General features: G+C 40.5%; 1 protein-coding gene across 1 annotated transcript; it reads right to left on the reverse strand.

Annotated features, from left to right (window-relative positions):
• Positions 1–1,377: 1,377 nt before the first annotated feature.
• TMPRSS12 (transmembrane serine protease 12) lies at positions 1,378–46,087 on the reverse strand. The gene is made up of 5 exons (XM_010385338.1): positions 45,860–46,087; positions 44,999–45,194; positions 30,304–30,572; positions 3,857–3,999; positions 1,378–1,996 (listed from the first exon to the last, which is right to left on the reverse strand). The coding sequence occupies exons 1-5, from the start codon at positions 46,044–46,046 to the stop codon at positions 1,745–1,747; spliced, it is 1,047 nt and encodes a 348-aa protein (XP_010383640.1). The 5' UTR covers positions 46,047–46,087; the 3' UTR covers positions 1,378–1,744.
• Between the last annotated feature and the right edge of the window lie 18,266 nt (positions 46,088–64,353).

Raw genomic sequence — 64,353 nt, forward strand, 5'->3', positions numbered from 1 at the left:
ATAAATACATAGATAAGAAATGTAAACCTAAAAAGTAATGAGAAGATGCCTTTAAAGTGAAAAGCAAAGGTTTCTCCTCTAATACTGGCAGTACCTTTTAGAAAAATTTCTTTTTATTAACATTCAGAGCTATCAAGCGAATCTGAGTGATATTCAGGTAGTATAAATAGGAAAAGACTGGTGCACCATGTTAATTGCTCTATAAGCATTACCATCTATGAGACCTTGTTGATGGATAAGCTAGGAGCTCTTTCAAGAAAAAACAACCAACATTCCATCAGTGTTGCTTAGTCTATAAAAAGCATAGTCATCTATTCCTTGAGTGGGATAGATGACCCCAATATTAAGCCAATAAACAATACCCCAATATTAACAATATTAACCCAATATTAAATGTTAATATTAAACAACATTAACCCAATATTAAACCAATAAACAATGATCCCAGTGTCAAACCAATAATCAAGAAAATTAATACATGGGATATTCATGCTTAATTTCATTTAAATCCTGAAATTAGGCTGACACAAAACAACTACAAAGAACACTTGGTTTTGGATGGGTTGAATGTAAAAAGAAGGATAAGAAAATAACTGTTTCTCCTTTGCTAATGGATTCTCCTTAGTTCAAGGGAAATGAGAGTCGACTAATAGTACATACAATTCAATCACCCTTTTCTTTTGTTTCATTTTTTTTGTATGTGTATGAGACAGAGTCCAGTTCTGTCGCTCAAGCTACAATGGCGTGATCTCGGTTCACTGCAACCTCCACCTCCCAGGTTCAAGCAATTCTCGTGCCTCAGCCTCCCAAGTAGCTGGGATTACAGGCATGTACCACCACGCCTAGCTAATTTTTGCATTGTTAGTAGAGACAGGGTTTTACCATGTTGGCCAAGCTGGTCCTGAACTCCTGACCTCAAGTGATCTGCCCACCTCGGCCTCCCAAAGTGCTGGGATTACAGGTGGGAGCCACCACGCCCGGCCCTCATTTTCTTTTGTTTCTTTTAATTCGTTTTATACATTAGTGATCACAAAGTTTATCCCAGGTTTGTGTCCCTCTTTTACCTAGCACGCTTTCTAGTTGCTTGTCACAGTTAATTCAGAGGCCCGATGGGATACACAATTTTAGCGTGGGCTTCAAGAAAATAAAGTTTAGAAAGTAGGTTATAATGCTGGAAAAAAGTCAGAAATTTCTAAATAAAAAGTAAATTATTTGGGGGTGTGTATACCATAGTTCTCTGTTGGCAGAGGAAATGAAGTGCTGATATTAAATAAATGGTTTCAATTCGAATTTAGATAACAGGTAAATACTTGTTTCTCTAAATATACTTTGAGAATTGGAACCAAGATTTTAATTCAAAAAAATCATACAAACATGTTTTAGAATAAAATCTAAGAAGGAAAGAGTTTTGATTAACCAAATAACAGCTTTCATTTTAATTATAAACTATTATTTGGCATTTATACACATAAAATATATGTTTAACTGAATATTTTGTACAAACTCTATGAGTATTCCAGATACAGAATTATGATTATAAAATAATCAAGATATTTCAAGGAAGCATGTGATTCAGTGCCAAAATTACAGTGGTTCATCTGTCACAATAGTTATAGCCCATAAGATGCTGACATGAGAACTCTATGTAGGCAATTAATTGCTAAAAGAATAAATGATTTTCATTATGTAGAACATAGAAAGGGGCACAATGCAAAATAAAGATATGAAAGCCTTCAGAATGTCTTTATGTTGTTGCTAGTAAGATGACAAAACATAAAGCTATAAGGATCTGGCCATGTAAAATATTTATAGTAAGTATGCCTTGAGTGCCTGCATGGAAGAAGTGCTCTGTCAGCCACTTTTGGTAGAAGGATGGCCCAATATAGATACCAGGAAAACCTCTTCGACCACAGCCATGTCCGTAACTGGTAATTCCCATTACAAAAAATCTTTTATATTCTGGTAAGTAGCACATTAATGGTCCACCACTGTCACCCTGTCAAAAAAGTCCCAAAATAGTGTTTGTTACTTGTAGTATTCTTCAAGCAACAGTAATTCTGGAATAAATTATTTATATCAAACATACATTTATATAAATACATGTTTTCAATATACCCCCAACTTATAAAGATCATAGATTTTGAACTTAATCTTCCAACTCAAACAGGAGGAATTCAGTTTTGCCCAGGTATTTGGAGGAACCATACAGCTGGTAGATAAACATCTCATCTGCCCACTTTTGAGCCAGAATACTATAAATCAAATTGTTTGGATTTTTAAATACAGTTACTCAGGGGAATATAATTTAGGAAGTGTGCAAAATATTGTAAAAACTGTCTATTATTAGAATATTCTCTTGCTTAATACTGTGTGTGGAAAGTATAACTCTAAGATGTATGAAGGATTCTTTTAGGCATGTGTGTGGTTTGCTTGCCAGGGAGAGGAGTAAACTGGCATCTTGCAAGAGATGACAAGTTTCTAAGTGTTGACAATGGCTAGTGCAGCAAAATAAGCGTAAATGGCAAAGCCTCTCAGTAGTATTATAAATGACAGGTCACTTTCATAGTCTATACAAAATTATGAATGCACCCAACACTGTCACTAAGGCCTGTTAATGCACTCAGAACAAGGACACTGAGATAGCTGTTTCCGATTCTCTATACAAGGCAGGCATTGAATAATTATTTTTTGATGAGGAGGATGTTTGGCCTAGGAATGCAATCCAATTAGAATGGATTCTTTACTATTTTACTCAGCAAGATTTTTAAGGAAAAGGACACAGGAAAGAGAAACTTTAGATTGCAGAAATGAGAATGAGTAGGAAAAGGTGAGAGCGTGGGGTACTCAGGAGTGAAGGACTAGTAGATTTGGAAATAAGAAAAGAGGAATAAAGGAAGAGTAAAAAAGCATGAGACAAAACAAAAAATGGATCAATCGTACTTCTTTAAAAAATTAACATTTGTGCTGCAAATGATAACCTCAGAAAAGTGAAAAAACAGTCTACAGAATGGGAGAAAAATTTTGTCCATTGTACATCTGGTAAGGGACTTGTATCCAGAATATATGAAAAAGGCTTATAACTCAGCGATAAAAAGACAACTCAATTTAAAAATGAGGAAGGGACCCAAATAGACATTCTGTAAAGCCATATGAACGGTTAATAAATACATGCAAAAATGCTCAACATCGTTAGTCATTAAGAAAATGCAAATTAAAACCACTATGAGATAGCGCTTCACACCCACAAGGATGTATTATAATAAAAAAGACAGTAACAGGCTGGGCGCAGTGGCTTACGCCTGTAATCCCAGCACTTTGGGAGGCCAAGGTGGGCAGATCACTTGAGGTCAGGAGTTCGGGACCAGCCTGGTCAACAAGGTGAAGCCCCATCTTTACTGAAAATACGAACACAAATAGCCAGGCATGGTGATGTGCGCCTGTCATTCCAGTTACCTAGGAGGCTGAGGAATGAGAATCGCTTGAACCTGGGAGGCAGAGGTTGCAGTGAACAGAGATTGTGTCACTGCACTCCAGCATGGGTGACAAAGCGAGACTATTTAAAAAAAAAAAAAAAAAGAGCTGTACACTTTTAAGTAGGTGAATTATATCTCAAAGTTAATGATTTAAAAAAAGGATTCAAGGTAAATTCTGCCTAAGGTTGACCCCGATGATAGTAGAAACCATGGAATCAGGAACCAAGAAGATTTGGATTGTTGAAATAGTTAAAAAGGAGAAAAAATAATTTAGTATTTTTAGGCCTGATAATTAAGACCACCAGAAAGTTATCAAAGGCCTTGTTTGACAAGTTCGCTTCTGGCTTCAGAAAATATTTTAAAGGAAAATTACTTGGTCTTACCCTGCAAGTATCAAAAGCTCCATCTTCATCACCTGCACAAAATGAAGTGTTGGGAATTATTCCCCCATAACTCCTCTCAGAATTACACATCTCTCGAGAAATATAATGCACTTCTGCGTCTTGTAAAATATTTGTAACGTTACCTGTTAAAAAAATACCAGTAAGTTATCTTGGAGCACAGACATTTTACAGTGATTTAAATGTTGGTGTTTTATAACCAACATTTTATAAGTTTTCTTTCCAAAGTGACTGATTCAATAATTATGTAAAAATATATTCATATATATGTGTATGAATATGTATGTATGCCTAGGAAGATTGTAGAAGAATGTTTACCTAAATGTTTGCTTGTTTTTGAGACAGGGTCTTGATCTATTGCCCAGGCTGGAGTGCAGTGATGTGATCTTGGCTCACTGCAACCTCTGCCTCCTGGGTTCCAGCCACTCCTGTGCCTCAGCCTCCCAAGTAACTGGGATTACAGGTGTGCAACACCACACCTGGCTAATTTCTTTTTTTTTTTATTTTTGAGATGGCATCTCGCTCTGTCGCCCAGGCTGCGGTGCAGAGGCGTGATCTCGGCTCACTGCAAACTCTGCCTCCCAGGTTCAAGCGATCCTCCTGCCTCAGACTCCTGAGCACTCACCATTATGCCCAGCTAATTTTTGTAGTTTTAGTAGAGATGGGGTTTCACCATGTTGACCAGGCTGTTCTTGAACTCCTGACTTCAAGTGATCCACCCACCTCGGCCTCCCAAAGTACTAGGATTACAGGTGTGAGCCACCATGCCTGGTCAGATGTGCCTTTGTATATTCCCACTAGCAAAGTATGAGGGTTCCAAACTCTTCACATCCTCATCAAGGCTTGTTATTGTCTAACTTTTTAGTTATAGTCATCCTTGTGTGTCATCCCAGCACTTTGGGAGGCTGTTTTAAAATTACTGCTAGTGTATAGAAATGGAATAGATTTTGTATATGGTCTTATACTGGCTGTATTACTAAACTCTGTTAATTCCAATGGATTTTAGAGCCTATTTTAATTACATCATCTGTGACTAATGAATATTTTGTTATTTCCTTTGTAAGTTGTGTGCACATCTTTTTCTAGTATTAACACACTTGGTAGGACTTCTACAATATTGAATACAAGTGGAGAAATTGTTCCTAACTTTAAAGGAATGTTTTACTGTAATGATGTTTGCAGTAGTTTAGAGGTCAGTAACCTTAATTAGGTTACGGAAATTCCCTTCTATGTCTAGACTGTTAAGAGTTTCTAACAATGCTTCTACTGCATTTATTCAGATAACATTTTTTTATCCTTTAACCAATCTGTGATGAATTACATCAAGAGACTTCTAATTTTATTTAAATTATTATTTTTGAGACAGGGTCTCTCCCTGTTGCCTGGGCCTCAGAGTGCAGTGGCACAATTAGCTCACTGCAACCTCAAACTCCTGGGTTCAAGCAATCCTTCCACCTCAACCTCCCAAGTGGCTGGGACTACGGGCATGTGCCACCATGCCTAGCTAATTGTTATTTTTGGTAGGGATAGGGTCTTGCTGTGTTGCCCAGGCTGGTCTCAAACTCCTGGCTTCAAGTGATCCTCCCACCTTGGCCTCCCAAAGGGCTGGGATTGCAAGCATGAGCCACTGCACCCAGCTGAGACTTCTAATTTTATTTTATTTCATTATTATTTATTTATTTTTTGAGACAGAGTCTTGCTATGTCACCCAGGCTGGAGTGCAGTGACGTACTCACTGCAACCTCTGATTCTTGGGTTCAAGTAATCCTCCCTCCTCAGCTTACCAAGTAGCTGGGACTACAGGCGCGCACCACCACGCCAGCTAATTTTAAAATTTTTTGTAGAGTTGAGGTCTTGCTATATTGCCCAGGCCATTCTTGAACGCCTGGGCCCACGCAATTCTCCTGCCTCGGCCTCTCAAAGTGTTGGAATTACAGGTGTGAACCACCACAGCTGGCTGACTTCTAATTTTAAACCACCCTTGGATTCCTGAGATAAACCTAATTTGGTTATGATTAATTCTATTATTTTTTTGAACCAGGGTCCTGCTCTGTTGCCTAGGCTGGGGCCTAGTGTAGTGGCACAATCATAGGTTGCCGCAGCCTCAGTCTCCTGGGCTCATGTGATCCTTCTGCCTCAGCCTCTTGAGTAGCTAGGACTACAGATGTGCACCACTATGCTCAGATAATTTTTTAGTTTTTTTGTAGAAACAGTGTCTCAGTATGTTGCTCAAGTTGGTCTTGAACTCCTGGCCTCCTAATTTGGCCTCCCAGAGTGCTGAGATGACAGATGTGAGCCATTGTACCTGACCATCAATTCTATCTATAATATACTTTATAGATGTAGTGTGTTATTACTAATAATTTGTTTGGAATGCCTGCATTTATAACATTGGGCTTTCTCTTACTACGATTACTTGATTTTGGAATCAATAATAGGATTATTCTCATACACTGAGCTGGAGTATATTCCTTCCTTTTGTATTCTTTGGATGCATATGTATAGAATTTAAATAATCTTCCTCTGGTATTTTTTTTTTTTATTATACTTTAAGTTCTAGGGTACATGTGCACAACATGCAGGTTTGTTACATATGTACACATGTGTCATGTTAGTGTGCTGCACCCATTAACTCATCATTTACATCAGGTATATCTCCTAATGCTATCTGTCCCCCCTCTCCCCACCCCATGACAGGCCCCAGTGTGTGATGTTCCCCTTCCTGTGTCCAGCTGTTCTCATTGTTCAATTCCCACCTGTGAGTGAGAACATGCGGTGTTTGGTTTTTTGTCCTTGTGATGGTTTGCTGAGAATGATAGTTTCCAGCTTCATCCATGTCCCTACAAAGGACATGAACTCATCCTTTTTTATGGCTGCACAGTATTCCATGGTGTATATGTGCCACATTTTCTTAATCCAGTCTATCATTGATGGACATTTGGGTTGGTTCCAAGTCTTTGCTATTGTGAATAGTGCCACAATAAACATACGTGTGTGTGTGTGTCTTTATAGCAGCATGACTTATAATCCTTTGGGTATACACCCAGTAAGGGGATGGCTGGGTCAAATGGTATTTCTAGTTCTAGATCCTTGAGGAATTGCCACACTGTCTTCCACAGTGGTTGAACTAGTTTACAGTCCCACCAACAGTGTAAAAGTCTTCCTATTTCTGCACATCCTCTCCAGCACCTGTTGTTTCCTGACTTTTTAATGATCGCCATTGTAACTGGTGTGAGGTGGTATCTCATTGTGGTTTTGATTTGCATTTCTCTGATGGCCAGTGATGATGAGCATTTTTTCATGTGTCTGTTGGCTGCATAAATGTCTTCTTTTGAGAAGTGTCTGTTTATATCCTTTGCCCACATTTTGATGGTTTTTTTTTTTTCTTGTAAATTTGTTTGAGTTCTTCGTAGATTCTGGATATTAGCCCTTTGTCAGATGAGTAGATTGCAAAGATTTTCTCCCATTCTCTAGGTTGCCTGTTCACTCTGATGGTAGTTTCTTTTGCTATGCAGAAGCTCTTTAGTTTAATGAGATCCCATTTGTCAGTTTTGACTTTTGTTGCCATTGCTTTTGGTGTTTTAGACATGAAGTCCTTGCCCATGCCTATGTCCTGAATGGTATTGCCTTGGTTTTCTTCTAGGGTTTTTATGGTTTTAGATCTAACATTTAAGTCTTTAATCCATCTTGAATTAATTTTTGTATAAGGTGTAAGGAAGGGATCCAGTTTCAGCTTCCTACATATGGCTAGCCAGTTTTCCCAGCACTGTTTATTAAATAGGGAATACTTTCCCCATTTCTTTTTTTTGTCAGGTTTGTCAAAGATCAGATGGTTGTAGATATGTAGTATTATATTTGAGGGCTCTGTTCTGTTCCATTGATCTATATCTCTGTTTTGGTACCAGTACCATGCTATTTTGGTTACTGTAGCCTTGAAGTATAGTTTGAAATCAGGTAGCATGATGTCTCCAGCTTTGTTCTTTTGGCTTAGGATTGTCTTGGCAATGTGGGCTCTTTTGTTCGGAGTTCTGGTTTTTTATTTTTGAAAAAACCTAATTACTAATTCAATTCCTTTACACTTTATAGGACTATAGAGGATTTCCATTTCTTGTTTGGTCAATTTTGGTTAGTTACCATTTTCATATTTAGTCAATGTATTATTTTGGGCTAGTTACCATTTTCATATTTAGTCAATTTGTTAATTTCAGTTTTGGTTGTTTACAAAGTAATTTATTCATTTTGTCTAATTACTAAAATTTACAGTATAACATTTTAAAAAGTACTGTGCTATATGTTAGTTCATAATATTAATTCGTTTTTGTGCCTTCTTTCCTTTTGCCATCAGTCTTACCAGTGGTTTGTTGTTTTTTCAGAAAACTGGATTTTGGCTTGTTGGTTTTCTCTTTTCTATTTTCTATTTATTAATTGCTGTGCTTCCCTTTATTTCTTTTTTTCTGCTTTCTATGGGTTTAGAATGTTCTGTCTTTTTTTAGTCTCCCTTCATAGTAGCTGAGACTACAGACATGCACCACCAAGCCTGGCTGTAATATTCTTTTTTTTTTTTTTTTTTTTTAGAGAGAGATGGGGTCTTGCTCTGTTGCCCAGGCTGGTGTTGAACTCCTGGGCCCAAGCAATTCTCCCACATTGGCCTCCCAGAGTGTTGGGATTACAGGTGTGAACCACTGTGCTTGGCCACTGCAATGTTTATTTAAATTTTAAAAAAGTTAGACTTTGAATTCATAGTGTTCAGACTTTATTCTTCAATACTAGGTCAATATTTGCTTTTCCATATGATTCAAACTATATACATATATAGTTTTTGAGGTGGAGTCGCAGCCTGTTGCCCAGGCTGGAGTGCAGTGGCGTGATCTTGGCTCACTGCAACCTCCACCTCCCGGGTTCAAATGATTCTCCTGCTCCAGCCTCCCAAGTAGCTAGGATTACAGGCTTGCGCCACCACGCCCACCTAATTTTTTGTATTTTTAGTAGAGACGGGGTTTCACCATGTTGGCCAGGCTGATCTCGAACTCCTGACTTTGTGATCTGCCCATCTCGGGCTCCCAAAGTGCTGGGATTACAGGCCTGAGCCACCACGCCCAGTCTCAAATTAAAAATATATATTTCTAAAACTTTAAATTTTATGTTTTACCTCTATCTGCAGCTGTCAAGTTTTACTATGTACCATATACATTATTGTTCAATTCTAAGTATTTAAAATTATTATGATTTCCTCTTTGACATATGAGTCATTTAGTAGTTTTGAATTCTCCAAATGTGTAATGTTAAAAAGCTTACCCTTTTGTCATTTTTTTACAGCTTTATCAGAGTTTCATTTACATAACATGAATATCACACATTGTACCAATGCAGTTGAATGATTTCTGGTAAATTTATCCCAGCACCACAATCCAATTTTAGAGTATTTCCTTCACCTCACAGAGTCCTCCTATGCTCACTTGTAATCAGTTCCCAGCGCCAGCCCCACACTTAAGAAATGACTGGCTGGGCGCAGTGGCTCACGCCTATAGTCCCAGCACTTTGGGAGGCTGAGGCGGGCAGATTACCTGAGGTCAGCAGTTCGAGACCAGCCTGACCAACATGGAGAAACCCTGTCTCTACTAAAAATACAAAAAATTAGCCAGGCATGGTGGTGCATGCCTGTAATCCCAGCTACTCGGGAGGCTGAGGCAGGAGAATCGCTTGAACCTGGGAGAAGGAGGTTGCGGTGAGCTGAGATCACGCCATTGCACTCCAGCCTGGGCAACAAAAGCAAAACTCTGTCTCAAAAAAAAAAAAAAAAAAAAAAAAAGACTGATTTCTGTCTCTATAGGTTTGCCTTTTCTTGAAATTTTGTATAAATGGAATCATACATTTGTAGTCTTTTTGTATACAGCTTCCTTCATTTAGCCATATACCAATGTTTTCAAGGCTCATCTATTTTGCAGGATAGTTTTCTTCCTTTTTGTTGTTGGATAGTGTTTTGTTGAACAGATATATCATATTTTGTATATCCATTCACTAGTTGGTGGACTTTGGATTGTTTCCAGTTTGGTGAGTTATTAGTTATGCTATGATGAGCATTCTTTTTTTTTTTTCAGACGGAGTCTCACTCTGTCACCCAAACTGGAGTGCAGTGGCCGGATCTCAGCTCACTGCAAGCTCCGCCTTTCGGGTTCACGCCATTCTCCTGCCTCAGCCTCCCGAGTAGCTGGGACTATAGGTGCCCACCACCTCGCCCGTCTAGTTTTTTGTATTTTTTTAGTAGAGACGGGGTTTCAACGTGTTAGCCAGGATGGTCTCGATCTCCTGACCTTGTGATCCGCCCGTCTTGGCCTCCCAGAGTGCTGAGATTACAGGCTTGAGCCACCGCACCTGGCCTATGATGAGCATTCTTAAGTTTTTGTGTGGACATGTTTTCATTTGTCTTTGGTAGATATCCAGGAATGGAATTGCTAGGTCATATGGTAACTATGCTTAACACGGTAAGTGCATATTTAACTTTTCAAGGAACTGTCAAACTATTTTCCTAAGTGGCTTTACCATGTTACATTCTCCTCAGCAATGTATAAGGGTTCCAGTTTCTCCACATCCTTGCTAACACTTGATTTGTTAGTCTTTTGGATTATAATCATTTTAGTAGTTGCATAGTGGCATCTCATTGAGGTTTCAAGGATGTTAACATAAATATATATTTGAAATGAGGTCTTGCTGTGTCACCCATGCTGGAGTGCAGTACAGTGATCATAGCTCACTGCAGCCTTGAGCTCCTAGGCTCAAGTGACCCTCCTGTGTTAGTCTCTCAAGTAGCTGGGACTACAGGCATGTACCACTGTGCCTAGCTAATTTTTATAGCAACGAGATCTTGCTTTGTTGTTCAGGCTGGTCTCAAACTCCTGGCTGCAAGTGATCCTTTCACCTTGGCCTCCCAAAGCACTGAGATGACAGGTGTGAGCCACTGTACCCAGCCAGTGTTAACAGTTTTTCATGTACTATTAGCCATTTGTATATCTACCTTGGTGAAACGTGTTTTCAAATCTTTTTTGTTTCTGCAAACACTATGGTGACTTATCTTTTCAAATCTTTATCCAATTTATTTTTTATTTTTTTGAGGCAGGCTCTTGTTTTGTTGCTCAGGCTGGAGTGCAGTGACACAATCACAGCTCAACCTCATGGGCCTCAAGCGATCCTCCCACTTCAGTCTCCTGAGTAGCTGGGACTACAGGCATATGCCACCATGCCCTGCTCATTTTTTGGTATTTTTTTTAGAGACGGGGTTTTACCATGTTGCCCAGGCTGGTCTCAAACTCCTGAGCTCAAGCGATCCACCTGCCTCAGACTCCCAAAGTTTAGGGATTACAGGCGTTAGCCACTTTGCCTGGCCTTAAAACAAATTTTTCTTTACAAATTCTTGTTAATGGTAACAATTCACACGACTACTTCCAACCTTATTTTCTAGTCAGACCCTTCTTAATAAACCACATATTTTACTTTACATCATTTTGGTTCAGGGAGTCCAATAAAATTATTAATTTCATATTGAAATGAAAATGCATGCAACAAAAACTTAATAAGGAAAGGGTTTTCAGAATGATAATAATATGTCAAATTAGCATTTACATTCCTGGCAAAAAGCCAGTTGGTTATGATGTATTATCATGTTTTATACACTGCTGGAGATATTTGCAGCTCTTTTTCCATTGATTTTCTTAATGGTGGCTTTTGAAGAGGATATATGTTTAAATTTTGATGAAGTCCAATTTATCATTTTTATTTTTATCAATGGTTGTGCTTTTAGTGTCCTAAGAAATCATTGCCTAACCCAACGACTCAAAGACTTTTCTCTTTGCTTTTTCTCTAGAAGTCTTACCACTGTAGCTCTTATACTTAGGTCTGTGATCCATTTTGAGTTAATTATTTCTCTAAGTCTCTTTGTGCTCCTAAAACATATCTTAGACTGCTTATAAACAGTTGCTTAATAAACAACAGGAATTTATTTCTCACAGTTCTGGATGCTGAAATTGAAGATCAAGGCACTGGCAGAATCCGTGTCTGATTAGGGCCATTTTCTGGTTCATAAATTGTGACTTCCAGCTGTATCCTTACGTGATGGAAGGGCAAGGCAGTTTTTTGGGGCCTCTTTTATAAGGGCGCCAATCTCGCTGATGAGAGCTCTGCCCTCTCAAAAGGCCCTACCTCCTAATAGCATCACCTTGGGAGTTAGGATTTCAACATATGAATTTTGGATGGACACAAACGTTCAGACTGTACCACTATTTAATACAGTGTGGAGCAAAACTCCGAGGTTTTTTTTTTTTTTTTTTTTTTGGCGTAAGGATATCCGGTTGTCCTAGCATAGTTTGTTGAAAAGACTGTTTTCCATCATATTGTCTTGGCACTGTTGTGAAAATCAATTGGCCACAAATATAAGAGGTTTTTTTTTTCCCTCTATGTTGTGTTCCATTAATCTACAGTCCATCTTTTAAACATTAAGTTTTTTTTAGAGATGGTCTCGTGTTACCCAAGACTGGAGTGCAGTGGCATGATCGCGACTCACTGAAGCCTCAAACTCTTGGGTTCAAGTGATCTTCCTGCCTCAACCTTCCAAGTAGCTGGGACTGTGGCTGCACACCACCACACCAGGTTTATTTTTATTTTTGCAGAGATCGGGGCTCACCGTATTGCACAGGCTGGTCTTTAAATTCCTGGGCTCAGGCGATTCTCCTGCCTTGGTCTCCCAAAATGCTGGGATTACAGGCATGAACCACCACTCCCAGCCTCTACAGGTCTGTCTTTACACCAATGTGTTAATTGCTGTAGTTATATGTTTTGAAATCAGATAGTGTAACTCCTTCAGTTTTTTTTTTTTTTTTTTTTTTTTTTTTTTTTTTTCCCAAAACAATTTTGGCTATTCTAGATCCCTTGCCTTTCCATATACATTTTAGGATTGGCTTGTTAGTTTGCATGAAAAATCCAGCTGGCATTTTATAGGCCAATCTGTGAATAATTGCCTTATTAACAACATTGAGCCTTCTAACCCATGAATGTAGTATGAGTCTCCATTTATTTTAGGTCTTCTTTAATTTCTCTAAGTAATGTTTTTGTAGTTTTCATTGTACAAGTCTTATACATCTTTTGTTAAATCTGTTCCTAATTATTCATTACTTTAAATGCTATTATCAGCTGGGTGCGGTGGCTAATGTCTGTAATCCCAGCACTTTGGGAGGCCGAGGCAGGCGGATCACTTGAGGCCAGGAGTTTGAGACCAGCCTGGCCAATATGGTGAAATCCCCTCTCTACTAAAAATACAAAACTTAGCCGGGCATGGTGGCGCATACCTGTAATCCCAGCTACTCGGGAGGCTGAGGCATGAGAATCGCTTAAACCTGGGAGGTGGAGATTGCACGGAGCTGAGATTGCACCATTGCACTCCAGGCTGGGTGAAAGAGTGAGACTCTGTCTCAAAAAATAAAAATAAATAAATAAACGCTATTATGAATAGAATTGTGTTCTTAAATTTTGTTTTCAGATAGTTTATTGTGAGTATAGACGTATGATTGATTTTTCCTGTAACCTCAATGAACTTGTTTTACTAGATTGTTTTGTAGATTCCTTAAGCATTTCTACATTTACAGAATCATGTCATCTGTGAATAAAGTTTCCCTTTTTGATTTCCAATTTGTGTGCCTTTAATGTCTTTTTCTTGCCTATTGCACTGGCTAAAATCCTTGCTGTGTTCCTGATTTTATAGGGAAAGCGTTCATTATTTTACCATTAAGTAGGATGGTTAGCTTATTCTTTATAGATGCTCTTCATCAGTTTAAGCTTCCTTCTATTGCTATTTCTGTTTTTAAAAAAATAATTTCAACTTTTATTTTAGATTCAGGAGATATGTGTTACCTAGATATATGCCTGATACTGAGATTTTGGGTACTATTGATCTTGTCACCCAGGGCATAATTGAATACATATACTGAGCATAGTACCCCCAAATTAGTTTTTTGGCCCTTGGCCCCCTCCCTCCCATCCTCTTCTAGTAGTCCCTGGTGTCTTTTGTGACCACCTTTATGTTCATGAGTACCCACTATTTACCTCCCACTTGTAAGTGAGAATGTGCAGTATTTGGTTTTCTGTTCCTGTGTTAATTCACTTAGGATAATGGCCTCCAACTCCATTCATGCTGCTGCAAAGGACATGATTCTGCTTTTTTTTTTTTATGGCTGTATAGTATTCTATGGTGCATATGTACCACACTTTCTTTATCCAGTCTATTGTTGATGGGCACCTTGGTTGATTCCATGTCTTTGCTATTGCAAATAGTGCTGCGATGAACACAGGAGTGCATGCGTCTTTTTGGTAGAATGATTTATATTCCTTTGGATATATACACAGTAATAGGATTGCTGGGTCCAATGGTGATTCTGGTTTAAATTCTTTGAGAAATCTCCAAACTGCTTTCCACAGAGGCGGAACTAATTTCTATTCCCACCAGTAGTGTGTAAGCATTCCTTTCTCTCGGAAGCCTTGGCAGCATGTGTTTTTTGGCTTTTTTAACAATAGCCATTCTGACTGGTATGAGATAGTATCTCATTGTGGTTTTGATTCGCATTTCTCTGATGATTAGTGATGTTGAACATTTTTTCATATGTTGTTGGCTGCTTGTATGTCTTTTGAGAAGTATCCGTTCATGTCTTTTGCCTTTTTTTTTTTTTTTTGAGACGGAGTCTCGCTCTGTTGCCCGGGCTGGAGTGCAGTGGCCGGATCTCAGCTCACTGCAAGCTCCGCCTCCCGGGTTTACACCATTCTCCTGCCTCAGCCTCCCGAGTAGCTGGGACTACAGGCGCCCGCCACCTCACCCGGCTAGTTTTTTGTATTTTTTATTTTTTAGTAGAGACGGGGTTTCACCGTGTTAGCCATGATGGTCTCAATCTCCTGACCTCGTGATCCGCCCGTCTCGGCCTCCCAAAGTGCTGGGATTACAGGCTTGAGCCACCGCGCCCGGCCCCCATATACATTTTAGAATAGTTTTTTCTAGTCCTGTGAAATAATGACATTGGTAGCTTGATAGGAATATCACTGAATCTATAGATTGATTTGGGCAGTATGGACATTTTAATGATATTGATCTTTCCTATGAACATGGAATGTTTTCCCATTTTTCTGTGTCATCTATGATTTCTTTCAGCAGTGTTTTGCAGTTCTTCTTACAGAGATCTTTCTCCTCCTTGGTTAGATGTATTCCTATGAGGTTTTTCGTTGTTGTTGTTGTCGTTGCTTGTTTGTTGTTTTTTTTTTTTTTTTGGCATGTGTGGTTATGGTAAATGATACCGCATTCTTGAATTGGCTCTCAACTTGAATGTTATTGATGTATAGAAATGCTACTGATTTTCGTACATTTATTTTGTATCCTGGAACTTTGCTGAAGTCATTTATCAGTTCCAGGAACCTTTTGGTGGAGTCTTTAGGGTTTTCTAGAATCATACCATCAGTGAAGACAGATAGTTTGGCTTTTTTTCCTATTTGGGTACCTTTTATTACTTTCTCTTGCCTGATTGCTATGGCTAGGACTTCTTATTGCTATTTCTTTTGAGAATTTTTAAACTTAGAATGGTGTTGGATTTTATCAAATACATTTTCCGCATCATTTGCAGTGATCTTGTCATTTTTATCTTTTATTAATATAGGCTTTATTTTATTGATTTTCAGATGTAAAACCAACCTTGCATTTTTGGAAGAAATTCCACTAGGTAGTGTACATAATCCTTTTTTATATGTTGCTGTATTCAGTTTGCTAACATTTGTTGATGATTTTTGAGTCTATATTCATGAAAGCTGTTTCTCTGTAGTTTTCTTGTAATGTCTTTGGTTTGGTGTCAGGATAATAATACTAGGCTTACATAACTATCTGGGAAATACTCCCTTCTCCTCTATTTTCTGAGTGTGTAATATTAGAACTATCTCTTCCTTAAATATTTTATATAATTCAACTGTGAAGTCAACTGGGCTTGGGTTTTTTTTAAATGGGAAGACTTTAAATTGCTAATTTTATTTATTTATTTATTTATTTATTTATTTATTTATTTAAGACGGAGTCTTGCTGTGTTGCCCAGGCTGGAATGCAGTGGCGCGATCTTGGTTCACTGCAAGCTCCGCCTCCCGGGTTCACGCCATTCTTCTGCCTCAGCCTCCCAGTAGCTGGGACTACAGGCACTCACCACCTCGCCCGGCTAGTTTTTTGTATTTTTAGTAGAGACAGGGCTTCACCATGTTAGCCAGGATGGTCTCGATCTCCTGCCCTCGTGATCCACCCACCTCGGCCTCCCAAAGTGCTGGGATTACAGGCTTGAGCCACCGCGCCTGGCTACTAATTATATTTATGTACTTGTTACAAGTCTATTCAGATATTCGTTTCTTCTTGAGCCAGTTATCATAATTTTTTTCCTTTTAGGAATTTATTACTGTTACTAAAATTTGGCCATTTATGTGTAACAAATGTAATGTTAATCAGTATTTAAATACTTCTCCTGAATAATACAGGGAACTGAAACCACTTTGACTCTGATCACCCCTCCTGAAATACCTGCCTTCCCCTCACAACTTAGACATTATTTTTAATAATTCCAAGGTTTCTGTCTTGCCACTACTGACATTTTGGGCCAAACAATTCTTTGTTTGGGAGATGGGAGAACTATACTGTGCATTGAAGGATGTTAGGCAGATACCAGTAGCAAACTTATCCCTTGCCTAGTTTTAACATCCAAAAATTTTCTCCAGATATGTTACCAAATGTTCCCTGGGGGCAAAATTATGCCCAAGTGAGAACAACTGTTGTGTACAGACACTGTTTATTTACATTTACCTATATATTATCCATGTCTTTTTCTGTTCCTTCTTACATCTTATACCTCCCTTTTAGCATCATTTACTTTCTTTCTGATATTTCTTTTACTTCGTTGTTGAAAGACTGTTTGGTAGTAAATTCACGTTTTGTTCACAGATATTCTTGAATGATACTTTTGCTGGATATACAATTGTAGGCTCATAGTTATTTTCTCTCAGCATTTTGAAGATATTTCATTGTCTTTTGACTTTCTTTTCTATTTTATTTATTTTTCCACAGCTTATTGGGGTACAGGTGGTGTTTGGTTACAAGAATAAATTCTTTAGTGGTGATTTGTGAGATTTTGGTGCAACCATCACCTGAGCAGTATACACTGCACCCTATTTGTAGACTTTGATCCCTCGCCTCCCTCCCACCCTTTCCCCTGAATCCCCAAAGTCCATTGTATCATTCATATGCCTTTGCATCATCGTAGCTTAGCTCCCACATATCAGTGAGAATATATGTTTGGTTTTCCATTCCTGAGTTACTTCACTTAGAATAAAAGTCTCCAATCTCATCCAGGTCGCTGCGAATGCTGTTAATTCATTCCTTTTTATGGCTGAGTAGTATTCCCTCATATATATATATATATATCTGTGTGTATATATATATATATACAGTTTCTTTATCCACTAGTTGATTGATGGGCATTTGGGTTGGTTCCACGATTCTGCAATTGCTAACTGTGCTGCTATAAATAAGTGCGTGCAAGTTTCTTTTTTGTATCATGACTTCTCTTCTTCTGGGTAGATACCTAGTAGTGGGGATTGCTGGATCAAATGGCAGTTCTACTTTTAGTTCTTTAAGGAATCTCCACACTGTTTTCCATAGTGGCTGTACTAGTTTACATTCTCACCAGAAGTGTGGAAGCATTCCCTGATTACTGCATCCATGCCAACATCTACTGTTTTTTTTGTTTTTAATTTTTTGACTATGACCATTCTTGCAGGAGTGAGGTGGCATCGCATCGTGGTTTTGATTTGCATTTCCCTGATCATTAGGGATGTTGAGCATTTTTACATGTTTGTTGGTCATTTATATATCTTCTTTTGAGAACTGCCTATTCATGTCCTTAACCCACTTTTTGATGGGATTTTTTTTTCTTGCTGAGTTTGTGGCTGAGTTTGTGGCACATTCTGGATATTAGTCCTTTGTCAGATGTATAGATTGTGAAGATTTTCTCCCACCCTGTGGGTTGTCTGTTTACTCTGCTGACTGTTCTTTTGCCATGCAAACGCTCTTTAATTAAGTCCCAGCTATTTATCTTTGTTTTTATTGCATTTGCTTTTGGGTTCTTGGTCATGAAATCCTTGCCTAAGCCAATGTCTAGAAGGGTTTTTCCAATGTTGTCTTCTAGAATTTTTATACTTTCAGGTCTTAGATTTAAGTCCTTAATCCATCTTGAGTTGATTTTTGTATAAAGCAGGCAACAAAAATCCAGTTTCATTCTCCTACATGTGGCTAGCCAATTATTCCAGCACCATTTGTTGAAAAGGGTGTCTTTTCCCTATTTTATGTTTTTGTTGGCTTTGTTGAAGATCAGTTGGTTGTAAGTATTTGGGTTTATTTCTGGGTTCTCTATTCTGTTCCATTGGTCTGTGTGCCTATTTTTATACCAGTACCATGCTGTTTTGGTGACAATGGACTTATAGCATAGTTTGAAATCAGGTCGTATGATGCCTCCAGATTTGTTCTTTTTGCTTAGTCTTGCTGTGGCTATGCGGGCTCTTTTTTGGTTCCATATGAATTTTAGAATTGTTTTTTCTAATCTGTGAAGAATGATGGTGGTATTTTGATGGGGATTGCATTGCATTTGTAGATTGCTTTTGACTGTATGGTCATTTTCACAATATTGACTCTACCCATCCATAAGCATGGGATGTGTTTCCATTTGTTTGTGTCATCTAAGATTTCTTTGAGCAGTGTTTTGTAGTTTTCCCTGTAGAGGTCTTTTGCCTCCTTTGTTAGGTATATTCCTAAGTATTTCATTTTTTTGCAACTATCATAAAAAGGGTTGAATTCTTGATTTGATTCTCTGCTGTTAGTATATAGGAGAGCTACTGATTTGTGTACCTTAATCTTGCATCCGGAAACTTTGCTGAATTCTTTTTTGTTTGTTTGTTTGTTTTTTGAGAGGGAGTCTCATTCTGTCACCCAGGCTGAGCTCAGTGACACAATCTCGGCTCACTGCAATCTCTGCCTCCTGGGTTCACACCATTCTCCTGCCTCAGCCTCCCGAGTAGCTGGGACTACAGGCACCTGCCACCATGCCCGGCTAATTTTTTGTATTTTTTTAGCAGAGACGGGGTTTCACCATGTTAGCCAGGATGGTCTCAATCTCCTGACCTCATGATCTGCCTGCCTTGGCCTCCTAAAGTGCTGGGATTGCAGGCGTGAGCCACCACGCCCGGCCTTGCTGTATTCTTTTATCAGTTCTAGGAGCTTTCTGGAGGAGTCTTTAGGGTTTTCAAGGAAAATGATCATATTGTCAGCAAACAGTGACACTTTGACTTCCTCTGTACTGATTTGGAGGCTCTTTATTTTTTTCTCTTGTCTGATTGCTCTGGCTAGGACTTCCAGTACTATGCTGAAGAGGAGAGGTGAGAGTGGGCATCCTTGTCTTGTTCCAGTTCTCAGAGGGAATGCTTTCAACTTGTCCCCATTCAGTATTATGTTGGTTGTGGGTTTGTCATAGACGGCTTTTATTACATTGAGGTATATCCCTTGTATGCTGATTTTGCTGAGAGTTTTAATCATAAAGGGATGCTGGATTTTGCCAAATGCCTTTTCTGCATCTATTGAGAAGATCATGTGATTTTTGTTTTTAATTCTGTGCATGTAGTATATCACATTTATTGACTTGTGTATGTTAAACCATCCCTGCATCCCTGGTGTGAAACCCACTTGATCATGATGGATTATCTCTTTTTTTTTGAGATGGAATCTCCCTCTGTCGCCCAGGCTGCTGTGCAGTGGCATAATCTTGGCTCACTGCAACCTCCGCCTCCTGGGTTCAAGCGATTCTCCTGCCTTAGTGCCCTGAGTAGCTGGGAGTCTCCCTCTGTCACCCAGGCTGGAGTGCAGTGGCACGATCTCAGCTCACTGCAACCTCTGCCTCCTGGGTTCAAGCAATTCTCCTGCCTCAGCCTCCCAAGTAGCTGGGATTACAGGTGCCTGCCACCATGCCCAGCTAAGTTTTCTAATTTTAGTAGAGACAGGGTTTCACCAAGTTAGCCAGGCTGGTCTCAAACTCCTCACCTCAGGTGATCTGCCCACCTTGGCCTCCCAAAGTACTGCGATTACAGGTGTGAGCCACTGCGTCCAGCAGGTGGATTGTCTTTTGGATATGTTGTTGGATTTTGTTAGCTAGTATTTTGTTAAGGGTTCCAGCATCTGTGTTCATCAGGGATAGTGGTCTGTAGTTTTCTTTTTTGGTTATGTCCCTTCCTGGTTTTGGTATTAGGGCGATGCTGGCTTCATAGAAAGAATTAGGGAGGGCTCTCTCTTTCTCTATCTTGTGGAATAGTGTCAAAAGGGTTGGTAGCAATTTTTCTTTGAATGTCTGGTAGAATTCTGCCGTGAATCCATCTGATCTTGGATTTTTATGGTTGGTAATTGTAAAATTACCATTTTAATCTGGCTGCTTGTTATTGGTCTGTTCAGGGTATCTATTTCTTCTTGATTTAAGCTAGGAGGGTTGTATTTTTCCAGGAATTTATCCACCTCTTCTAGGTTTTCTAGCTTATGTGTGTAAAGGTGTTCATAGTAGCGTTGAATGATCTTTTATATTTCTGTGGTGTCAGTTGTAATATCTCCTCTTATGTTTCTTTTTTTTTTTTTTTTTTTTTTTTGAGGCGGAGTCTCGCTCTGTCGCCCAGGCTGGAGTGCAGTGGCCGGATCTCAGCTCACTGCAAGCTCCGCCTCCCGGGTTCACGCCATTCTCCTGCCTCAGCCTCCCGAGTAGCTGGGACTACAGGCGCCGCCACCTCGCCTGGCTAGTTTTTTGTATTTTTAGTAGAGACGGGGTTTCACCGTGTTAGCCAGGATGGTCTCGATCTCCTGACCTCGTGATCCACCCACCTCGGCCTCCCAAAGTGCTGGGATTACAGGCGTGAGCCACCGCGCCCGGCCTTATGTTTCTTAGTGAGGTGATTTGGATTTTCTCTTTTCTTGGTTAATCTTGCTAATGGCCTATCAACTTTATTTATGTTTTCAATGAACCAGCTTTTTGTTTCATTTATCTTTTGTATTCTTTTTGTTTCAATTTCATTTAGTTCTGCTCTGACCTTGGTTATTTCCTTTCTTCTGCTGGATTTGGGTTTTTTTTTTCTTGTTTCTCTGGTTCCTTGAGGTGCGACCTTAGAATGTGGGTTTGTGTCCTTTCAGTCTTTCTGATGTAGGCGCTTAGGGCTATGAACTTTCCTCTTAGCACCGCCTTTGCTGTATCTCAGAGGTTTTGATAGGTTGCATCATTATTGTCATTCAGTTTGAAGATTTTTTAAATTTCCATCTTGATTTTGTTTTTGACCCAGTGATTATTCAGGAGCAAGTTATTTAATTTCCATATATTTGCATGGTTTTGAAAGTTCCTTTTGGAGTTGATTTCCAGTTTTATTCCACTGTGGTCCAAGAGAGTTCTTGATATAATTTCAATTTTCTTAAATTTATTGAGGCTCATTATATGGTCTATCAGATGGTCCATCTTGGAGAAAGGTCCATGCAGTGTTGAATAGAATGTGTATTCTGCAGTTGTTGGATGCTATGTTCTGTATCTGTCTGTTAAGTCTATTTGTTCCAAGGTATAGTTTAAATCCATTGTTTCTTTGTTGACTTTCTGTCTTGATGACCTGTCTAGTGCTGTCAGTGGAGTACTGAGGTCCACTGTTGCTGTTTATCTCATTTCTTAGGTCTATTAGTAATTGTTTTATAAATGTGGGAGCTCCAGTGTTAGGTTCATATATGTTTAAGATTGTGATATTTTCCTGTTGGACAAGGCCTTTTACCATTATAGAATGTCCCTCTTTGTCTTTTTTTTTTTTTTTTTGACGGAGTCTTGCTCTGTTGCCCAGGCTGGAGTAAAAGAATTCAGGAAGTTAGTTATTAAGCTAATCTGGGAGGCATCAGAGAAAGGCGAAGCCCAATGCAAGGAAATCCAAGGTTCCTTCTTATTTGGGTAGGCTCTGTCAGAGGGAAAGTCTAGGGCTGAAGGCTGTTGTTTACATTCTTTTATCCCATTGAGTGTTCCTTTGATGTAGTACTCTCCCCCACCCTTTCCTATGGATGTGGCTTCCTGAGAACTGAGCTGCAGTGATTGTTATCTTTCTTCTGGGTCTAGCCACCTAGCCTAGTCTACCAGGCTCTGGGCTGGTACTGGGGGCTGTCTGCACAGAGTCCCGTGATGTGAACCATCTATGGGTCTCTCAGCCATGAATACCAGCACCTGTTCCAGTGGAGATGGCAGGGAGTTGAAATGGACTCTGTAAAGGTTCTTAGCTTTGGTGGTTTAATGTCCTATTTTTTTTGCTGGTTGACCTCCTGCTGGGAGGTGGTGCTTTCCAGAGAGCATCAGCTGTGGTATTATAGAGAGGAACAAGTGGTGGGCAGGGCCCTAGAACGCCCAAAAGTATATGCCCTTTGTCTTCAGCAACCAGGGTGGGTAGGGAAGGACCATCAGATGGGGCAGGGCTAGGCATATCTGAGCTCAGACTCTCCTTGGGTGGGTCTTCCTGAGGCCGCTGTGGGGGATGGGGATGAGATTCCCAGGTCAATGGAGTTGTATACTGAGAGTGATTATGGCTGCCTCTGCTGAGTCATGCAGGTTGTCCGGGAAGTAGGGGGAAGCCAGCAATCACAGGCCTCATCCAGCTCCCACACAGTCCGAAGGGCCAGTCTTACTCCCACCAGCACCAAGTCTGTTTCCAGACAGTGGGCAAGCAGGGCTGAGCACTTGCCCCAGGCTACCCACCTCCCAGAGTATTTGAGGTGTCTCCCAGGTCCTGCAGGAGCAGTCTGCTTCCTTCAGAGGTGTCTGTGGTTGTCTTGGGATTCTTGGTTTATTCCTGTAGTCATTCTGGAGCTAAAATTAATGATGCCAGCCTCCACATGCTGCTCTGTCCATCCAAGTTAGAGCTGCAATCTAGTTCTGCCTCCCGTCTGCCATGATGATCTGAATAATCAGCTCTGCAGTCTGTACAGAAGCTTCACGTTGGAGCTGCAATCTAGTTCTGCCTCCCATCCACCATGATAATCTGAATAATCAGTTCTGCAGTCTGTACTCAAGCCATGTTTCTTTAGAGTAGGCCTCAAGAAACCTACAATCATGGCAGAAGGCAAAGGGGAGACAAGCACATCTTCACATGGCAACAGGAGAGGGTGTCTTTTGGCTTTCATTATTGCTATTGAGAAGTTTTCTGAAAACTAATCTGTAATTCTATTATAAGGATTTTGCTTTTATCTCTGGTTACATTTCAGATCTTCTTTTTTTGTTGTTGTTGTTGAACTTCAGTATAATGTATGAAAGGGGATTGTGTTTTGTTTTGGCTAATATTGTGCTTATTAATATTTTATCTGGATTCATGTCTTTCATCAGTTTTTAAGAAATTTCAACCCAAATCCATTGAATATTGCCTCTCCTCTATCCCCTTTATTCTTTCCTCTCTGACACTCTCATTAGATGTCTATTAGATTTTCTCATTCTATCCTTCTTATACCTTATTTCATGATTTTCTCTTTTTTTCCCTCTGTGCTACCGTCTAGGAAGTTCCTTCAGCTATATCTTCTGGTTCACAAATCCTCTCTTTAGCTGTGTCTAATACGATATCTAGTTTATCCAGTGAGGTTTTTTTTTTGTTTTTGAGACAGAGTCTTGCTCTTGTTACCCACGCTGGAGTGCAAAGGTGCGATCTTGGCTCACTACAACCTCTGCCTCCTGGGTTCAAGTGATTTTTCTGCCTCAGCCTCCCGAGTAGCTGGGATTACAGGCACCCACTACCACGCCTGGCTAATTTTTTGTATTTTTGGTAGAGATGGGGTTTCACCATGTTGGCCAGGCTGGTCTCAAACTCCTGATCTCAGGTGATCCACCCGCTTCAGCTTCCCAAAGTACTGGGATTACAGGTGTGAGCCATCGTGCCCTGCCTAGCCAATGAATTTTAAATGTTAGCAATTACTTTTTTCATTTTTAAAGATTCTGATTCTCCTTTAAATGTACCTAGTCCCTCTAAATAGTCTATTGCTCATTTTTAGTTCTACCTTTTACTTCTTTAAACAATTTACAGACTTTTTAAATTCTATACCTAAAAATCTGAGGTCCTTGGGAGGCATAATATGTTTGTTGTTTCTGTTATCTTTCACTATTAATGGTTTGTTTCCTTATGTGTTTGGTGATCTTTGAATTGATATTTGGTTGATTTTAATCTGTGGGATCTTAAGTGCTTCTAAACTTTAGCCCATTGAATTAATTTCAGTTATTATATTTAATTATATTAGATATGTATGTTAAATATATTAATGATTTGTGATCTTTTTATTGTAATCCATTCAATTTCATTGAAACTTTATCTGGTTATATTCTTTGAGGCCTTAGATGAAGTTGGGTTTCTATATAAATAATTTGCATTTGATTTTGTCAGGATCAAATCTTGGGATGTTACTAAGCTAGAATCTGTTTTAAACTACATTCTCAGCTTGAAGTTTTGTAGTCTACTCAGTGTTACTCTGGATAGCAAATCCATGTGAGTGGTATTTATAGTTATACATTTGGGGGAGAGGAAATTTCTAGGTTGTCCCCCTTCCATTAGGCAGTTTTCCTAGTAAACATGGGGATGGCGATAGGAGGTGAGGATGTGTTGGTTACATGTGGTTCATTTAAAAAGCTTTTTATTTTAAAATAATTCTGGAGTTATTGGAAGTTGCAAAGATAGCACTGAGAAGTCAAGTGTACTTTTTATGCAATTTCCTACAACGGTTACATCTCTGTCACTGAAATACAATATCAAAATCTGGAAACTGATGGCCAGGCACGGTGGCTTATGCCTGTAATCCCAGCACTTTGGGAGGCTGAGGCGGGCAGATCATGAGGTCAGGAGGTCGAGACCATCCTGGCTAACAAGGTGAAACCCTGTCTCTACTAAAAAAAAAAAAAAATAGCCAGGTGTGGTGGCGAGCGCCTGTAGTCCCAGCAACTCCAGAGGCCAAGGCAGGAGAATGGCATGAACTCGGGAGGTGGAGCCTGCAGTGAGCCAAGATCGTCCCACTGCACTCCAGACTGGGCAACAGAACGAGACTCCGTCTCAAAAAAAAAAGAAAAAAACTGGAGACTGACATTAATACAATGTGTGTGTAGATTCATGAAACCATCACAAAAAAACAGGGTATGGAGTTATTCCATCAGGACAAAAATCTCCTTCTTGCTACCTAACCTTCTTAACCCTAGCAACTATTAATCTATTCTCTGTCTGCGTAATTTTGTCATTTCATTGTTATATACTTGGAATCATAGTATATGACATTTTAAAATTGGCTTCTTTTCACTCAACATAATGCCCTTGTCCATCTGACTTGTTGCATGTATCAATAGTTCATACCTTTTAACTGCTTAGTCGTATTCTATGGTAAGGCTATACTAGTTTATTTAAGCATTCTCCTATTGAAGGACATTTTGGTTGTTTTTAGTTTTTGGCTTTTACAAATAAAGCTTTCATGAACATCTGTAAATAGGTTTTTTGTGTGTACATTTGTATTTCTCTGGGATAAATGTCTAGGGGTATAATTCTTGGCTCATGTGGTAAGTGTATATTCACATGTATGTTTTTAAGAAACTGTATGTCTGTTTTTTGGTGTATACACGTTTAGCATTGCTATGTCTTCTTGGTGGACTGACCCTTTTATTATTACGTAATGTGTCTCACCATCTTGTAATCTTCTTTGCTCTAAAGTCTACTTTATCTGATATTTATATAGCCATTCCTACTTTCTCTTTTTTCCATTCCAGCTTCTTTTTTTGTCTGGATACAGGGTGTTACTCTGTTACCCAGGCTGGAGTGCAGCGGTGCCAGCATAGCTCACCATAACCTCAAACTCCTGGGCTCAAGGGATCCTCCCGCATAGCTGGGACTACAGACGCGCACTACCGTACCTGGCTAATTTTTTGTTTTTATTTTTGTAGAGATGAGTTCTCCCTATGTTGCTCAGGCTGGTCTTGAACTCCTGGCCTCAAGCAATCCTCCCACCTCAGCCCCTCAAAGTGCTAGGATTACAGGTGTAATCCAGCTTTCTTTTGATTAATATAGCCATGTGTATTTTCCCCCTCCTTTTTTTTAACCTACGTAGCTCACATTTGAAGTATACTATATATATAAGAACAAGGTGGGCGCAGTGGCTCACACCTGTCGTCCCAGCACTTTGAGAGGCCAAAGTGGGCAAATCACTTGAGGCCAGGAGTTTTGAGACCAGTCTGACCAACATGGCAAAATTCCATCTGTACTAAAAATACAAAAATTAACTGGGTGTGGTGGTGCACCCCTGTAATCCCAGCTACTGGAGAGGCTGAGGCACAAGAATTGTTTGAATCCAGGAGGCGGAGGATGCAGTGAGCTGAGATTGCGTCACCACCCTCCAGCCTGGGTGACAGAGCAAGACTCTGTCTAAAAAAAAAAAAAAGAAGAAGAAAAAGGAAAAAATTATATGCTGGGTCATGAGTGTGACTCATTTTTAAAATATAGCCATGGGACAGGCTCCAGCTTTATGGTGTCTTCCCTACTTCCCAACTTGGACAAGTTTTGTTCTTTAACCATCTCCTTCCAAGCCCCTTGAAACCACTGAAATCAATATTAAAAGTTAACATTTTGGCAAATACTCTCAAGATCAAAGTTAACTTCTGTGTTCCAGTTCCCTCTCTAAGCTTCTATTTCACACCGAGTCCTTAACCTATGTATTCTTCCTCTTTAATAGTTTTCAGTGGGGAACTTGGTATGTACCTGTAATCTACCATGTTCTGAGGAACTAATTTAATTCTCAAAACAACTCTGTGATGGGTATCATTGCTCTCACTTTAAAGATCATGGAACGGTATGACATTGTGAAAGATGATATATTAGGCCGGGCGCGGTGGCTCAAGCCTGTAATCCCAGCACTTTGGGAGGCTGAGGTGGGCGGATCACGAGGTCAGGAGATCAAGACCATCCTGGCCAACATGGTGAAACCCTGTCTCTACTAAAATACAAAAAATTAGCCAGGTGTGGTGGCACGTGACTGTAGTCCCAGCTACTCGGGAGGCTGAGGCAGGGCAATCGCTTGAACCCAGGAGGCGAAGGTTGCAGTGAGCTGAGACTGCGCCACTGTACTCCACCCTGGAGACAGAGCAAGACTCCCTCTCAAAGAAAAAAGAAAATATGTATATATATATATATATATATATATATATATATATATATATAATATTAATAATATAGTGGAAATACGTGAGATTTGCAACAGGCAGAAATGGGCTTGAATTCTGACTTTATCATTTAGTTATTTTATTAGTTCAAGCAACTTATTTAACCTCTTTAAGCTTTATTTTACTCATTTATTTTATAGTATTTTCTACAGTGTTGCTGGGGGTATTAAATGAGATAATGCATTGCAATGCTTAGCATTTTAGTAAGTACCTGGCCCTAAACAAATGGTAGTTGCTTCTATTATTGTTGTTGTAATTGTTATTAAAGAGTCAATAACATGCCCATGGTCATTCAGCTAGCACATGGTGGCAGGCTGGGACTCAGAATTAAGTCTGTGATTCTAAAGTCCGTGTTCCTTTCCCTACACCATGTTGCTTTCCTTACACCATGTTGCTTTCCTTATCTTCCTTAAAAAGTATTGACAGATGGAAAAAAAGAAAAATAATAATTCGCAGGTCTTTCATACATTTATCTACTTCCTAGCTAAATAATCCACAATTATTTAAATGGCTAGGGCCTGTGGGGAATAGGAAGAAAACAGGAGTCTTAGTACTTAACCTCATATATTCCTAACTGGACTATGATTTCCTTAAGAGCAGTTTAATGTAGTTATCAAATATTCAGGCTTTACAATAAAAGAGACTTGGATTTGAGTCCCAGCTTCTTAACCTCTAAGATTCTCAATTACTGGTCTGTTAAATGGGGTAAAAAGAACATTAACTCCCTTTTAGGAATATTGGGGGCATAAGATAAAGTAGTATATTTAAAACAGGACCCAGGACAGGCATGGTGCTCATGCCTATAAACTCAGCTACTCAGGAGACTGAAGCAGCTGGATTGCTTGAGGCCAGGAGTTTGAGACCAGCCTGGGCAACACAGCAAGACCGTCTCTTAAAAACAAACAAACAAAAGCTGGGCACAATGGCTTATACCTGTAATCTCAGCACTTTAGGAGGCTGAGGCAGGAGGATTTCTTAAGGCCAGGAGTTCAAGACCAGTCTAGGAAACATGGCAAGACCCTGTCTCTACAAAAAAATGAAACAATTAGCTGGGCATGGTGGCACATGCCTGTAGTCCCAGCTACTTGGGAGGTTGAGGCAGGAGGATTACTTGAGACCAGGAGGTCAAGGTTACAGTGAGCCATGATTGTGCCACTGCACTCCAGCCTAGGTGACAGAGCAAGACCCTGTCTCTTAAAAAAAAAAAAAATAAACATACGTATATATACATACATAATACATTTGAAAAAGCTGGGTGTGCTGGCACGTGCCTGGAGTCCCAGCTATGGAGAGGCTGAAGAAGGAGAATTGCTTGAGCCCAGGAGCTTGAGGCTGTAGTGAGCTATAATTACACCATTGCACTCCAGCCTGATTGACAGAGTGAGACCACCATCTCTAAAAAAAAAAGTGTTTTAAATAACAACAAGAACAAAAACAAGACCTGAAACTTGGTAAATGCTCCCAAATGGTAGCTCTTATTACCAAAGACAAAGAGACTATGTCGTCTATGTTTTTATTCCTCCCATTAGTTCAGTCAGTTAACATTTAGTGCCCCTATGTACACCAAAAAAATATATTGCAATCAGCTTGCCTGATACCAAACAAGGCATTAAATTAAAAGGAAACTAAATATGATTCCTCATAGCCTGAAGCTTATTACTTAAGATAGAGAATCCTGCTGCAGAGCTGGCTTCATAATCTGTGAGTTCAAACTATAGAAACACTTGGAACTATCATTCTATCTTTTTTTTTTTTTTTTTTTTTTTTTGAGGCAGAGTCTCGCTCTGTCGCCCAGACTGGAGTGCAGTGGCGCAATCTCGGCTCACTGCAAGCTCCGCCTCCCGGGTTTACGTCATTCTCCTGCCTCAGCCTCCCGAGTAGCTGGGACTACAGGCGCCCGCCACCTCGCCCGGCTAGTTTTTGTATTTTTAGTAGAGACGGGGGTTTCACCGTGTTAGCCAGGATGGTCTCGATCTCCTGACCTCATGATCCGCCCGTCTCGGCCTCCCAAAGTGCTGGGATTACAGGCTTGAGCCACCGCGCCCGGCCGAACTATCATTCTATCTTAACGTTCAAGTATCTTGGCATGTACAGCCAGAGAAAGTCTCTATTTCTGCTTTGGAAGAGAATTTTCTCTCCCCTCTCACAAGGAAAAACAGATCCCTCAAAAAGTTGTTTTCAGTGTTTTATAAGAACCGATAATACTTTTCAATCTCATGGCATAAAGTGATAAAAAGATAATACACAGAAACACAGTCAGGCATCACTTAATGATGAAGAACATTCTGAGAAATACATCGTTAGGCAATTTTGTTGTTGTGCAACCATGATGGAGTGCACTTACATAAACCTAGATGGTACAGTCTGCTGCACACCTAGGGTATGTGGCATAGTCTTTTACTCCTAGGCTACACGCCTGTTCAGCTGTACTCAATATTGTAGACAGCTGTGATACAGGAGTAAGCATTTGTATATCTAAACACAGAAAAGGTACAGTAGGCCAGGCTTGATGGCTCATGCCTGTAATCCCAACACTTTGGGAGGCTGAGATGGGTGGATCACAGGAGGCCAGGAGTTCGAGACCAGCCTGGCCAATATGGTGAAATGCTGTCTTTACTAAAAATACAAAAATTAGCTGAATGCTGGGCGTGGTGGCTCACGCCTGTAATCCCAGCACTTTGGGAGGCTGAGGTAGGCAGATCACCTGAGGTTGGGAGTTCAAGACCAGCCTGACCAACATGGAGAAACCCTGTCTCTACTAAAAATAGAAAAATTAGCAGGGCATGGTGACACATGACTGTAATCCCAGCTACTTAGGAGGGAGGTGAACCTGGGAGGTGGAGGCTTGAACCTGGGAGGTGGAGGCTGCAGTGAGCCGAGATCGTGCCACTGCACTCCATCCTGGGCAACAGAACGAGACTCTGTCTGGAAAAAAAAAAAAAAAAGGTACAGTAAAACTATGGAAAAATAATCTTATAGACCACCATCGTGTGTGTGGTCTGTCATTAACCTAAATGTCACTATGTGGCACATGACTGTATATAAAAGATTTGACCTTCCTCTGCACATCATCAGGAAAATGTGTATCAGTAAAATTCAGACCATAATTACCTTCTTCTTTTGTTCTTCCCCAGCCACTTATAAAACACTTTGTGTTTCCGTCCAGGATTTGGAAAACATCAAAAGGTAGGCAAATAGGCTGAATATAGTCATTATACTTCACTGCTTTTTTTAAGTGAAAAAGTGCAATATCATTTACATAAGATTCCAAAATGAAGTTTGGATGAATAATGATTGCTTTAATTTTTATCTTCTTGGTATAAGGATGGTGCCCATGTATATTATTAGTTCCAATCACAGCTCTCCACATTAAAGGATCGCTGAAAGAAAGTAAACATTCTTATTATAAATATCTTTATTTAACTAAGTACATATTCTTAACCTCCCACTAGTTTTTTTTCATGTTAGATTAATAATAAAAAACTTTAATTCCAGTTTAATGTGACATGAAATATTAAATAACACAAATATCATGATCTAGAGAAGGAGAAAAAGACCAATGGGACAGAAAATTCAGAAACAGATTCAAGTACATGAGAATTTAATATGTTATTAAGGCAGCATTTTTTACCAGTGGACAAAATAATGAATTATTCAGTATGTGGTATTGGGGCAACTAGCTGTTTGAAAAGAGAAATAAAATTAGATCCCTGAAATAACACTAAACACCAAAATAAACTCCAAATGGATTAAATATTTAAATGTACAAATCTTTTTAATAAAGAGTTCCCATCTTTCAGAGATACCCAAAGTGTTATGTCTGAGTTTTGCTTCAAAATAATTGGAGGGAGAATGGTGAGGGTATAGATGAAACAAGATCAGGTATCAGCTGATAACGGGAAGCTGGGTCATGGGTACCTGGCTAAAATATTTCCTCTAGTTTTATAATTTTTTTTGAAACTTACTGGAATGAAACATTTGGGTATTAACTTATTATGTGAATGAAAAAACTAAACCAGGGCCGGGCACAGTGACTCACACCTGTAATCCCAGCACTTTGGGAAGCCGAGGTGGGTGGATCACGAGGTCAGGAGATTGAGATCATCCTGGCTAACATGGTGAAACCCCATCTCTACTAAAAATACAAAAAATAAATAAATAAATAAAAGTTAGCCGGGCGTGGTGGCAGGCACCCATAGTCCCAGCTGTTTGGGAGGCTGAGGCAGGAGAATGGTGTGAACCCGGGAGGTGGAGCTTGCAGTGAGCCAAGATCATGCCACTGCACTCTAGCCTGGGCGACAGAGTGATACTCTGTCTCAAAAACAAACAAACAAACAAACAAAAAAAACAGAAAAGAAATATAGATGAATATATAACATTGACACAAGAAAGGATTTGATAAAGCATGATATTAAAGGTAAAAAAAACAAGAAGCAACTAATGGATCTTGGCCATCTTAAAAAAGCAAGCAAACAAGCAAGCAAAAAACCAAACCCAAAATAAGTGAAACAATTAAAACCACAAGAGGTTAGCAGTAGTTAACATCTGGAATCGAATTCGGAAGGAGGAACTTTCACTTTATACACTGTTGCTTACAGATAACTTTTCATCCTTCAAATTGGCAATGTTTATGTGAGTGCACACGTGTGTGTGTGTGTGTGTGTGTTCGATGATAACACTCAGTGCAGACCAGTTAGAGGAACAAGGGTACTCTTACTCATGGCAGAAAGTGTAAATAGATGGGCAATTTGGCAACATGTATCAATAGCCTAAAAAAGCTGCATTACATTTGACTCTGCAATTCTACTTCCTAGAATTTATCCCAAAGAAATAAAAGATGAACACAAAAATTTAGCTATAAAAATATTTACCACAGAAATTTTGGCACATCTACAAAGTGGAATACAGGAGCAAAATAGATATGTTGACACGGAAAAATGCTTATGTTATGTAATTTAATGAAAAAGGCTATTTCACAGTTTAGCTATATAAGCCTGTTATATAAAATAATTTGCATATATGGCTAGAAAAATCTAGAAGACTATGTAATAAAAAACAGCTATTATTTCTAGGAAATGCAATAAATGATTCTTATTTTTTCTCATTTCTCTTTTCTCATTTTCTTACATTAAATATGTTCTAGGCCGGGCATGGTGACTCACGCCTGTAATCCCAACACTTTGGGAGGCCGAGACAGGCAGATTGCTTGAGCCCAGGAGTTTGAGCCCACCCTGGGCAACATGATGAAACCCTGTCTCTATAAAAAATACAAAAATTAGCCGGATGTGATGGCACATGCCTGTAGTCCTACCTAATTGAGAGGCTAACGTGGGAGGATTGCTTCAGCCCAGGAGGTTAAGGCTGCAGTGAGCCATGACTATGCCACTGCTCTCAAGCCTGAGCAACAGAGTGAGACCCTGTCTCAAAAACAAAAAACAAAACAAAACAAAACAAAAAACCAAAAATGTTGTACTTGTTTTTTTTTTTTTAATATAAAACTGAACATACACTTATCATTTGACAAGGTAGTCTCACTCTTGGGTATTTACAGAAGTGAAATGAAAACCTAGATTCACACAAATGTTTATAGTGGCTTTACTCATAATTGACCAAACTGGAAACAAATATCCTTTAAGAGTAGATGGATTAACAAACAGTGGTACGTTCATATGTATTTGGCCATTCTTGCTTTGTTATAAAGAAATACTTGAGGCTGGGTAATTTATAAAGAAAAGAGGTTTAATTGGCTCACAGTTCTGCAGGCTGCACAGGAACCATGGTGCTGGCATTGCTTGTGGTGAGGGCTTCAGGGAACTTACAATCATGAAGGAAGGGGAAAGGGGAACAGGAGCATCGCATGATGAGAAGGAGCAAGATAGCAAGTGGGGAGGTGCCAAGCACTTTTATTTATATCTTTTCCCTAACTTTTATTTTAGGTTTGGGGGTACATGTACTGGTTTGTTACATAGGTAAACTGTGTGTGGCAGGGGTTTGGTGTGTAGATTATTTCACCACCCATGTGATGAGCATAGTACCCAATAGGTAGTTTTTCAATCCCCTTCTCCACCCTCAAGTAGGCCCCAGTGTCTGTTATTCCCTTCTTCAAGTTCACGTGTACTCAGTGTTTGGCTCCCACTTATGAGAGATAACAATGTAATATTTGGTTTTCTGTTCCCGTATTAATTTACTTAGGATAATGGCCTCTAGTTCCAGCCATGTTGCTACAAAGGAGATGATTTCATTCTTTTTCATGACTGCTTAGTATTCCATGGTATATACGTACCACATCATCCAGTCCATCATTGATGAGCACCTAGGTTGATTCCAGTCTTTGCTATTGTGAATACTGCTGCAGTAAACATATGCATGCATGTGTCTTTATGGTAGAATTATTTATATTTCTTTAGGTGTATATCCAGCAATGGGATTGCTGGGTCAAACAATAGCTCTGTTTTAAGTTCTTTGAGAAATCTCCATACTGGTTTCCACAGGGACTGAACTAATTTCCATTCCCATCAGCAGTGTATAAGCATTTGCTTTCTCCATAGTCTTGCCAGCATCTGTTATTTTTTTACTTTTTAATAATAGCCATTCTGATGGTGTGAGATAGTGTCTCATTGTGGTTTTGATTTGCATTTCTCTGATGTTGAGCATTTTTTCATGTTTCTTGGCCATATGTATGTCTTTTGAGAAGTGTCTGTTCATGTCCTTTGCTCATTTTAAAATAGGGTTGTCTAGTTTTTGCTTGCTAATTTGTTTAAGTTCCTTATAGATCCTAGATATTAGACCTTTGTTGAATGCATAGTTTATAAATATTCTGTAGGTTGTCTGTTTGCTCTGTTGATAGTTTCTTTTACTGTGCAGAAGCTCTTTAGTTTTATTAGATCCCACTTACCAATTTTTTTGTTGCAGTTGCTTTTGGAGTCTTTGTCGTGATGTCCTTGCCAGCAGCTTTGTTTCTGGGTTCTCTAACCTGTTCTATTGGTCTATGTGTCTCTTTTTGTACCAGTACCATGCTGTTTTGGTTACTGTAGCCTTCTAGTACAGTTTGAAGTCAGGCAGTATGATGCCTCCAGCTTTGTTCTTTATGCTTAGGATTCCTTTGGCTATTTGGGCTCTCTTTTGTTCCATATGAATTTTAGAATAATTTTTAAAATTCTGTGTAAAACATTGTTGGTAATTTGATTGGAATAGTGTTGAGTCTGTAAATTGCTTTGGGCAGTATGGTCATTTAAACAATAATGATTCTTCCTATCCATGAGCATGGAATGTTTCTCCATTTTTTTTTTTTTTTTTTTTTTTTGTCATCTATGTTTTCTTTCAGCAGTGTTTAATAATTTTTTTTGTAGAGAGCTTTCACATGCCTGGTTAGATGTATCCTTAGATACTTTAATCTTTTTGTGGCTATTGAGAATGGGATTCATTCTTGATTTGACTCTCAGCTTGGATTTCATTGGTGTATAGAAATGCTGCTGATTTTTGTACATTGATTTTTTTTATCCTGAAATTTTGCTGAAGTTGTTTATCAAATCTGGGAGCCTTTGGGCAGAGACTATAGGGTTTTCTAGGTATGGAATCATATTGTCTACAAACAGAGATAGTTTGACTTCCTCTCTTCCTATTTGGATGCCTTTTATCTCTTTCTCTTGCCTGGTTGCTCTGGTTAGGATTTCCAGTACTATGTTGAATAAGAGTGGTGATAGTGGGCATTCTTGTCTTGTTCCAGTTCTCCAGGGCATTTCCAGCTTTTGCCCATTCAGTATGATATTGGCTGTGGGTTTGTCATAGATGGCTCTTACTATCTTGAGGTATGTTCCTTCAATGCCTAGTTTGTTGAGGGTTTTTAACATGAAGGGATTTGAATTTTATCAAAAGCCTTACCTGTATTTATTGAGATGATCATGTGGTTTTTATTTTTAGTTTGTTTAGTTCTGCATATGTTGAACCAACTTTGCATCCCAGGAATAAAGCTTACTTGATCATGGTGGATTAGTTTTTGATGTGCTGCTGGATTCAGTTTGCTAGTATTTTGTTGAATATTTTTGCATCTCTGTTTACGAGGAATATTGGCCTGAAGTTTTCTTTTTAGATCGTGTCTCTGGCAGGTTTCAGTTGTCAAAATGATGCTGGCTTTGTAGAATGAATTAGGGAGGAGTCCCTCCTCCTCAATTTTTGGAATAGTTTTGGTAGGACTGGTACCACCTCTTTTATACACCTGGTAGAATTTGGCTGTGAATCCTTCTGGTCCAGGACTTTTTCTGGTTGGTAGGTTTTTTTTTTTTTATTACTGATTTAGTGTTGGAACTTGTTATTGGTCTGTTCAGGGTTTCAGTGTCTTCCTGGTTCTATTTTTTGAGGTAGTATGTTTCCAGGAATTTATCCACTAGGTTTTCTAGTTCGTGTGCATTCAGATTTTCGTAATAGTCTTTGAAGGTATTTAATATTTCTGTGGGGTTGGTGGTACTATCCCCTTTGTCATTTCTGATTTTGTTTATTTGGATCTTCTCTATTTATTTTTTCTTTCTTTCTTTCTTTTTTGTTAGTCTAGCTAGTGGTCTATCAATCTTATTTATTCTTTCAGAAACTTTTGGTTTCGTTGATCTTTTGTATTTTTTTTGTGTCACAATTTCATTCAGTTCAGCTCTGACTTTGGTTACTTCTTTTCTTCTGCTAGCTTGGGGGTTGGTTTGTTCATTTTTCTTATTCCTCTAGGTATGATGTTAGGTTATTAGTTTGAGATCTTTCTAATTATGGTGTGGGCATTTGGCACCATATACTTTCCTCTTAACATTGCTTTAGCTGTTTGCCAGAGATTTGGGTATGTTGTATCCTTGTTTTCGTTAGTTTCAAAGAATTTCTTTAATTCTACCTTAATTTCAGCATTTACCCAAAAATCATTCAAGAGAAGATTGTTTAATTTCCATGTAATTATATGGTTTTGAGAGATGGTGGTACTGATTTCTATTTTTATCACGTTGTGATCCAAGAGTGTGGATGGTATGATTTTGGGTTTTAAAAATTTGTTAAGAATTGTCTTATGGCTGAGTGTGTGGTCTATTTTAGCGTATGTGTTATGTGGAGATGAAAAAAATGTATATTCTGTTGTTTTTGGGTGGAGTGTCTGTTAGGTCCATTTTGTCAAGCATCAAGTTTAGATCCCAAATATCTTTTTAAGTGTTCTGCCTCAGTGATCTGTCTAATACTGTCAGTGGAGTGTTAAAGTCTCCCACTATTATTGTATGGTTATCTAAGTCTCTTCATAGGTCTCCAAGAACTTGTTTTATGAATCTAGGTCCTTCAGTGTTAGGATAGGTAAGTCTTCTTATTGAATTGAACCCTTTATCATTATGTAATGCTCGTCTTTGTCCTTTTTTGGTCATTTTGGTTTAAAGTCTATTTTGTCAGACTGGGTGTGGTGGCTCATGCCTGTAATTCCAGCACTTTGGGAGGCCAAGGCACATGGTTCACAAGGTCAGGAGTTCAAGACCAGCCTGACCAAGATGGTGAAACCCTGCCTCTACTAAAAATACAAAAATTAACCAGGTGTGGTGGCAGGCACTTGTAATCCCAGCTACTTGGGAGGCTGAGGCAGGAGAATTGCTTGAACCTGGGTGGCAGAGGTTGCAGTGAGCTGAGATCGTGCCACTTCACTCCAGCCTGGGCGATAGAGTGAGACTCCATCTCAAAAAAATAAATAAATAAAGTCTGTTTTGCCTAAAATAAGAATAGTAACCCCCGCTCTTTTTTGTTTTCCATTTACTTGATAGATTTTGTTACATCCATCTACTTTGAGCATGTGGATATCACTGCATGTGAGATGTGTCTCTCTTAAAGACAATGTACAGTTGGGTCCTGGTTTTTTTTTTAATCCAACTTGCCACTCTGTGTGTTTTAAATGGGGTGTTTAGCCTTTTTACATTAAAAGTTAATACTGATATTTGCAGATTTGATACTGTCGTGTTGTTAGCTTGTTTATGTAGACTTGATTGTGTAGTTGCTTTATAGTGTCAGTGGTCTATCTACTTAAGTGTGTTTTTGTGGTGACTGGTAATGGTCTTTCATTTCCATGTTTAGTACTCCCTAAGGATCCCTCTTGTAAGGCAGGTCTGGTGGTAATTAATTCCCTTAGCATTTGCTTGTCTGAAAAGGATCTTATTTCTCCTTCACTTACAAAGCTTAGTTTGGCTGGATATGAAATTCTCTGTTGGAATTTATTTTCTTTAAGGATGCTAAATATAGACCCCCAATCTTTTCTGGCGTGTAGAGTTTCTGCTGAAAGGTCTGCTGTGAGCCCGATGGGGAGTCCCGTTGTAAGTGACCTGCCCTTTCTCTCTAGTCGCCGTGATGTTTTTCTTTGACATTAACCTTGGAGAATCTGATGACTGTATGTCTTGGGGATGGTATTCTTGTATAGTATCTCAGGGCTTCTCTAAATTTCCCGAATTTGAATGTCAGTCTCTCCAGCAAGGCTGGAGAAATTTTTATGGACAATGTCCTCAAATAGGTTTTCCAAGTTGCTTGCTCTCTGTCCCTCTTTCAGGGATATCAATGAGTTGTAGGTTTGGTCTCTTTACATAATCCCGTATTTCTTGGAAGTTTTGTTTATTCTTTTTTCTTTATTTCTCTCTGAGTTGACTTGAAGAACTAGTCTTTCAGCTCTGAGATTTTTCTCAGCTTGGCCTATTCATCTTTCAGCTCTTGTATTATTTTACTGGATTTCTTAGATTCCTTGGATTGGGTTTCAGATTTCTTCGGAATCTCGTTTCTCTTTATTGCCATCCAGATTCTGAATTCTATGTCTCTCATTCCAGCCATTTCAGTCTGGTTAAGAACCATTGCTTGGGAGCTATTGTGGTCGTTTGGAGATAGGAAGAAACTCTGGCTTTTTGGGTTGCCAGGGTTCTTGCGCTGGTTCTTTCTCATCTGTGTGGACTGTTATTCCTTTAATCTTTGAAGTTGCTGTCCTTTGGATGGAGCTTTTTGCTTTTATATTCTTTGGTGCTCTTGAGGGTTTGACTGTGTTATAAGTTGGGTTTAGTCAACTGGCATCATTTCTAAGTGATTTTAGGTAGACAAGACTCAGCTCAGCATTCCTGGGCTGTGAGCTCTAATCGTGGGGGACTTGGACAGGCTCATGGCTTTGTACTCTGGCCTCTCATAGTCGGGCACATGCTGCACTGGAAGACCCGAGGTGTTCCTGGTCCACTGGCAACAAGGCTGCAATGAGGGATGCTGGCAAAAGCACTTTGGGCAGTGGCAGCAGGGTTCATGCTTGTGTGCATGTGCCAGCAGTAGCAGGGCAGCAGTGCAGCTGGGTCCACGTGCGTGTGCACTGGTGGTGGCAGTGCAGTGGGGTCTGCACATGTGCCAGCAGTGGTGGGGCAGAGGCATGGCAGGGTGTACTGGTGGCAGTAGTGCTACACACTTTTTTTAGACAGGTTTTTGCTCTGTTACCCAGGCTGAAGTACAGTGGCGTGAACATGGCTCTGTACTGCAGTGTCAACCCCCTAGGCTCAAGCAATTCTCTCACTTCAGCATCCTTAGTAGCTGGGACCACAGGCATAAGCCACCACACCTGGCTAATTTTTAAAGTTTTTTGTAGAGGCAGGGTCTCACTGTTTTGCCCAGGTGTTTTTTGTTTTTTGTTTTTTGTTTGAGACGGAGTCTCGCTCTGTCACCCAGGCTGGAGTGCAGTGGCATGATCTTGGCTCACTACAAGCCTCCCAAAGTGCTGGGATTACAGGCGTGGGCCACCGCACCTGGCTGACCAGGCTGGTCTTGAACTCCTGGCCTTAAGTGATCCTTCCGCTTCAGCCTCCCAAAGCGCTGGGATTACAGGTGTGAGCCAATGCACCTAGCTGGTGCTACCCACTATGAAACAAACAGATCTCATGTGAACTCACTTATCACCAAGGGAATGGTTGTAAGCCATTCATGGGGGATCTGCCCCCACAATCCAGTCACCTCCTACCAGGCCCCACCTCCAATACTGGGGATTACATTCCAACATGAGATTTGGAGTGGACACTCACACTATATCATCATACAATGCAATACTACTCAGCAATAAAAACAAATAGTAATGATACACACAGTAACATGGATGAATCTCAAATGCATTATGCTAAGTGAAACCAAACTCATAAGGCTCCATACCATATGATTCCATTTATATGACACTCCGGAAAAAGCAAAACTAGAAAGACAGAAAACAGATCAGTGGTTGCCTGGCAATGTAGGAGGGAGGGGGTTTACCTCAAAGGGGTATTGGGGGGAGTTTTTGGAGGTGAAGAAACTTGTTCTGTGCCTTCTATTGGTAATCACATGACTATGCATTTGTCCAATTCACAGAACTGTACACTAAAAATAATGAATTTTACTACATGTTGTTATATCTTAATAAAATCATTTTTGTCTTTTTTTTTTTTAAAGGAATGATCTGACACACAAAACAGCATGCATGAATCTCAAATGCATTCTGCTAGGTAAGTAAGTCAAGCTCAAATGCCTATATATTGCATGACTCTGTTTATATCACATCCTGGAAATGGAAAAACTGTAAGGGATAGACAACAGATCAATGGCTGCCATGGGTTGGATGCAGGGGCAGGGGTTGACTACAAAGGGTCATGACAGGATTTCAGGTTATGGAACTGTTCTAAATCTTGATTGTAGTAATTACATGACTACCTACACTGTCAAAAGTTGTAGAACAGAACTTTTTTAAAAGGTAAATTTTACTGCATGTAAATGAGGCCTTAACTTTAAAAAGAAAATAAGGCCATGAGTGAGAAAACTGAGAAAAGAAAAATAGATCCAAAAGGTCATTTCTACTAATGTGAGTTAGGACTGGCTGTACGAAAAAGCCTCTAAGTTTTAATACATATCAGTGCTGCTGGACCACAACATATTCTTTCTCAGTTCCAGTTACATAGAGATAATTCAAACAATATCCTCTTTCCCTTTTCTAGAAATATCCATTGGTGGCTGGATGTAGTGTCTCATGCCTGTAATCCCAGCCCTTTGGAAGGCTGAGGTAGGAAAATAGCTTGAGCTTAGGAGTTAGAGACAAGCCTGGGCAATATAGCAAAACCCCATCTCTACAAAATACAAAAATGAGGCATGATAGCACACGCCTGTAGTGCCAGCTACTTGGGAGGCTGAGGTGGGAGGACCAATTTATCCTGAGAGATTGATGCTGCAGTGAACCAAGATTGTGCTATTGCACTCCAGCCTAGGTGACAGAGCAAGACCCTGTCTCAAACAAACAAGAAGAAATACCCGTTGGTGCTTATATACCCATATCCATATCTTGTGCAAGGATGAGTGCCCTGCCCACTCTGTTGTCAAGGTGCTCTCATTTAATACATGACCCAGGTCCCCTGACCACAGCTCTCTGGGAAAGAGATAGGCCACTAATAAAGGTTTATTCATAAATTGAGCAATGGTGGTATCACCTAGATTGAAAAGCTGGGCTGGGATAATCAGGTAATTCATCATGAAAATTGATGAGAAGGCCAGTTAGCAATAGGGGCTGAAGCTGAAAGATTATGAGGCAGAATGAAGGACCATAACGCATCATGTGTAAGTTCGTATTATAAGGAAGCCATTCAGTGAAAGGGAAAAAAGGGCAGACAAAAAACAAAACGACGACGACAAAAACAATGCCTTCAGAGACACCTAGCTATAAACAGCTCCACTCCCAATATCATTACTCATATGATGAATCTGGCTGTGTATCAGAATCCAGTGCTTTGAAAAGGAGCCAAGACCACGACTGGTTCTTAGAGACTAAACTGATTTCTGGGTGGGAAGTGGGGAAGGCAAATCCAACACAGTTGCCAGCAGGAAGTTAATGAGGGAGCTTGAAGATATCTACCAATGTGGAATGAAGTTATTTTATAATAACAAGTATGCAACATGATAAAGCTCATTCATTGACTTGGCAAGGCTTTTTTTTTTTTCTTTTTTCCTGACAACCTTTTATTTGATCAAGGGGCCTTCAAAATAGAAATCAACTTTCCAATAGAGTTTCCAAACCTGCAAAAAATACTGAAAAAGTTATCACCATAAACTTGATGAAAAAGGACAAGCCTGTCTTCCAGTAACTAGTGCGAAAAACTGGACACTAATAACTAAACTTGGCCAAATAGTCCAGTACCTCATATTACTGGTGAAAGAACTCAGACCTAAGCATCCCCTTCATGCTGATCTAGTTGAAGAATATTCTTTTTTTTTTGAGATGAAGTCTCACTCTGTCACCCAGGCTGGAGTTCAGTGGCACGATCCCATCTCACTGCAACCTCCGCCTCCCGGGTTAAAGTGATCATCCTGCCTCAGCCTCCCAAGTAGCTGGGATCACAGGCGCCCATCACCACGCCTGGCTAATATCTTGTATTTTTAGTAGAGGCGGGGTTTCACTTTGTTGGCCAGGGTGGTCTCCAACTCCTGACCTTGTGATCTACCCACCTCGGCCTCCCAAAGTGCTGGGATTACAGGTGTGAGCCACCGCACCCAACAAGTTCTGTCATCTTAATAATAGTGTTCTCCAATCCATGAACACAGAATGTATTTTCATTTATTTATTTATGTCTTCTTGTTGCACTCCAGCCTAGGCAACAAGAGCCTAGGCAACAAGAAACTCCCTCTCAAAAAAAAAAAAAAAAAAAAAAAAAGGGATGACAGAACCACCCAAAGCGATCTTTTCCCCAATATGGGAAAATGTGGATTTCCCCATATTGCTTTGTAGACTGTAAACCTTCTAAAGAGTTTTTAGAGTTTTTAGACTGAATGCAATGCCTATCAAAATCCCAATGACTTTTTTTTCAGAAATAGAAAAACCCATCCTAAAATTCATATGGAATATTAAGAGACTCCAAATAGCTAAAATAATCTTGAAAAAGAAGAAGATAGTTGGAGGACTCACACTTCCTGATTTCAAAACTTACTGCAGGCTGGATGCAGTTGCTCACACCTGCAATCCCATCACTTTGGGAGGCCAAACTGGGCAGATCACTTGAGCCCAGGAATTTCAGACCAGCCTGGGCAACATAGTGAAACCCCATCTCTACAAAAAAATACAAAAATTAGTCAGACATGGTGGTGCACACCGTCGTCCCAGTTATTCAGGAGGTTGAGGTGGGAGGATCACCTGAGCCTGGGAGGTAGAGTTCGCAGTGAGCTGAGATCATGCCACTGCATGCCAGCCTGGATGACAAAGCAAGACTCTGTCTAAAAAACAAAACAAACAAAAACCCCACCAACAAAAAATACTTACTACAGAGCCATACTAATCCAAACTGTGTGTGATACTAGCATAAGGACAGATATATACATCAGTGGAGAAGAATTGAGAGCCCAGAAACACACCCTCTCATATATGATCAATTGATTTTCAATGAAGGTGCCAAGACCATCCAATGGGGAAAGGACAAACTTTTCAACAGATGGTGCTGGGAAAACTTGATAGCCACATGTAAAACAATGAAATTGTACCCTTACCTGATACCTTATGCAAAAAGTGACTCAAAATGGATCAAAGACCTAAATATAAGAGCTAAAGCTATAAAACTCTTAGAAGAAAACATAGGGGAAAAACTTCGTGACACTGGATTTGATATAATGATTTCTTACATATTACACCAGAAACACAGGCAACAAAAGAGAAAAAAATAGATAAATCTGACTTCATCAAAATGAAAAGCTTTTGTGTATCAAAGGACACTATCAAGAGAGTGAAAAGATGACCCACAGAATGGGAGAAAATATTTGCAAGTAATGTGTCTGACAACAGATTAATATCCAGAATACATAAAGAACTCCTACAACTCAACAACAAAAAAAGCAAAAAGCCCAGTTCAAAAATGGAATAGACATTTCTCCAAAGAAGGTATACAAATGGCCAATAAGCACATAGAAAGATGCTTAACATCACTAGTAATTTGGGAAATGGAAATAAAAGCCACAATGAGTGACAATTTCATATTAATTAGGATAGTTATCATAGTAGTAGTGTAAATATAAGTATGATAAGTCATAAGCTAGGAATATGGAGACTGATATTCTGGATCTACTTTTAATCAGTAGGGAGGGTTGAGGGACAGAAGAAGCAAATTTAAGATACTGCACAGAGAGCCTTCACAGGCCTTGGGGACTACCTGGATAGGTGAAGTGGGAGAAATTAGATAACTCTCTGGGTAATGGAGCTGTTGATGATGCTATTGACTGAGAAAATAGAGAAGAAATAGTATCAGAGGAAAGTAAATTCTGTTTTGGACTTACTTAGAATGTGACTCCAATATATATGCATGGTAGGCAGCTGGAAATATGACTCATCAGGAGAGACCTAGGAGTTGACAGCATATGGTGATTGCTGAAACAGGTAGATTAGACATCTCTAGGAAAGAGTACAGAATGATAGAGGGCAGAGGGCAAACTCTAGAAAACACTGCAATGTAAAGGATGACAAAGACTCATCAAAGAAGCAGGAGAAAAAAGTAGAGTGGTGTCTTAGAAATCAAGAAAAGAGATAATTTCAAGAAGAGGATGTGGTCAACATTGCCAAAGGCTGTAGAGGTCAAAAAGGATGGGAACTGAGATGAAGTCATTGGATTTGGCATGGAGGTGGATCTTTAATAGCATTTGGCCACAAAAATCAGACTGCAAATGGATTTTATGGGTCAATGGAGGTGAAGCAAAAGAGAGTCTCTTTTTTAAAAAGTCTAATAGTGAAGGCCAAATCTGGCATGTCTCTTATTTTCATACAGTCCATAAAGCATGTTTTTTACATTAAAAAAAATTTTTAAATATAGGGACAGGGTCTCGCTATATTGCCCAGGCTGGTCTCAAACTCCTGGCCTCAAGTGATCCTCCCGTCTTGGCTTCCCAAAGCATTGGGATAACAGATGTGAGCCACCGTGCCCTACTCTACAGTTTTAAATGGCTGAATCAACCAAAATATTTCATGACAGGTTAAACTTATATGAAATTCAGATTTCAGTGTTCATAAAGTTTTACTGGATTATAGCCATGCTCATTCAATTACTTACTGTCAGTGCTGGTTTTCATGCAATTGTGAGAGAGACCATATGACCTTCAAAGTGTAAAATACTGACTACCTTTATGGAAAGTTTACCAGCCTTTAATTTAAAGGATCCATGATCGGGCATGGTGGCTTACACCTGTAATCCCAGAACTTTGGGAGGCTGAGGCGGGCAGATCACGTGAGGTTAAGAGTTCAAGACCAGCCTGGCCAACATGGTGAAACCCCCATCTCTACTAAAAATACAAAAATTACCCGGACATGGTGGCAGGCACCTGTAATTCCAGCTACTTGGGAGGCTGAGGCAGAAGAATCGCATGAACCCAGGAGGTGGAGGTTGCAGTGAGCCAAGATTGCACCACTGCACTCCAGCCTGGGTGACAGAGTGACATGCCATCTCAAAAAATAAATAAATAAATAAATAAAAAATAAAGGATTCCTGGGTGCAGGGCTAGGGGAGGGATAGCATTAAGAGAAATATCTAATGTAGGTAGATGATGGGTTGATGGGTGCAGCAAACCACCATGGCACATGTATACTTCTATGTAACAAACCTGCACATTCTGCACATGTACCCCAGAACTTGAAGTATAATAATAATAAAAATAATAATAAAGGAGTCCTTTCAACAAATACACTGTACTATGTATAAGGCATTATGGCTATTTGTAAACATAGCTTAACTGAAAATGGGTGAAGTTAAATGGTCCTCTATCACTTCAAAATATCCCCTAAGAAAATAAAAGTTGTGTTCTGAATACATACCTAGCGTCTTTAGTGCAGTGGGCAGCTGTGAGGACCCACCTCTCTCTCACTAGGGTTCCCCCACATACATGAGCAAGAGTATGATCATATTTAATCTGCAGGCTCACCACCCATGGCCATGCACCAGCTTGAGCTTCTGTGCCCCCTATAATCCGAGACCCTTGCAACACATCCTTAAGCGGTGCTGTTCCACAATCTAGAAATAAAAATGATATATTATTTGGACTGAGCATCTACTATGTGTTACTTCCTAAGCTGAACGTATTAATGAAATCCTTTAAATTCCTACGTTAAACATAAAGCAAGCTAACATACCTGACACATGCCCATATTTTGAAAGAAACTTGGACAGTTAAGACAAATATGCCATAATCGATTACTTACAAATAGACATGAAGTCAACACAATTCATTAATTTTAAAACTCCATTCCCCAAAAATACAAAAATAAAATTTTTGGGCCACGCATCACCTTCTTCCCTGTGTGAAATAGCAGTTAAAGAGCCTGGACACGGTGAGTCGAGAGCTGCAAATTCTCATGCTCACCATTTCACTTGTTGGGCTAATTTTTCTCACCTAATAGCATTCCCTTTCAACTCTTTATCCCCTGACTTATTCATATATAAAATGAGGATGATAAAACCCAGAATGTTTTGAGGACAAAATACAGATTCACAATACAAAGTGTCATTTTACTATTACAACTACTGTTATTATAACCTGTTGAGAAACTGCTTGGGTATGTAAAATTTTGGTTAAAGGCCATTGGAACACCAGAAAAGGAGAAACCCGAATTCAAAGACTATACCGGTGGGGAAAAGGTAAGAGAGGCCCCCCAGAGACAAGCACGAACAGGTACTGCCCTTTGCATGCGCCCCTCCCTGCCTCCGCCGCCCGAGCCTCTTGCGGGCGGCCTCCGTCTGCTGGGAACCAGCGGCCCGTTCCAGCGGGTGGCCAAGGCTGTGCCTTCCGGAGGGCGAGTCGTGGTCTGAGTGTAAGTGAGAGCTCCCCACAAACAACAGCGCCACGCTCAGGAGCCGCAGCCGCATTTTGGAGGTTGGTGAGCAAGATGGCGGCAGGTTCTTCCCACCCGCCCTGGGCACGCGGGGCGCACGGCCTGGCCGGGAGGCGCGAGTGCGGCCGGAGGGTGTGGGAAGGCGAGGCGTAGGTCAGTTTAGAAAGAACCCCTCACTCTCAAGGTCTGATCGGCTTCCTCATCCTCCGCTGTCCCCTAGGTGATGTCTGATCACCCTGGCCTGTCCAGCAAGAATGCTGTTAGGTCGGGTAGCCGGAATCCCATTACTCCTGATGCTCCCTCTTAGTAATTTTCCATCCACTGACCCCTCTATCCTGCTCATCGGCTGTAAATTCTCTCTTGCCCCTGCTCTGTTTGGATTTTAGCCCAGTCCCTCTACCCACTACAAAATCCCATTGCCATGGTCCTTATCCCTATCTGGATGGTCCTGAATAAAGTCTGCCTTCCTGTGCTTTAATGAGTATCACTGAATAATTTTTCTTTAACATAACCCAAAGTTTTTAAGAATGATGGCTAATGTTCAGTTGTAAATTGTTCTCTTTCTTATCTTGACCTATACTGAACTTTGCCTTTGTTAACCCAACACCTTCAGTAATAGGAAGACCGTGTGGGCTGTGGGGAGCTGGTGAGGTGGTGGAGAGTTAGAGGTCAATAAAAGGACAATTGCCTTGCTCATACCATCCTTCCGAGGCTGGTGCGGTTGGCAGCATTAGATAGAAGGAGCATATTAGTTTGGGGCTTACACATGGTAACATGTGGGGAAGGGAGCAGAGGCTCAGAGCTGTGCCAAAATCGGGGTGGAGGAGGTGATATTGGAGAAACAAATTGCAGCATGAGCTGATCTCTGTGGGCTGACAAGAAACGAAGTCCTTGTTCCCCAGGTATTTTAGTAGAAGGTGATATTAGAAAGGGGGAGAAACACAGTTGGGGTGTGTGTATTTGTGTGTGTGAGATGTGGTCAGATTGTGTATGCCTTTGTAAACAGGGCAAGATGACTTTTTTTTTTCTTTTTTTAAACCCATAGCCAACATGACAGAGATGATGGGTGTTGCTATGACAGATAATAGAGGTTCAACAGACTTATAAAGCAAGTATATGCAGCCAAGTCATCAAATAGCAGTGACACAGGCAGTGGGCTGGGCACAGTGGCACATGCCTGTAGTCCCATTTACTCAGGAGGCTGAGGCAGGAGGATTGCTTTAGCCCAGGAGTTCTGGGCTGTAGTATGTTATGTCAACTGGTTAATGCACTAAGTTTGGCATCAATATGGTGACCTTCGGGTAGTGAGGAACTACCAGGTTGCCTAAGGAGGGGTGACTGGCCCAGACTGGAAATAGAGTTGATCAAAATTCCTGTGTTGATTGGTGGTGAGATCGTGCCTGTGAATAGCCACAGCACTCCAGCCTGGGCAACATAGCAAGACCCCATCTCTCTAAATAAAATGAAAAAGGCTGTGGATCAATAACTGCAGAGGTCTTCTTCCTGGATTTCCTCTGCCTTTTCTCCTCTCCTGCACTGTCATTTCCTCTCTTTGGTGGGATCACTCCTATCCACAGACAAATATCCTCTGGTGTGCTAGGTAGCCTACAACATGCCCACCAATGAATCCTGTCTCCTGGTATTCACATCCTTAGTGAGTTCCCTCTCCTTTAGTGTCGGCTGGATTTCGTGACTCACTTCTAGTAAATAGAAAGTTACAGAGGTGATGGGCTACCACTTTCAAGATTAGGTTATAAAAAGATTGTGACTTCTGTCCTGAGCACTCTCTCCAGCCCTGTTGCTCTGAGGTAAAGCTGCTGCCATGTTGTAAGCTGCTCTGTGGACCTGTAGAGAGGCTGCCAGCAAGAGCCCTGAGGAACTGAAGTCCTCAGTTGAACAGCCGCGAACAGCTGAATCATGCAATACCGCATGATCTGCTTAGAGGCAGATCTTCCCCTGATCACACCTTCAGATGAGACCACAGTGCTGGCTGACACTCTCACTGCAACCTCATGAGAGACCTTAAGTCAGAGACACCCAACTAAACTACACTCAAAAGTTCTGACCCACAGAAAGTACAAGATAAATTGTTGTTTTAAGCCACTCCATTTTGGGATAATTTGTTATGCAGCAACAGATAATGTATCTGGTTTCTCCCACCTTTGAAAAATCTTCAATTGCCTTTATATCCCCTGCTTTCCTCTATAGCAAAAGTTCACCCGAGAAGTTGTTTACAATTACAGTTTCTACTTTCCACTTCTTCAACTTTTTTTTTTTAAATTCTTTTAGTAGAGACAAGGTCTACATTGCCCAGGCTGGTTTCAAACTCCTGGCCTGAAGCAATTCATCCAACTCAGCCTCCCAAAGTGTTGGGATTACAGGTGTGAGCCACTGCACGTGGCCCACTTCTTCACTTTTTATTCCTGTCTTTGTGTTTTAAAAATTTTCTTGGTTTTTGTTAATTTTTAAGAATAGAAGCAGAACTTTATTTCTCCTCTCAGAAAAAGAGACCTTGTCCACAGAAGCTCTCTTAGCTTAACCAACTTCATCCCATTAAATTTTTTGTTTGTTTGTTTTGAGTCTCACTGTGTCACTGAGGCTGGAGTAGTGCAGTGGCATGATCTCAGCTCACTGTAACCTCTGCTTCCCAGGCTCAAGTGATTCTCCTGCCTCAGCATCCCAAGTAGCTGGGACTACAGGTGTGTGCTTTGTGTGTGTGTGTGTATTTTTTTGTAGAGATAGGGTTTCACTGTGTTGCCCAGGCAGGTCTCGAACTCCTGAGTCAAGCGATCAACCTACCTCAGCCTCCCAAAGTGTGGGGATTACAGGCATGAGTCACTGCGGCTTGACCCCATTAAAATTTTTTAGAGAAAATTAAGTGAGCCTCAAAACAAAACATCCTACCTCTCCTTTCCAAGTGAAACCTTAAGAGCCATGGTTATGGAGGGTGAGGGCATTAGTACCAGGGCCTGGGGCCTGGGCTTGGGGAGGCTTTATCCTCCCACTTGGGGCATGTCTGAGTACCAGCAATTTTTAAAATAAAACTATTTTATTACACAGAATTTAAGTAATAACAGTACAAACATCCATGTATACACCACCCCATTCACTACATTTGTTTTATTAAATATTTAATACATATAAAAGGATATTTATAAAATATATGCTCAAACAATAACAGTCGAAGAATACCCACTTAAGAAAAAGAAGATTATTTTTGCTTTTGAAATCCCCTGTGTATCTCTCCCTCATTCTGTCTTTACTTTTCTCTCAGAAGTAACCAATATTCTGGATTTTGTATTTATTTCACTTATTCTCATTATAAACCTTGCCATACAGTATGGTAGCCACTCACCACATGTGACAATTTAAGTTCAAATGTAAATTAAATAAAAATTCAGTTCCTCAATCACATTAGCCATACTTTAAGTGCTCAATAGCCACATGTCACTTGTTACCATACTGGACAGCATAGTTGTAGAATATTTCCACCGTTGTGAAGAGTTCTATTATACAGCACTGCTTTAAACAATATAGTTTTTAGTTTTATATGTTTTTGAACTGTATTAGTCAGGGTTCTCCAGAGAAACAGAACCAACAGGAGAGTGAGGGGAAAAAAAAAGAGAAAGAGATATTTTGAGAATTGGCTCACATAATTACGGAGGCTAAGAAATCCCACAGTCTGCCATCTGCAAGCTGGAGAAACAGGAAAAGCTGGTAGTGTGATTCAGTCTGAGTCTGAAGGCCTAAGACCCAGGAGTGTCGATGTTTGAGGACAAGAGAAGATGTCCCAGCTCAACAAGAGAAAGAATTTGTCCTTCTTTCACCTTTTTGTTCTATTGGAGACATCAACAGATTCGATGATGCCCAACTACAGTGGTGAGAACAATCTTCTTTGCTCATTCTCCTGATTCCAATGCACGTCTCTTATGGAAACACCCTCACAGATATTCCCAGAAGTTGTGATTACCAGCCGTCTGGACATCCCTTAGCCCCATCAGGTTGACACATAAGATTAATCATTACATGACCTTTATATAAATGGAATCATATGATAAATTTTCTTTTGCAGCTAGTTTTTGTTTTTTTTATTCCGCATTAAGTTCTTTACATTCATTTCTGTGGTTATCTAACTGCAATTCATTTACTTTCACCCACCATCATGTGCATATGCCACAATGTATTTATCTACTTTGGAATCTATTATTGATGGACATTTGCATTGTTTCCAGGTTTTTTCTATTACAACTAATACTATTATGCATATGAGCATGAGTCTCTCTGGACTACATACTAGTGGTAGGATTACTGCATCATAAAGTATACCATCATCTTCTCCAAATAATGCCAAATTGTTTTCAAGAATGTTTCACTAATATTCTCTTCAAGCTGGTCATGGTGGCTCACACCTGCAATCCCAGCACTTTGGGAGGCTGAGGTGGGAGGATTGCATGAAGCCAGGAGTTCAAGACCAACCTGGGCAACATAGCAAGACCTCACCTCTACAAAAACTTTTAAAAATTAGCTGGGCATGGTGACACATACCTGTAATCACAGCTACTTGGGAAGCTGAGGTGGAAGGATCACTTGAGCCTAGGAGGAGCTCAAGGCTGCAGTGAACCATGATTATGCCACTGTACCCCAGCCTAGGTGATAGAGTGAGACCCTGTCCCTAAAAATAATAATTATTATATATATACAGATACATATACACATACCCATATATACATATACACACACATATATATATATATACACATATACATACTCTTCAACTAGCAACATATAAATGGTCCCATTGCTCATGTCTTCACTGGTGCTTTTTCTTTGTGTGTGTGTGACGGAGTCTCACTCTGTCACCCAGGCTGGAGTACAGTGGCGCAATCTCGGCTCACTGCAGCCTTTGTCTCCCAGGTTCAAGTGATTCTCCTGCCTCAGCCTCCCGAGTAGGTGGGATCACAGGCGCCCACCAGCACACCTTGCTAATTTTTGTGTTTTCAGTAGAGATGGGGTTTCACCATGTTGGCCAGGCTGGTCTCGAACTCCTGACCTCAAATGATCCACCTGCCTCGGCCTCCCGAGTGCTGGGATTACAGATGTGACCACTGCGCCTGGCCTTTAGGCATTTTTCTTTTCTTTTCTTTTGCTTTTTCTATAAGATCTGCCAGGTTGTAACAAATGCTTTTTAATTTTTTACCTATCTTGTGGGTAGGAGTTGGGAATTGTGGTTTTAGTTTGCATTTTTCTGATTTTGAATGAGTTTGAGTATTTGAATATCTTTTCATATATTTAGAGAACATTCATCAACTATTTCATGTTGAGTACCAATTTATGTCATTTATTTGCTCATCTTTGTCTTTGCACGTTGATTTCATTGACTGCTTTCTCCATGCCAGACCCTGTTGGAAGAGCTTAGGCTATAACAGAACACAAAGCAGAAGTCCTTGCCATCATGAGATTCACATATTGAATCATAAGAGATTTTTATAGGTCTGGATAATAATCCCGTTCCTGTTCCATAGTGAGCAGGTCTACGCAAACCTACCCCCAAAGGCTTGAGGGAGTCAAGAGGCTGAGGAAAGAGGCTGACAAATCCAGTTTCTCAGAAATATTTAATAGGGACTTAGAATTAATGTCTCTGGTAGCTGAGGGAGGGCACCCAACCTCCAGAAAGTATAGATAGCAAGCTTTTAGGGTTAAGATGTGCAGCTGGTCACACCTGACTTTCTTATGGAACTTGTGACAACTGGGTAGGTTAGATAAACATCTTTATGAGGAGTTATCTCTACTAAGGGCATTGTTTAAAGACACTGCTGCAGAACACCTTGGCATGCAGGAGTCATCAGTCATTATGGTGGTTTTGCTTCAAGATGACATCACTCTTGCCATTCAACAGGCTGTTTTCCTACAAATCCTGTGTCAATTTTTTGTTATAAATATTTCCTGGCCGGGCCCAGTGGCTGACACCTGTAATCCCAGCACTTTGAGAGGCTGAGGTGGGAGGATGACTTGAGGACACAGTTCAAGATCAGCCTGGGCAAAAAAGTGAGACCCCATCTCTACAAAAAGAAAGAAAGAAAAGAAAATTAGCTGGATGTGGTCCCAGCACAATGGGAGGCTAAGGTAGGAGGATGACTTAAGCCCAGGAGATTGAGGCTGCAGTGAGCCATATTCACACCACTGCACTCCAGCCTGGGTGACAGAGCGAGACAATTGTCTAAAAAATACAAAAATAAAAAATCGACTTTGTAGCTTACCTTTCACATTCTTTATGGTAGCTTCTGATCTTTCACCTCCTTGATTAGGTATATTACTAAGTATTTTTTTTTTTTTTTTTGCAGCTGTTGTAAAAGGGGTTGAGTTTTCTTGATTTGATTCTCAACTTGGCCATTGATGTATAGTAGTGCTACTGGTTTGTGTACATTGATTTTGTATCCTGAAACTTTACTGAACTCATTTATCAGATCTAGGAGCTTTTTGGATGAGTCTTTAGGGTTTTCTAGGTATACAATTACATCATCAACAAACAGCAACAGTTTGACTTCCTGTTTACCGATTTGGATGCCCTTTGTGTCTCTTGTCCGATTGCTCTGGCTAGGAGGAAATTCTTAACTTTAACATAATTGAATCTAACGGTATTTTCCTTTGTTTTATACTTTTTGTGACTTAAGAAATCCTTCCCTAAGTTGAGGTCATAAAGCTATTCCTTACAATGTCTTATAAAGGTTTTATAGTTTTTGTCTTTCATATTTATTTCTTCCATCTACCTGGAATTGATTTTTGTGTATGGGGTAAGGTAGAAATTCAATTTTCTTATTTTCCTATATGAATGACTAATTGTTTCAACACCATTTAGTTTTTAAAATTTTTGTATGGAAAATATCAAATATATACAAAAATGGAATAATAAACCACATGTACCCATCACCCAGCTTTGACAATGAACAATTCATGCCCAGTGTTACTAAACTTCATCTCCATCTACTTTCCCCAATGTCCAAAAGTATTTGGAATTAAATTCTAAGAATCAGTCCGGGAGAGGTGGCTCACGCCTGTAATCCCAGCACTTTGGGAGGCCTGGGTGGGTGGATCACTTGAGGCCAGGAGTTTGAGACCAGCCTGGCCAACATGGTGAAACCCCGTCTCTATCAAAAATACAAAAATTAGCCAAGTGTGTTGGTCATGCTTGTAGTCCCAGCCACTCAGGAGGCTGAGGCAGGAGAATCGCTTGAACCCAGGAGGCAGAGGTTGCAGTAAACTGAGACTGTGCCACTGCACTCCAAATAGAGACTTCATCTCAAAAAAAAAAAAAAAAAAAGGTTTAGTCCTGTCTAGTTCTAAAATATATTGTGTTTGATTCCTTAGAGAAGAAATACTTCATTTGTGCTCTGATTCACTGAAGTAACAACATCAACACTTTAATAGCATCCATAGGTGTAGCTGATGCCAAGCCTCAGATGCTGTTGCCCAGGCTCTTTACCATCACCTCCGGACTGTTTTTGTCTCCTGGTTTCATTTTCAGACTGTCCCTCTCCACATAATGGGTCAGTGTCAAATACAGGTCCACAACCTTACAATCCATGATTCAAAGGGAGAGAGAATGTCCTTTTCCAGGGTCCACAAATCAAATCCTGTAAAAGGACTCTGGTCTTCCCAGATCTCCTGCCCTTGCATTGGACCAGTCCCTGTGGAAAAAGGGATGGGGGCCTGTGATCTTGGCCGGGTCTGGGCCATATGCACTGTCACTGATAACTCTTGTCAGAATCACATTGGATGAGTAGTGGGCCTGATCCCCAAAGGAAAGGGGTTTAGAGCAAATAGAAACAGCAGATGTTCACTATAGAAAGGAGGAGTGAAAAACATGAAGTGGCCGAAGATTAGCCTTACCATCATTTTATTCTGATTACTTAATACAGTAGAGTCAAACAGGAATCCAAGTTTCCAACTTCATTTTTGGCATTGGAGAATCACAAAGAACCCTAGCTTCTTTATACCTCCATGGTTCACTGGAGTTAAAGCAATCAAGGTGTCATACAGCTCACTTGAGGTTTTTTTTTTTTTTTTTTTTTTTTGAGATGGAGTCTCGCTCTGTCGCCCAGGCTGGAGTGCAGTGGCCGGATCTCAGCTCACTGCAAGCTCCGCCTCCCGGGTTTACGACATTCTCCTGCCTCAGCCTCCCGAGTAGCTGGGACTACAGGCGCCCGCTACCTCGCCCGGCTAGTTTTTTGTATTTTTTTAGTAGAGACGGGGTTTCACCGTGTTAGCCAGGATGGTCTCGATCTCCTGACCTCGTGATCCACCCGTCTCGGCCTCCCAAAGTGCTGGGATTACAGGCTTGAGCCACCGCGCCCGGCCGAAGCTCACTTGAGTTTTTAAAGGTTCTACTAAACAGCGAGAATTCTACACCAGCATCAGTCATTGTTGCAGAATATCACCGAGGTCTGTTTAGTGTGCTCCTGTGTACTGGGAAAGGGACAATAATGGTTTTTTCACTAACCATTTGTATACACACGTAAGTAATATAACTTTTATTAATAAAAGTAAATGTGATGAGAAAATTCTAAGAATATTATAGTTTTAAGTATTTTAATACTTATTTTGAAAACATAAGGTCTTTTAAAATATAATCACACTATTATACTTTAATATGAATTATAATTATTTAATGGCAACTCATTAAATGAAGCCAGCATTACGTTAATACCAAAAATCAAAGACATTACAGGGACAGAAGACTGTAGAAAAATATCCTTTATGAAGAGAGATGCAAAAATCTTCAATAAAATATTGCAGATTAAGTTCGGCATTATATAAAAACAATAATATATCATGACCAAGTAGTGGTTATTCTGAGAATACAAGACTGGTGGTTCAATATTAGAAAATAAGGCCAGGTGTCGTAGCTCATACCTATAATCCCAGCACTTCAGGAGGCCAAGGCAGGCTGATCACTTGAGCCCAGAAGTTCAAGATCAGCCTGAGGAACATGCCGAAACCCTATCTCTACAAAATACAAAAACATTAGCTGTGTGTGGTGGCACATGCCTGTAGTCTCAGCTACTTGGGAGGCTGAGATAGGAGGAATGCTTGAGGCTGGGGAGGCTGAGGCTGCAGTGAGCCATGATGGCACCACCACTGCACTCCAGCCTGGGTGACAGAGTGAGACCCTGTCTGAAAGATCTAAATAAATGGAGAGAGGCACAGAGCAAGATGGCAGAATAGAAGCCTAAACTGTTCATCTGTCCACTGGAGCACCAAATTTAACAACTAATTGCACACAGAAAAGCACTGTCACAAGAAATAAAAATTAGGTGAGCAGTCACAATACCTGGTTTTAACTTTGCATTGCCAAAAGAGGCATTGAGGAGGGCAGGAGAGACAGTCTTGAGTCTAACACTCCTCCACAGTCTCCTGGCAGTGGCCCTGCAGCGCACAGAGAGTATCTGTGTGCTTTGGGGAGTGACAGTGACTTTACACTGAACTCAGTGCTGCCCTGTGAGAGTGGAACCAGTGCCCATGCATAGAGGGGGAATTTGGACAAGCCCTAGCCATGAGGAAAATTGCCCATCCCAGCAAGCCTCACCACCGCAGGCTGTAGTACTCTGGAGTCCTAGGTATACTTGAAAGGCAGTCTAGTACACAAGAACTGCAATTCCTATGCAACCCCTAGTGCTAGGCTGGGCTTAGAGCCAGTGAACTAGGGGGGCACATGACCTCAGGCAACACCAGCTGGCACAGCTAAGGGAAGGCTAACACCATCCCTCCCCCGGCCCCAGGCAGTACAGCTTATAGCAATGAAAGTGAGTCCTTCCTTTGCTTAAGGAGAGGAGAGTGGAGAGTAAAGAGGACTTTGTCTTGCATCTTGGATACCAACTCAGTCACAGGAGGATAGGGCGCTGGGCAGAGTCATGAGGCCTCCATTTAGGCCTGAGTTCCCAGACATTTCTAGACACACCCTGGGCCAAAAGGGAACCTACTGCCTTGAAGAGAAGGATCTAATCTTGGCAGGATTTATCACCTGCTGACTAAAGAAACATGCTGGCTTCAAGGGAGACCCAGCGCATTCCCAGCTGTGGTGGCTATGGTGTTTGTGAAACTCCTTGTGTTCGAGAAAAGCAGAGGGGAAAGCAAAGGGGACTTTTTCTTGCACCCGCGGTACCAGCTCGGCCACAGTGGGCTAGAGCAACAAGCAGGCTCTTGGGGCTCCCCGAATCCAGGGCTAGGCTCTTGGATAGCATTTCTGGACTTGTCCTGGGCCAGGGGGGACCCACTGCCCTGAAGGGTAAGTCCCAGACCTGGCAGCATTGACCACAGGCTGACAGAAGAGCCCTTGGGCTTTAAGCAAACATCGGCAGTGGCCTGGCAGAGCCACCAGTGGGCCAGTGGTGCTGGTGGCCACAGGGAGTGGCTCCGTTGCCTATGGAAAATGGAGGGAAGACTGGGAAGGACTTTGTATTGTGGTTTCAGTACCAGCTTAGCCGCAGGAGAACAGGACATCAAGTAAATTGCTAAAGGTTTTGACTTCAATCCCTGGCTCCCAGACAGCATCTCTGGACACACCTGGGCTTGGGGGAACTTGCCACCCTAAAGGGAAGGGTCTTGGGCAAAGCCCAGTGCTGTGCTGGCATCAGGTCTGACACAGGGCAGTTCCAGTGGTGGTGGTCACAGAGGCGCTTGCATCACCACACCCCCAGTTCTAGGTACCTCAGCACAGAGAGAGACACTCTGTGTGTTTGGGAGAAAGCAAGGGAGGAGAACAAGAGTCTGCCTGGTAATCCAGAGAATTTTTCCGGATCTTATCCGGTACCTCTATGAGCCTACAAAAACTACAGCGTTATTGTGCTTGGGGTCCAAGTCCCTTCAAATATCTAGAAAGCCTTACCAAGAAGGAAGGGCACAAACAAGCCCAGACTGTGAAGACTACAATAAATACCTAACTCTTCAGTTCCCAGATAGCAAAGAACATCTACAAGCATCAACACCATCCAGGAACACACGACCTCGCCAAATAAACTAAATAAATGGAGAGAGAGAGACAGATTGTGTTCATGGATTGAAACACTCAATGTTGTTAAGATACAAGTTCTTCCCAAATTATACATAGGTTTAAAGCAATCCTAATCAAAATCCCAGTAGGCTTTTTTTTTTTTTTTTGTGAATATAGACAAGCTGATTCTAAAATTTATATAAAAAGACAAAGGAACTAGAATAGCCAAGATAATTTTTTTTGAAAACAGCAAAATTTAAAGAACGTACATGACTGAACTTCAAGACTTTTTATGAAACTCCAATAATCAAGACAGTATGATTTTGTTGAAAGGATAAGCACATAAATCAGTGGGACATGGTCTCTGTGAAACCAATCCTTTGAAAATTATTTGTTGAGACTTATTGTCCAATATGTGGTATGTTTTCATAAACACTCTTGTGTTTGAAAAGATCTGAAGTTGTGTAGTGTATTCTGCCTTGAATTTCATTGATTATAGATGCACACAGATCACATTTAAACATCTCTGGAATCAGCATGCATCTTACCACAATGACAGTGGTATAGTTTACTTGGCAGTGGTTTTTCTTTCTTAGTGGTATTTAAAATAATAGTGTGCCTTACAATCAGTGGTGGCTTACAGTTGATGAAATTCAGTGTATCTATTAGGGCAAATTTATTCATTGTTCAACTCCCTATCTTTACTGATATTTTCCTGCCTTTTATATCAATTATAAGAGAGCTATGTTAAAAATCTGATTTTTTAAAAAAAATTTCTCATATTTCTCTATTTTGCTTAACATCCAGATCCTGTATTAGGTGCACTGAAGTTTAGATGTGTTTTATCTTCTAGGTTAATTGAATATTTTATTTTTATTTATTTTTGAGACAGAGTTTCACTCTTGTTGTCCAGGCTGGAATGCAATGGCATGATCTCAGCTCACTGCAAACTCTGCCTCCTGGGTTCAAGTGATTCTCCTGTCTCAGCCTCCTGAGTAGCTGGGATTACAGGCACATGCCACCATGCCTGCCTAATTTTTTTTTTTTTTTTTTTTTTTTTTTTTTTTAGTAGAGATGGGGTTTCATCCTATTTGTCAGGTTGGTCTTGAACTCCTGATCTCAGGTGAATCGCCCACCTCAGCCTCCCAAAGTACTGTGATTACAGGAGTGAGCCACCACGTCCAACCTGAATCCTTTATTTTTTTTAGTGGCTGATTTTGTCCCAAGTAATTACTTTTGCTTTAAAGTCTATCTTGTTCAGTATAGTTATGCCAGCTTTTGGCTAGTATTTGGTATAAGTTTTTCCATATTTTTACTTAAAGTACCAAGTCTTCAGCCTTGCTGTTTCCTTGTATTTTAATTTACCTCTTATAAGCAACGTATAGATTTTATTTCCTAATTCAACCTGACAATCTTTGTTATTTGACTAAATGCCCAGTTCATTTACATTTATTATGATTATTGATACATATGGATTGATTTCTACCATCTTATTTTGGGCTATTTGTCCCACCTGTTTATTTCTTTTTCTCTCCTTTCTTGTCTTCTTTTGGATTGATGAATGTTTTTACTGGGTATAGAATTCTAGGTGTTTGTGCACAATGATAAAGTGAAAAGTAAAGGGCCCTTTTGTTCTCTTTTTGTCATCTCCAGAAGTAGAGTTTGAGCTTCTGAAAAACCATGGTTCATATGTATTTGGCATCCTTTGCCTACCACAATACTTAGTACATAGTTAATTCATAGGAAGTCCACTTGTTTTGATTATCTTTGACAACAACTGGCAAGATGTGGCCTTTCCTTTTAAAAAATGTATTGCTAAAAAGTCTAAGGCAGTTTTTGCCTTAGATAATCAAAACAAGTGGAATTCCTAGGCAGTTTTTGTTTAAATGTTTTGTAAACTTAGCCTATGTTATTTGCAACTTTTCTGAATTAAAAAAAAAAATTGGCAAGCCTTTTCCCCAGGTGCGATATTAAATTCTAAGAGCTGTCAGTTGGGCAAAAATGTTTAGATCATTTTTTTTTTCAAAATTAATTATTAAATTACCATACCTACACTCCTCACTAAATTTCCTCTGGTCTACTTGATCTTTCATTTATGGAATGGTACAGTATTAAGGTACCATTTATAAACTTCTAAAAAAATACTACAACCCAGCATGCATTATTTATGGATCCATGTAAATATTAAAACATGGACTGGGCTGGGCGTGGTGGCTCATGCCTGTAATCCCAGCACTTTGGGAGGCCAAGGTAGGTGGACTGCTTGAACTCACTAGTTCAAGGCCAACCTGGGCAACATGGCGAGACCACGTCTCAAAAGAAAAAAAAAAAAAAAAAAAAAGAAAAAAAGTTATTTTGGAGTTAGAGCTGTGTAAATCAGTGTGTAAAACTTCTGTGATTTTAAAATGGAGGGTTGCCATCTAGTGGACACATTTAAATAAAACCTTTAAAGTCTTTCATAGTAAGTTAAGACGCAATGGAATAAAGCTTTTCAGACTCTTCCACACCACACGTTAAGAAAGAAGGTATATTCTGATAGTTAAAACAACAACTTGGAGTTTATCAGATCTAGGTATGAACCCTAGTTTTCTTATTTACTGTGTAACCTCGGGCAACGTTTCAAACCTTTCTGTACCTTAGTGAGTTTGAACTCAGAACTTCATTGATTTAACACGGTTCCCAACTTACAACGGTTCAACTTACAAATTTTTGACTTTATGATAGTGTGAAAACGATACTCATTCATTAGAAACCATGCTTCAAATTTTGAACTTTTCCTGGGCTGCTGATATTCAGTATAATACTCTGGCAATGTCGGGCAGTGGCAGAGAGCCGCAGCTCCCAGTCAGCCACGTGATCACCAGGGTTAACTGTTACTCTACAGTGTACTGTGTTGCCAGATGATTTACCTGTAGGGTAATTTAAGCATTCTGAATACGTTTAAGGCAGGCCAGGCTAAGCTATGGTGTTGGCTAGGTTAGGTGTATTAAACGCATTTTCAATTTACAATACTTTCAACTTACCATGGGTTTATCAGGATATAACCGCATCATTAACAGTAGAGGAGGTCAGGCGTGCAAACCTGTAATCCCAGCACTTTGGGAGACCAAGGCGGGTGGATCACCTGAGGTCAGGAATTCCAGAACAGCCTGACCAAGGTGAAACCCCGCCTCTACTAAAAATACAAAAATTAGCCAGGCGTGGTGGCACTTGCCTGTAATCCCAGCTACTCCAGAGGCTGAGGCACGAGAATCGTTTAAACCCGGGAGGCGGAGGCTGCAGTGAGCTGAGATCACACCATTGCACTCCAGCCTGGGCAACAAGAGCAAAGCTCCATCTCAAATAAACAAAACAAACAAAAACAAACAAACAAACAAACAGTAAAGGAGCATCTGCATTACAAGGTCCTCCAGTGAACTAAACTAGACTGTGGGGAGATAGGAGAGCACAAAATTAGACAGTCTCCTCTTAGAGTTTAATAAGGGTTGTGTCAGGTGTACTGGGGAGGGACTACTATTAATATTTTAGAGTGGGCAGTTAGAAATTGGGTTTAAATCTTAGATCCCTTAATAATGCTTATATAACCTTAGGCAAATGCCAGTCTCGAGGATGACATTAAGACCTAAGTTCAACAAGAGCTGTACCACTGCTTCGTTCATCACTCTTTTCCTAGTAATGCTTGGAATAGAATAGAAAAGGCCTTCAATAAATATCTGCTGAGTGAATGAATGACATTACCTTAGCATTACCTGAACACATTTCCTGGTGCATGAGCACTCAATAAATTTCAGATATTAAGGAAATTACATGACTATGCATATTATGTACATAGAAACCTTGGACTTAAAATAATTTTAGATTGATACATAATTTACCAGTTAAAAAATTGTTATACACACTTACTGAAGGCAGAAAACTGCTGCATGTAACCCTATCAATATTGAGGGAAGGCCAGGCATGGTGGCTCACACCTGTAATCCCAACCAAGGATCACCTGAGGTCAGGAGGTCGAGACCAGCCTGGCCAACATGGCAGAACGCTGTCTCTACTAAAAATAGAAAAATTAGACAGGCATGGTTGTGCACGTCTGTAATCCCAGATACTTGAGAGGCTGAGGCAGGAGAATCACTTGAACCTGGGAGGCAGAGATTGCAGTGAGCCAAGATTGTGCCACTGCACTTCAACCTGGGCGACAGAGCGAGACTCTACCTCAAAATATATATACATATATTTTTTTCCTATATATATACACACACACACATATATAATTTCCTCTATATAGAGGAAAAGAATCTCAATCACGCAATGGCAGAGAGATGCAGTCTCTAATGCCTACCTATGTCTGCTACAGCACCAATGAAGGGAGACAGTTATCAGAATCTCAATCTCAAAAGTGGGAAGAGGGGATGGCGGGCACAGTGGCTCACGCCTATAAACCCAGCACTTTGGGAGGCCGAGGTGGGTGGATCACTTGAGGCCAGAAGTTCGAGACTAGCCTGGCCAACATGGAGAAATAGCACCTCTACTAAAAACTACAAAAATTAGCCGAGTATGGTGGCACACGCCTGTAACTCCAGCTACTTGGGAGGCTGAGGCAGGAGAATCACTTGAGCCTGGGAGGTGGAGGTTGCAGTGAGCCAAGATCACGCCACTGCACTCCAGTCACCAGTCTGGGCAACAGAGCAGAGCAAGACTCTCCCCCCGCCCAAAAAAAAAAAAAAAAAAAAGGGAGGAGGGGGCGTTAAATGGCCTAAACCTCCTCCAAATGATTGTCCCTCAAAAATTCCTGCCAAACTCTCCTAGAACAGCCTTCTGAATTCCACTATCTTAAGGTATGTGTTCCTTCACTTTTTTTTTTTTTTTTTTTTGATACGGAGTCTCGCTCTGTCGCCCAGGCTGGAGTGCAGTGGCCGGATCTCAGCTCACAGCAAGCTCCGCCTCCCGGGTTCACGCCATTCTCCTGCCTCAGCCTCCCGAGTAGCTGGGACTACAGGCACCCGCCACCTCGCCCGGCTAGCTTTTTGTATTTTTTTAGTAGAGACGGGGTTTCACCCTGTTAGCCAGGATGGTCTCGATCTCCTGACCTCGTGATCCGCCCGTCTTGGCCTCCCAAAGTGCTGGGATTACAGGCTTGAGCCACCGCGCCCGGCCGTGTTCCTTCACTTTTATAGTAAAACAAACAGTATTTATTAAAAACAAGCCAGGCGAGGTGGCTCACACCTGTAATCTCAGCACTTTGGGAGGCCAAGGTGGGCAGGTCACTTGAGGTCAGGAGTTTGAGATCAGCCTGGCCAACATGGTGAAGCCCCATCTCTACTAAAAATACAACAATTAGCTGGGCATGGTGACACATGCTTGTAATCCCAGCCACTTGGGAGGCTGAGGCAGAATTGCTTGAACCCAGGAGGCAGAGGTTGCAGTGAGCCAAGAGTGGGGATACTGCACTCTAGCCTGGGTGATAGAGTGAGACTGTGTCTCAAAAAAACAACAAACAACAAAAAAAACCCTACTTTGTACAACAGAGTAAATGATGTAATGATGATTATGATTAGGTTTTGATGTACTTTGTAAAGCTATGAAATTTTTTTTACTATAACCTGTGATTTTTCCTTTAAAGTAGCTGTCAAGCCCTCAGTCAAATTTCACTTTTTATCAATTTTATAGCATCTTTTGTGGGAATCTGAACTGCCATCATAACAACTCACTACATAATTCCAAGCCATAATACATTTTTTGAGACATGGTCTTGCTCTGTCACCTAGGCTGGTGTGCAGTTGTGCAATCACAGCTCACAGTAGCCTCGACCTCCTGGGCTTAAACTATTCTCCTACCTCAGCCTCCCGAGTAGCTGAAACTACAGGTTCCTGCCACCTTATCCAGCTATTTTTTGCATTTTTTGTAGAGGCAGGGTTTCACCACGTTGCCCAAGCTGGTCGCAAACTCCTGGCACCAAGCAATCCCAATGCCTCAGCCTCCCAAAGTGCTGGGATTACAGGTGTGAGCCACCCGCCTGGCCTAATACACATTTTTATATCCCTTCTGTGACCCCATATTTTAACTGGAGAAGAACGCAAGTTTAGGCCGGGCGCGGTGGCTCAAGCCTGTAATCCCAGCACTTTGGGAGGCCGAGACGGGCGGATCACAAGGTCAGGAGATCGAGACCATCCTGGCTAACAGGGTGAAACCCCGTCTCTACTAAAAATACAAAAAAATAGCCGGGCGAGGTGGCGGGCGCCTGTAGTCCAAGCTACTTGGGAGGCTGAGGCAGGAGAATGGCGGGAACCCGGGAGGCGGAGCTTGCAGTGAGCTGAGATCCGGCCACTGCACTCCAGCCTGGGCGACAGAGCAAGACTCCGCCTCAAAAAAAAAAAAAGAAAAAAACGCAAGTTTAACCTAGTAGTTGCAATATAGTAATTGCTGGCTGGGCGCGGTGGCTCACGCCTGTAATCCCAGCACTTTGGGAGGCTGAGGCAGGCGGATCACGAGGTCAGAAGATCGAGACCATCCTGGCTAACAGTGAAACCCTGTCTCTAAAAATACAAAAAAATTAGCTGGGTGAGGTGGCGGGCGCCTGTAGTCCCAGCTACTTGGGAGGCTGAGGCAGGAGAATGGCGTGAACCTGGGAGGCAGAGCTTGCAGTGAGCCGAGATGGTGCCACTGCACTCCAGCCTGGGCGACAGAGCAAGACTCCTTCTCAAAAAAAAAAAAAAAAAAAAAAAAAAAAAAATATATATATATATATATATATATAAAATTGCTGAATGAATAAATATAGTAAGAATTCCAAAATGCTAACAAATGCCCATTCTTCCTGCTCTGTTCAATAATATTAAAGGAGTATCTTACTGCCCTATATGTGTTTGTGAACAATAATCTATTTCCATCAATATATAAATGAGTACATTGATAATTAAGTAAAATAGCAAGTTGAACTAAGGAAATAATTTGATTAGTCTTTTGCATTTTGGAAGTCTAATTTCATGTTTGGACTATAATCACTTACAAAGTTGGTAAGCCCCACATTGGATTCCAATTAGAAAAACATACAGGAAAATAATCTGTTATGCATTTATGGAACCATTAATGGTTTGCCCTGGCGTGTTTCATATAGCTAGAGTAAGTAACTGGGTCCAGTGAGCAAGGCCCTACACCAGAAATCTGAAGACAGCAGTTTACAAATATTTGCAGATGTCCAGCTGTTAAGGCACTAAGAGCTAGGCTACCTGTTGTAGACAAGCATGGTGTCTACCCAATAATATATTATCTGTTGAAACAGTCTTTTGACATAACCCAGTGACCTCATACCTCCCATATTTTTAGGCCTAATGGGCCACCAGTTTGAGATTCTGGCTTT

The sequence above is a fragment of the Rhinopithecus roxellana genome, chromosome 10 (assembly GCF_007565055.1).
Source record: "Rhinopithecus roxellana isolate Shanxi Qingling chromosome 10, ASM756505v1, whole genome shotgun sequence".
In the NCBI taxonomy this organism is placed as follows: domain Eukaryota; kingdom Metazoa; phylum Chordata; class Mammalia; order Primates; family Cercopithecidae; genus Rhinopithecus; species Rhinopithecus roxellana.

Excerpts from the sequence above, each read along its gene's own strand:
- TMPRSS12 (XM_010385338.1), bottom strand. The coding sequence starts at position 46,046 with ATGCGGCTGCGGCTCCTGAGCGTGGCGCTGTTGTTTGTGGGGAGCTCT. Across the intron at positions 30,573-44,998 it reads CACTGCACTAAAGACGCTAG|CGATCCTTTAATGTGGAGAG; the intron begins GTATGTATTCAG and ends ACTTTCTTTCAG. Across the intron at positions 1,997-3,856 it reads GAGCTTTTGATACTTGCAGG|GGTGACAGTGGTGGACCATT; the intron begins GTAAGACCAAGT and ends CTTTTTTGACAG.